The 70969-nt window shown below is 41.3% G+C and overlaps 6 protein-coding genes and 3 non-coding genes across 11 annotated transcripts in view; 4 read left to right on the top strand and 5 right to left on the bottom strand.

The window, feature by feature from the left end:
* LOC102797425 (rap1 GTPase-activating protein 2-like) overlaps positions 1-3936 on the bottom strand; it is a 33443-nt gene extending 29507 nt beyond the window's left edge. For all 3 annotated transcript variants that reach the window (XM_006808262.2, XM_087847584.1, XM_087847585.1), the window contains exon 1: positions 3699-3936. In XM_006808262.2, the coding sequence (XP_006808325.1) occupies positions 3699-3742 (44 nt within the window). In that variant the 5' untranslated portion in view covers positions 3743-3936. The remainder of the gene's footprint in view (positions 1-3698) is intronic.
* A 2447-nt stretch (positions 3937-6383) lies between these two features.
* Positions 6384-7089, top strand: LOC148101036 (uncharacterized). The gene has a single exon (XM_087847642.1). It carries the CDS (start codon positions 6394-6396, stop codon positions 7087-7089), a length of 696 nt encoding a protein of 231 aa, XP_087703768.1. The 5' UTR covers positions 6384-6393.
* Positions 7090-21247: 14158 nt separating this feature from the next.
* On the bottom strand, positions 21248-21329 carry trnas-uga (transfer RNA serine (anticodon UGA)). The gene has a single exon. It is a non-coding gene; the product is annotated as a tRNA-Ser (tRNA).
* Positions 21330-21721: 392 nt separating this feature from the next.
* Positions 21722-21793, top strand: trnaa-cgc (transfer RNA alanine (anticodon CGC)). The gene has a single exon. It is a non-coding gene; the product is annotated as a tRNA-Ala (tRNA).
* A 442-nt stretch (positions 21794-22235) lies between these two features.
* On the bottom strand, positions 22236-22308 carry trnav-uac (transfer RNA valine (anticodon UAC)). The gene has a single exon. It is a non-coding gene; the product is annotated as a tRNA-Val (tRNA).
* A 666-nt stretch (positions 22309-22974) lies between these two features.
* Positions 22975-32924, top strand: zgc:152891 (hydroperoxide isomerase ALOXE3). The gene is made up of 15 exons (XM_006808260.3): positions 22975-23021; positions 24424-24618; positions 24731-24956; positions 25109-25190; positions 28778-28867; positions 28953-29068; positions 29978-30150; positions 30225-30368; positions 30461-30664; positions 30792-30878; positions 30967-31136; positions 31228-31337; positions 32004-32104; positions 32203-32373; positions 32700-32924. Exons 2-15 carry the CDS (start codon positions 24460-24462, stop codon positions 32877-32879), a joined length of 2013 nt encoding a protein of 670 aa, XP_006808323.2. The 5' UTR covers positions 22975-23021; positions 24424-24459; the 3' UTR covers positions 32880-32924.
* A 4433-nt stretch (positions 32925-37357) lies between these two features.
* On the bottom strand, positions 37358-44031 carry LOC102796844 (trafficking protein particle complex subunit 14-like). Its single transcript, XM_006808259.3, has 13 exons — positions 43780-44031; positions 42366-42706; positions 42146-42241; positions 41923-42052; positions 41219-41305; positions 40668-40788; positions 39620-39767; positions 39310-39392; positions 39014-39165; positions 38591-38727; positions 38435-38513; positions 38239-38353; positions 37358-38171 (listed from the first exon to the last, which is right to left on the bottom strand). Exons 1-13 carry the CDS (start codon positions 43970-43972, stop codon positions 38015-38017), a joined length of 1839 nt encoding a protein of 612 aa, XP_006808322.1. The 5' UTR covers positions 43973-44031; the 3' UTR covers positions 37358-38014.
* A 7111-nt stretch (positions 44032-51142) lies between these two features.
* Positions 51143-52114, bottom strand: LOC148101035 (odorant receptor 131-2-like). The gene has a single exon (XM_087847617.1). It carries the CDS (start codon positions 52112-52114, stop codon positions 51143-51145), a length of 972 nt encoding a protein of 323 aa, XP_087703743.1.
* Positions 52115-68729: 16615 nt separating this feature from the next.
* Positions 68730-69695, top strand: LOC148101034 (odorant receptor 131-2-like). The gene has a single exon (XM_087847618.1). The coding sequence runs from the start codon at positions 68730-68732 to the stop codon at positions 69693-69695; it is 966 nt and encodes a 321-aa protein (XP_087703744.1).
* The last annotated feature ends 1274 nt before the right edge of the window (positions 69696-70969 follow it).

The raw sequence follows: 70969 nt of genomic DNA, 5'->3' as shown, positions 1-70969 counted from the left end.
GGAGCTTCTCTTTTTATGTAAGGAAATCACGAGCTATACAAGGATGAAGAAACAGAGATGGAGGAATCAAGAGTGCATGGAAGGAAACCACAAGGACAGATGGAAAGGAGGAGGTAAACAAAGAAGTAAACGAGGAAAGAAGGAAGCAAAAAGGATGCATGAATGAAAGGAATGTGACATACATGAAGGAGGGATAGAAGGACACTGCAAGGAAAAGAAGGTTTGGAAGGATATAAGGACAAACGCAAGGAAAGGACAAAGGGAAGGAGGTATAGAACAAAATGAGGAGAAAGTGTTGAAGGAATTCAACTATTAAAAAAACTAGGAAACGAGGAAGCAATGAAAGAAGGTGGAAAAGAAGGGGGAAAAGGACACATGTCTGAAAGGACCCAAGGGAGCATAGGAGGAAATAACAACAGAATCAGGAAAGTGTGCAAGGGAAGGGAATATGGAAGCAATATGAAGGAAATGAGTACACAGGAATGTATTTAAGGGCATAAGGGAGTATGAAAGGAAATAAAAATAATCCCAAAAAGATATTTAATGAAGTAAAGAAAACATATAGGGAAGGAAAGAAGGACACATGAATGAAACTAGAACAAGGTCTAAAGAAAACAAGGACAAACACAAGGAAAGGACAGGAAGGAAACATAGAAGGAAGCAACTAATTTGAGCTGGAAGGAAGGGATAGAAGGACACAAGGCAATGAAGCAAGAAGACTCCAGGGAAGGAAGGAAGAAGGAAAGGAAACACAGAAGTGGACAAGGAAGTATGAAAAGGAAGAAGTATGCAGGGAGTGAAAGAAGGAAACATAAAAGGAAATAAGGACAAAAAGTATTTAAGGACAGAAGGAGGTGTGAAAGGAAATAAAGGCACATGAATGAAAACAGAATCAGAGCAAGGAAACAAGGAAACAAGGACGAAGAGAAGGAAAGTAGAAAAACAAAACAAGGATGTATAAAAGTAAAGAAGGGAATGTGGAAGGAAACAAGGAGACACAAAAGGAAACAGCAACAGAAAAGAAGGAGGCGAGAGATCGAGGTCTGAGGAGAAGGAAGGATGAAACACAGAGGGGTAAAATTAGAGGAGGTCTGAAGAGGAGGTCTGAGGTGGGGAGGTCGGAGACGAGAGGAGGTGTGAGGGGAGGAGGTGTGGGGGGAGGAGGTGTGAGGGGAGGAGGCGTGGGGGAGGAGGTGAATGATTGAAGAGCTTGTGTCAGAGTTTCCACTCGCTGTGGTCACAGACTCAGGCTGAGGCTCATTGAGGCGAGGACGAGAGGACGCAGAGCTGCTGCTGGTTTCCCCTCTGACCTTCACTCCTCCTCCTCCTCTGACCTGCAGCGTTCATTAACCCCACAGACACAAATGATTCTCTCCTGTAAATATTTCACATTTTAGTGTCAAACACAGGCAGCTGTATGGAGGACCAACAGTGACCAATGAAACATGAGTTCTTATGTGAATGTTAATTAATGTTTAAGGAGCTTGCAAAGAAAAGCGTCTGGACTTCTTTAAGTTGCTTGAAGACGTTTCACCTTCATCCGAGAAGCTTCTTCAGTTCTAAGGTCAAATGGTGGAGAGTCCCAGATATAAACCTAGTGGGAGTTTCCCCCCACAGAGGGACAAAAGGACCCCCTGATGATCCTCTAATCGCCTGAGCCAAGGTGTGAAACTGGGTGTGGGTCCCAATCAGCCAGAGTTTCGGGTGAGCTCATTGTGAAACCTGGCCCCACCTTATCATGCGATTTCCTGAGGTCAGATGGCCCAGGATGTGAGTGGGCGTTAAGGCGTCTGGGAAGGGAACTCAAAACTGGATTATAGATGGCAGAGAGTTGGTGTCGTAAACCACCGCCTCTGTTACGACACCAACTGGGGACCCACACCCAGTTCCACACCTTGGCTCAGGCGATTAGAGGATCATCAGGAGGTCCTTTTGTCCCTCTGTGGGGGGAAACTCCCACTGGGTTTAAATCTGGGACTCCCCACCATTTGACCTTAGAACTGAAGAAGCTTCTCGGATGAAGGTGAAACGTCTTCAAGCAACTTAAAGAAGTCCAGACGCTTTTCTTTCCAAGCTCCTTTGACTACGATGACCTGGATGACCGAGAACCTTCACAGACTTAATTAATGTTTGTTACTAAATGTTTCCATAATTCCATGATGTATTTAATAATAACAATAAACCAATAAAAATAATAATAATATAACATTTTACATTTTGGATTTTTTTTTATTTAAACGGATATTCAAGAACTTCTGAATTTATCAATTAATAATTTTTTTAATACATCATTATTTTAATAATACCGATTAATAGTTGAAGTTTTTATATTATTATGGTCTAATAATTTAAAAAAAATGCCTTTGCCAAAATTTATGACTTTTTCAGGCATTTATTACATACATTTAAATGTTTTATTTATTTATACATTACATATAAATAAATAAAACATTTCTTAAATAATTAATTTATAAAGTATATTACACAAATAATTTGAGTAAATAATAAACGTTTTACTTACATACATAATAAACTTTCTAACTCATTATTAATATTTAAACATTTCGTACATATTTTGTAGTTTTGTATGTAATTAATAATATATAAATATTATTTCACTGTGTTTTGGGTCACATTTGTCGTAACCAAGGTTACGCTCTTCTCTGGTCCCAGCATGTGATTTAAGGTCTGTTCAGGATCCAGATCTGTGTCGTTAGCTTTAATGCTTCGTGTGACACTTTTACATTTCCAGTGACTGTTTCTTTAAATCTAAAATAAGTAACGAGGTGTTGTGAATATATTTGTGTATAAACTGTGAAATAGAAAATAAATTAGCAGCTTTTAAAAGATTTTACTGTTATTTTTGGACTCTGGCAGACGAGCTTTGAATGTTGTCGCCCATCAGTTTAGCCGCTCTGAAACAAGCTGCTCTGATTGGCCGATTCCAGGAAGCCTGCAGAGGGGCAGGACGAGGCATGCATGCAGGACCTCCGATGATGACGTGAATATCTGGGGCTCAGTGAAAGAAATAGATCAACCTGATTCCTTCAGAGTGACCACTTTTTGTTTCAGGCGATGATCGTGGAACGCGTCAGCTGAGAGTTTAACTACAAAACCACCACCAAGAAGAAGAAGAAGAAAGAAGCAGCTGGGACATCGAATATCAGATTTTCTCATTAAAGAAGGAGAATGTTGCATCTTCATGCACTGTGTGGACTTTCTGCAGACATGTATTATGTGTTTGCTGTGCTGGGTGTGAGCTCGCTGTCCTCTTTGGTGCCACACAACAAATGAAGCTGACGAGAAGACAGAAAACGCCTGCAGAGCTAAACTTCCTTTGGATTCGTCCGAACGCAGAAAGTTGCTGATTAACTCGCCGTCGGTCGACTGGAAACACAGACGACACAGAAACGCGTCTCACGCTCACAAAGAACGAACTCGCAGAGCCCGACAACTTTCCCACCAAAGTCCATTCAAAAAACGTCCCATTTTAACTTTGTTAGCGTTCAGTTTCCCTCACCTGATCTAAACAACATTCACAATCCTCCACATGAACGTAACAATTTGACTTGAGAGCTGATGATGTCACCGTGATGTCATTCCTTGCAGCTTGAGCTGAACTCAAAAACCCAGAGAAAGTGTGCCGGACAGAGCTGCTGAGATTATTCAGCCATTCATCAAAGGGCGAGCGCTCTTACCATCCGAAGCCTCCGAACGACACGCTCCTCTTCCTCCTCAGCATGGTGCCTCGCTCGCCCTCCTCCTCTTTGTCTCTCTTTTCTTCTTATTGTGTCTGGGTTTTCCTCCCTCTCTCTCCCTCTTTGTACCTCTGCCTCCCTCTCCCTCCGCTGTCGCTCTAACTCCTCATCTCTCCTCCTATAAATACTCTCCTCTCTGTCAGACACTCCCGCCGCCTCCCTCTCCTTTTTCCTCCTCCTGTCGGTAACGCTGCTCTCTCGTCTTCCTCTCCCACTTCACTTCACAGCACAGAGCCAGCAGAGAGAGAGAGCGGGTAGAGAGACATAGAGGGATAGCAGGCGGAGGTTTACAGGGAGTACCCGCTCTCTGCCAGCCTGATGGAGAGGAGCTGAAAACTTATCATCCATAATAAATGGACATAAATGGATGGAAGCACGTGTCGGTTTACGGGACCTGCTGTTATGCAACACGGCTGCAGCTGACGGCAGTTTTTACTCTTATCTGTGAATCCATCAGTTTTAGGCAAACATCACAAAGGAAAAGGAACGAGGAAGGATTTTTATTCAGGAGGCTTCAGGCGTACCAACATTAACAAACACACACAGCAGCGCGGAAACCTCGCACACTTTCCTAAATGACCACCTTTGAAACTTTCACTTCCCATTGTTGATTCACTCAGTGTGCACTCACTGTCTACTGCACACAGATCCACACCTTCACGTCAGTCTGAAGGCGTAACACTTATGTCTTATTGGAGGTTACGAGCCTCCCACTAAAGAAAGCCACGCCCCGCTGTTATTGATTGGCTGGCATGAGAGGATCATCAGCTGTGCCGTCCACTCGACCTGATGTCACTGTGATGTTTGTGTACTGCTCAGGTCAAACCTGAAGGTGCTCACATAGAAAGGAGCCGGTTGGGGTGTTCTGGGCGTGTCCGCCTGGGACGAGGCCTTGGGGCAGTTCCTGTCAGTACCACATGTTTGTCTCAGAGGTTCAGCCACACAGGTCCACGCGCACGCAGTGAAACGGACACTGGCTCATTAACGCTGCGGTTCCTCTGATGGCCCATCCTACACTGTGGCAGTTCTAGAGCTTATACGTGCAAATGAGCACTGACCCTCCAGGAGTGTGAGCGTTTATCACATCCAACGCCCTTCAGGGGCCCCGGCCGCTTTGAGGACTCTCGATAACCTCGACCTGAATGTCTGGCCTGTCAGCTTTCAGTGGGACATGCCTGCCGTGGTGACCAGGCTAACGGGGAAACAAGGTTCGATTCTTTGGGTCTGTAGGTCAGGAGGCAGAGCAGCTCATCTAATAACTGGAAGGTTTGATCCCTGAACGCCCAACGCTGAACCCCAGTTTGCTCTCCGACGCAGCCATCAGAGTGTCTGTTGTACAAAGGGAATCACGTACCGATGTTCATGTGAACAGTTGGCTGAGTTTGGACTCCGCCGCCGCGGACAGCCAAGTTAAAAATCGGTGAACCTTTAACTGCTCCGATCATCGCGCTGGTCTAAGATGAAGGATTAAGCTTCGTGTATCTTCCTGCTCGTTTGGCCGGATTCTCCATTAACAGCTTTACTTTGTCCTCTGAGTTCGTCTGTCCAGCCAAGCCTGTCTGTTTAAGATGTCTTACTTCATTAGGGTTTTTAAAAAAAAAAATAAGAATCTGTTATTTATTTATTCTCACAGTGAATGACTTCTTGTTCCCCCATGATTCTCCCACAGCTCTCACTGGACCAGGAAACCAGTCCCCAGGAGTGTCTTATACTCGTTTCATTACTAAAAACTCTGAACTGAACTCTTCTCAGAGTGTGTCCTGATTTAAAGCAGACTTTGACTCATCACTGAAAGGACAGACCGGTTTTAACCCTTTAAAGCCGGTCAGTGCGGCACGCTCTGTTTTGCGTAACTATTTTTAAATCCCTGTAGCTCTGCAACCACGTGAGCTAGCGCAATAAATGTTTTTGCATATGAAACCGGAGGAGTTGTACTTACATCTTATGCCATCAGCTTGTCCTCGGTCACGGTTTCCTTCCACATATAGTTTTGCAAAAATTGCATAAAAAGCACTTGCAGCAGCACAAACATAATATTCCAGAAACACCCTTTGTCAATCCGATCAGCTGTTCGTAACACTTCCTACGTTGGAATGGACGTCAGCACGAACTATCGCATGAAGTGACGTCATTTTTGCGGAAAATGTAGTTTTTTACCTTCAAGGCCCTTATAAGCCTTTACTGGTGTCCTTAAAAGTCATGTTTGACTTTATGACTTTCTGAATAGTTTCTGGGATGCTTAGAACTCAAATCACACTGTTGGAAATAGTTTATTTTGATGCACATGCTGTTTTTTGTTTGGTTTTTTTGCAAATTTGCATTATAATACTTATTTTAGTTTTTCCTGCAGTTTATAATTGCAGAAAACGATGATAACCGGAAGTGACACACCGAGCTGTCAGCAACAGGTTCTCTGAGCAGAAACGTTGACAAACTTAACATATCTCCTGAAAACGGCAGCTCTCCGCGGATACTAAACTTTGAGAGCGTGTGTGGGAAACCGTCCAGAAGTGGTGGCTCGTCATTTGCGACCTCTCGAAAACTCACAAGTTGACGTTTTTGAACCGTAGCGGTGAGAGAGAGGAAGGCCGCTAGCATCAACTAGCTAGCCGGTCGTCACGGCAACGCTACAAGCATGGGCCCGAAAAAAGTTCTGTCAGCCGAGGAAGGTGACGATATTAAGAAGTCGCTGGAGTTTATGACAGAGGAGATTTCTACTGTCAAACTGCAGCAGAAAGCCATCCTGGACCTGGTCGAGGAAGTTAAGGCTCTCCGCATCCAGAACGCCGAGAAGGATCGGCGGCTGGCGTACCTGGAGAACAGAGTGGCGGATTTGGAGCAGTACACCCGGATGAACGATGTCATCATCACGGGGCTTCGCATCAAACCCCGGTCATACGCCCGGGCGGTCGCCGCCGACAATGTAGGAGGGCCAGGAGAGGAAGATGTTAACTCCACGGAGCATCAAGTGGCTACCTTTCTACAGTCCAAAGGTGTGGAAGTGGATTATAACAACATTGAGGCTTGCCACCCTCTACCCCGAAAAAATGATGGTGACAAACCAGCCATCATTGTGAGATTTGCAAACAGAAAACACAAAACAGCACTGTTAAAACAAGAAAAGAAACTGAAAGGATCCGATGTCTTCATGAATGAACATCTGATAAAAAGAAATGCGGACATTGCCAGGAAGGCACGTTACTTGAAGAAACAGGGAAAAATTCAAAATACATGGACCACCAACTGCAAAGTATTCATTAAACTCAATGGAACACCGGAACAAGCCAAAGTGTTGGTCATCAGAAATATGGAGGAGCTGGACAAATACTGAGGTTCAAATTACTCTGGAGGTATGAATACACATGTGACGTGACACACAACACAACACATGGCACAGTCCAAAAGAACTTCATCTGCATCCGACAACAATATCAATATAACTCATTGGAATTCTCTTTATGATAATCTTGAACTGAAAACATTTCGATACACAGACCATAATGTTCTAGACTTAGAAAAGGATATAGACCCGGAAAATAACTTCTTCTACAACATCAGCAGTAACTGCTGCTACTTCACTGATGAACAGTTTAAGCACACCATCAACACGGAAAATAAATTATCAATAATCCATTTTAATAGCAGAAGTCTGTATGCCAACTTCAACAATATAAAGGAATATCTAAATGAGTTGTCAAATCCATTTGGAATTATTGCCATTTCTGAAACATGGATCAATGCGGAGAAAGGACTGGACTTTGGACTGGAGGGATATGAAGTGAATTTTGTAAATAGAAGGAACAAGAGTGGAGGGGGAGTAGCTGTGTATGTGGATAAAAACCTAAATTACAAGGTGGTAGAAAGCATGACAACTGTAATTGATAATTTATTAGAATGTATAACAATTGAAATTTTTAAGGAAAAAGAGAAAAATGTAATAATTAGCTGTATATATAGAACACCTGGCTCTAGTATTCAAGTATTTAATGACTTCATAGAGGAAATGTTCTCTAAAACAAATCAAAAAGTTATGTTTATCTGTGGTGATTTTAATATTGACCTGTTGAATCCGAAAAAGCATAAAATGACCGACGAATTCCTAAATACTATGTACAGTTTGAGTTTACATCCTAAAATAACCAGGCCTAGTAGAATTACACCACATTGTGCCACCTTACTTGACAATATTTTCACTAACAATATGGAAAACAACATTATGAGCGGAATATTAATTAATGACATCAGTGATCACCTACCAGTTTTTGCAGTTTATGACACTAATTATAAGAAAAATCAGCATGAAGAACAACTGAGATACAGACGTGTAAGGACAGAAGAAACTATGAATGCACTTAAGAATGATCTATTAAATCAGGACTGGGACAATGTGTACAAAGAAACTGATATTGATATTGCATATGGCATATTTTTAAGAATATTCATGGAATTGTACGATAAAAACTGTCCAACAATAAAATACAACAGAAAGCACAAATATTCAGATAGACCATGGATTACTAAGGGTTTACAAAATGCATGTAAAAAGAAAAATACACTCTATAGGGAATTCCTAAAACAACGAACAAAAGATGCTGAAAATAAATATAAAAAATACAAAAATAAGTTGACCAATATTATACGTGTATGTAGAAAGGAGTATTATAGTAAAATATTGAACAACAATAAACATAATATGAAGGGAATATGGGATGTTTTAAATGGTATCATTAAAAATAATTCTGGACAGCAAAGCTATCCTCAATACTTTATCGACAATGGCAATATTATGGAAAACACTGCTGATAAGGTCAACAGCTTTAATCATTATTTTGTAAATATTGGACCAAAACTGGCAGAACAAATTCCTGAGTCACTGCCATCAGTAGACTGTAGTGAAAACCTGATTGATAGAAATCCTAACTCAATGTTCCTCACATCAGTGGAGGAAAAAGAAATAATTGACATTGTACACAGGTGTAAATATAAAACATCAACTGATTGTAATGATATTGACATGAAAATTGTCAAGAAGGTCATTGAAGGAATTGTAGGACCTCTAACATATATTTGCAACTTATCATTTTAGACGGGAAAAGTGCCAAACAAAATGAAAATAGCTAAAGTTGTGCCGCTGTATAAAACTGGGGATAGACGCCACTTCACAAACTACAGGCCTGTTTCTTTACTACCACAATTCTCCAAAATCCTAGAAAACCTGTTTAATAAACGATTAGACAAATTCTTAGATAAATATAAATTACTCTCTGACAGTCAATATGGATTCAGATCAAAAAGATCAACATCTCTGGCATTAATCGAATCAATTGAGGAGATTACGAATGCTATAGATCAGAAACAGTATGCAGCTGGAGTATTTCTGGATCTCAAGAAAGCATTCGACACAATCAATCATGACATATTAATTAATAAACTGGAACGGTACGGGATCAGGGGGGTTGTACTGCACTGGGTGAAAAATTATTTAAGTGACAGGAAACAATTTGTGAAGCTGGGTGTCCATTCCTCATCATGCTTGGACATTGCTTGTGGTGTTCCACAAGGCTCTGTACTGGGTCCAAAATTATTTATTATTTATATAAATGATATTTGTAAGGCATCTGATATATTAAAATTAGTATTATTTGCAGATGACACAAATATTTTTTGTTCTGGGGGGAATCTAAAGGAGCTGCTGGATACAATTACTTCAGAAATGTGCAAAATTAAAAAATGGTTTAACAGGAACAAACTATCGCTAAATCTAAGTAAAACTAAAATAATCTTATTTGGGAATTCCCTTAGAAATGCACACGTGCAGATTCATATAGATGGTGTGGAAATTGAAAGAGTACTTGAACATAAGTTTCTTGGTGTGATTATAGATGATAAATTAAACTGGAAGTCTCATATAAATCATATACATAACAAAATTTCAAGAAGTGTCTCAATCTTGAGTAAAGTAAAACACATTCTGGACCACAAATCACTCCACATTCTCTATTGTTCCCTGATTGCACCGTATTTGAATTACTGTGCAGAGGTGTGGGGCAATACTTACAAATGTTCGCTATCATCAATCTTTATATTACAAAAAAGGGCCATAAGGATAATCCATAAAACTGGTTACAGAGATCATACAAATCCACTATTCTTAAAATCAAAAATTCTCAAATTCACAGATCTGGTTCATTTTCTCACTGCACAAATTATATATAAAGCAATAAATAACCTGCTTCCTGACAATATTCTAAAAATGTTTTCTGAAAGGGAACGGGGACACAATTTGAGGGGGGAATTAAATTTAAAACATCCTCGTATCCGTACAACATTAAAAAGTTTTTGCATCTCTGTGTGTGGAGTGAAACTGTGGAACAGACTAAGTAAAGATATAAAGCAAAGTCCGAGCATGGCGCAGTTTAAAAAGCGGTTTAAGGAGATGGTTTTTACAGGGTACAGGGAGGAGGTAGATTTGATAGGGTGTTCTTGTCTAATATTTTCATGTGTGTGCGGGTGCACGGGTATGTTGGTATGGGTATATATATATTTGTAGGTTGTGTATCCTTTGAGGTGTTAATGGGGTTATTGAAAATGTGTATATGTGCGTATGTGTAAATACGTATGTATGGATAGATAGAAACATATATGTATATATATTAAAAATAAAAAATAAAATAAAATAAAATAAAATAAATAAATAATAATAATAATAAAAAAAAAAAATACACATGACATATAATGTGATTGCAAAGAGGTATTTCGGTAGTCTATAAATTACTAGATAGTGGAAAAGGGGTGGGATTAAATAAGCTCATGCTTCTTCCTGCTCCTTTTTGAACATAAAAGATATTTGTAGTTGTGGTTGCTCGTTTTCTTTTTGTTTTGCTTTGTTTATTTGTCTCTTTTAATTCTATGTTGTTGTACTTTTTTAACATGTTCAAAATAAAGATTCAATCAATCAAATAATTGGTGTATCTCAACAACAAAACTATGAAGACACTCAAAATAAATTTCTCGTGGTGGGAAACTATTTTGTGCAACTTTTTTGTATTTACAGTTTTGAGGGATAAACCTCTGAAAAATCTCTAACTAGCAATATATGGAAAAACAAAACAAAAACAATTTTCAATTTTTTTGTAGTTTATTGCACTTTTTTTGCAATTTATGTAGTTACTATGGACTTAATGCAGACATATTATTATAATTTGGGCTATAACAGTTATATTGATGTATAGCAACTTGAAATGCTCCCACAAATGACACTACAGCATGTAAAAATATAAAGATAAGCTCTAGCGGACTTGGTTCTACGGTAGGTGTTACAGGGTTAAACTGCACTTTCTGCAAACGTTACCAGCTGAGCTGCTGAAAATGTTCCAGCAGTGATGCAAAGGCACATTTTACACATTTAACTGTTTCTTTAGCTCATAACCAGCTGAGAGTATGTCAGGCTGACATCTTTGTCAATCTTCTCCTGATTCACCTATGGTGTCTCATCTGAACATGCTTTGACGTCAGACTCTGGCCGTCTGACATCGGTGATCCTGATGCATGCGTGCAGCCCGGCTAAACTGCATGTAAACACACGCAGAGGCTGCGAGTGTAAAGGCGGTTAATGTGTTACCGTGCTGACAGCAGAGCGAACGTTTGTGTGGCAACAAGAGAAAAAGCTCAGTCACTGCTACGATGATTCAGAGGTCGCAGATCGTAATGTAAATGAAGACGCAGCGTTCAGAGGGGTTCCTCTAATTTTGGAGTCCTCAGGTTTAATTCTCCATGAAAACCCTCCAGCAGCTGAATACATTTACATCACATTACCACCAATGAAAAGCACCGTTTACACTGCAGAGCTGGAACCAGTTTGTGCACACAAAGCTATTTATAAAACCATATTTTTCATTTTGCACGATGACGGAGGAATATGATGGAGTCATGCATGTAGCTTACGTAATTCAATTCATTTCATGTATCTACCCAGTATAATATGACCCTTGAGAGACACAAGCGCACACACAGCACAACAAATGCATTAAGAAGAAAAATATAAGTACAACCAACATTTATGAGCTGCAAACGTTCGTGTAAGTCATCGTGGAAGAGCCGTGCCGGTAACACGCCGAGCGTTTGGAGCCTGCAGGACATTTAACATCAGTCAGTCGCCACGCTGAGGGAACTCAGCACTCAAGCCTCAACTTACAAGTACGAATTTTGACCCAATTTTTCTTCCTTTCAGCTGATTGGTCAATGTCATGTCAATCACAAATTTAAATATCCAATCAGAGAACAGATGGGTTTGGCTTTCGAAGGGACGCTCTTTTGAGCTGAAGGTCATGGAAGAATAAATGCCCTTTCACCTCTCTTATCGCTTAACCGTGAGAGGAGATAAAGTCAGAGAGATACATGTTTTGAAACGACAAGGATCAGGTGGATCTAGAACACGTAGAGCGGCCGCTACTAAACGATATACAACAGAGCTCAGCAGCCAGCGCAACAAATTCTGGATCCTTTGCTCTTAGTTAGCGGCGAGCACAGCGCATGCGTCCGATGTGAAACGGCCTGCATAGTGTGACTCAAACAGTTGTCCCGGGTCAACCCTGATTTTGTGTTAAAGTAATACTAAAGTAATAATGGTGTTTCTGAACACTGGTATACCACAACTGTATCCTTTCAACGGCTACCAAAAGTTAAAGGACCTAGCTTGTATGAGCCTTATGGGATATTTACCTAAAGATCCTCCAGCTTCAAACTCTATTATCCTTCCATGACCTGCAGCTCAGTAAAGCATCCCTCTGGCAGCCAAACCCATCTGTTCTCTGATTGTAAACCTCAAAGCACAGGCCAAGGGGGAGGTGTGGCAGCAATTTTTCACACCAGCCTATTAATCAACCAAAGACCAAGACAGACTTTTAATTCATTTGAAAGTCTGATGCTTAGCCTTGCCCACCCCAGCTGTGAAACTCAGAAACCAGTCTTACTTGTTATCATCTATCGTCCACCTGGGCCTTACACAGAGTTTCTGTCTGATTTCTCAGACTTTTTATCTGATTTAGTTCTGAGCTCAGATAAAATAATTATTGTGGGTGATTTTAACATCCATGTAGATGCTAAAAATGACAGCCTCAACATGGCATTTAATCTGTTGTTAGACTCAATTGGTTTCTCTCAAAAGGTAAAAGAACCCACCCACCACTTTAATCATACTCTAGATCTTGTTTTAACATATGGCATAGAAACTGAACATTTAACAGTGTTTCCTGAAAACCCTCTCCTGTCTGATCATTTCTTGATAACATTTACATTTACAATAATTGATTACACAGCAGTGGAGAGTGGACTTTATCAAAGTAGATGTCTTTCTGAAAGCGCTGTAACTAAGTTTAAGAATATAATCCAGCCACTGTTATCATCATCAATGCCCTGTACCGACACAGAGCAGAGCAGCTATCTGAACGCTACTCCAACAGAGGTCGATTATCTTGTTAATAATTTCACCTCCTCACTACGTACGACTCTGGATACTGTAGCTCCAGTGAAAACTAAGGTCTCTAATCAGAAGTACCTGACCCCGTGGTATAATTCTCAAACACGTAGCCTAAAGCAGATGACTCGTAATCTGGAGAGGAAATGGCGTGTCACAAATTTAGAGGATCATCGTTTAGCCTGGAGAAATAGTTTGTTGCTTTATAAGAAAGCCCTCCGCAAAGCCAGAACAGCTTACTACTCATCACTGATTGAAGAAAATAAGAACAACCCCAGGTTTCTCTTCAGCACTGTAGCCAGGCTGACAAACAGTCAGAGCTCTTTTGAGCCAACCATCCCTTTAACGTTAACTAGTAATGACTTCATGAACTTCTTCACAAATAAAATTCTTATCATTAGAGAAAAAATTACCAATAATCATCCCACAGATGTAATATTATCTACAGCTACTCTTAGTACCATTGATGTTAAGTTAGACTCTTTTTCTCCAATCGATCTTTCTGAGTTAACTTCAATAATTACTTCCTCCAAACCATCAACGTGTCTTTTAGACCCCATTCCTACAAAACTGCTCAAAGAAGTCCTGCCATTAATTAATTCTTCGATCTTAAATATGATCAACTATCTCTAATAATCAGCTATGTACCACAGGCCTTCAAGGTGGCTGCAGTTAAACCTTTACTCAAAAAGCCATCTCTAGACCCAGCAGTCTTAGCTAATTATAGGCCAATCTCCAACCTTCCTTTCATATCAAAAATCCTTGAAAGAGTAGTTGTCAAACAGCTAACAGATCATCTGCAGAGGAATGGTTTATTTGAAGAGTTTCAGTCAGGTTTCAGAGTTCATCACAGCACAGAAACAGCTTTAGTGAAGGTTACAAATGATCTTCTTATGGCCTCTGACAGTGGACTCATCTCTGTGCTTGTCCTTCTTGACCTTAGCGCAGCGTTCGATACTGTTGACCATAATATCCTATTAGAGCGATTAGAACATGCTGTAGGTATTACAGGTACTGTGCTGCAGTGGTTTGTATCATATCTATCTAATAGACTCCAATTTGTGCATGTAAATGGAGAGTCCTCTTCACACACTGAGGTTAATTATGGAGTTCCACAGGGTTCAGTGCTAGGACCAATTCTGTTTACATTATACATGCTTCCCTTAGGCAGCATCATTAGAAGACATAGCATACATTTACACTGCTATGCAGATGACACCCAGCTCTATCTGTCCATGAAGCCAGATAACACACACCAATTAGTTAAACTGCAGGAATGTCTTAAAGACATAAAGACCTGGATGGCCGCTAACTTTCTGCTTCTTAATTCAGATAAAACTGAGGTCATTGTACTCGGCCCTGAAAAGCTTAGAAATATAGTATCTAACCAGATTCTTCCTCTGGATGGCATTACCTTGGCCTCCAGTAACACTGTGAGGAACCTTGGAGTCATGTTTGACCAGGACATGTCCTTCAACGCACATATTAAACAATGCTGGGCATCCTCTGCACACGGTCGTAAACAATCAGAGAAGCCTATTCAGCGACAGGTTGCTTCTCCCAAAGGCAGAAACCAACAGACTTAAAAACTCCTTTGTCCCACACACCATCAGACTGTTTAACTCCTCACTGGAGGGGAGACAGGGGAACAAAGGAGGGCGGGAACAACTGAGCTGTAGTGCTTTTTCTACAGTGTGCAATAAACACTGTGCAATATACTCAAGTGTGCAATCATATTTATTCATATTTTACATTCTTTATTTATATATGTGCATATATGGTGTATTTATGCTTATATCCTTACTCTCATTCCCCTTATTGTATCTGTAACATGCAACTTCTGTCGGTGCTGTGCTACTGGACACTGAATTTCCCGGAGGAACCCACCCAAGGGATTAATAAAGTTTCATCTAATCTAAATCTAATCTAATATTAAACAAATATGTAGGACTGCTTTTGTTGCACACTTGGATTAAAAGGAATTTAATCCTGTATAGCTTTGTGACTTTGCCTTTACTGTATCTTCTGCAAATATACAGACATACACATCTTTACACGTTTGTACACAGTCTCACAGCTCGTTAGGCAGTGAGTGACAGGCTTGTTTCTAAACTTAAAACACTAATACTACTCCTTACAGTAACATAAATGTAACTGAGGACAAGGGATGAGTAAACGGGGCAAAGAAATAAATTGATCATTTATTTATTACATGAGTTAGACATACAAATTCCCAGTCATTTCCAGACAGGACTTACAACACATTCTGCTGATATCCCAGCTGCACATGAGACTTACCACACAAACTGTGAGAAAATAACAACACTGCAACCCGTCACACCCCGCTTAGCGACACTGCAATCGTGGCACACACTGCAAACAATTCGGGTCTCAGCGCAGCTGGGAATCAGCGCTATGCATGGCCTGCAATCTGGGAGATAAAGGGAAGTGGCACAAACAATTAAACAAAAAACAAAAAGGGAGGTTAGTCCGCCCTAACACAACTTACTCTCAATCAATAACCGCCTTTACGGCTGGACGGACTAACCAAAACAAAATTACAAATCAATCAAAAGAACAAAAAAAGGACAGCAGAGACAGCACAGAATATTGATCAGTTTCCCTGCGCGCAGTCGATCTAGATGAGGGGTCGGCAACCTGCGGCTCTTTAGTCCTTATACTGCGGCTCCGCGTGGTTTGGGAAAATAAATTAGTATTTAGCTGAAGTGTATTTTATTTGTGTTTAGTTCTTTTTTTAACTTGTAGTTCTAAATTGGAAGATTATTGTGATTTTGAAATATAAAAATAAAATTATATTCTATTATTTTTTCATTGCTCAAAATAAGAGTCACACTCGCGGAAGCCGGTGTACCCGCCGAAACGCCGTGCATTTATCGAGACTTTCAACCCAGGTAGGCCAATTATGGATCTTCGGATCCACATTATGTCAGCAGCTCCACCATGAACTATGTTAAAGACAAACACGCTCACGCCTGACAGATGACAGCTTACAGTCCTGCGTAAACTGACTTCGTACAGCCCCAATTAGCAGACGCTGTGCGCAGAGGTTCGGGACCATAAGTCTTATTGTAAAGATATCACGGCAGACCGACGAAGTTTGCATGAACACGCTTTTCAGCATCTCTTTATTGACCACTTTTCACACACGGTTGCTGTACGCACACAGCCGGCTGTAGCTTTTCACCTCACAGCCCGACATACACCACCAACAACACAACAGCACAGATAGCGCAGACGTAAAGGCAGCGAGGCGTGATTGCGGGTGTGGCTCAGGTGCGTCCGCCTCCCCTGCAGCGGCGCTGCAGACCACGCCCCGCCGCACGCATTAACCTGGTAAAATACATATTTAGGCAGAATTTTGCAAATATCTATTTTTAATTTTTCAGCAGTTTGTGCTTTTTTACCAATTATTTTTTAAAAGTCAGGTCAAGGCTCCAACAGCCCAAAGGGTGGTGGCTGACAACAGTTTTTTTTTGCTACATGGATCATTTTAGTTCAGGTTGGTGTTTTTCCTTTTGTTATATTTCTTTAAGAGTTCAAAATGTGTTGATTACATAAATAAAATGTAATTTTCTCTGTACCACTTCATGGATTTCATAAGCAACACACCTTAGTTGTTCACACAAAGCATAAAGGTAAAAAACAATATATACAGTGTTATCTTCATTTTAGATGTCAAAAAGTATTTGCGGCTCCCAGTGTTTTCTTTTGTGTGGAAACCGAGTCCAAATGGCTCTTTGGGTGTAAAATGTTGCAGACCCCTGATCTAGGGCTTGATCAATTCTTCTATTAAAATTCGTGGTCACACGACAGTATACCCACTCGCACCCGAGTGAATTAATTGCCTCTGGTTTTTCCACAGAAGAGCGCTGACTTCACCCCACACACCGCTACCTTTTCACAGCTCTTCAGCCAATCACCTGGCAGAGAGCAACAAACTGCCAGGTGACACTTGTTACATAAAGGAAAAAAACAGAAACAAAAGATCGTGTGATTCACCAGCTTTCATCCACTGTGATTACAGCCCGATACAGGCATAGATGCACCTACAATGCCACGAGGTTTCAACGCGAACTTGCGAATTAGCTGTAGCTGCTTTTTGTTAGCTTCACGGCTAATCTACATATCTACTAATAGCTATACACTAACCACACATAATGGGGATTAACGGCCAACTTTCCCACATTCTCTGCAGGTCTGTGGACCTATCCTTAGACACAGCTCAAGTTATTTACTATATTGTATCTGCTTACCTGCAAATATACAGACATAGTACATTGTTACACATTTGTACAGTCTCACACAGCTGTTGTTAGGCGCACTGCGTGGCCGGGCTTCTTCACTTCCGCTAAAGCTGTTCATTTCAGGAGAAACTCCCTCTTTTGGTGTAACGGAGGAATAACTACCCTTCCAGGCCTGTCTTATCAGAGACTGGAGCACACATTATTTTACAACAATCAAAGAAAATAACATATTTGAACAATCAGAACATTTTAAACAAATATATTATAGTAAATAAAAGATTATGGGGGTGTCTTGTTTTTGTCAATAATGCCTTTCTTGTCCTTACACTTTCTTCCATTTGTGCAACATCTCTAAAGTTAGAAATATCCTGTCTCAGAGTGACGCTGGAAAACTAGTTCATGCATTTATTACTTCCAGGCTGGACGACTGTAATTCATTATTATCAGGAAGTCCTAAAAACTCCCTGAAAAGCCTTCAGCTAATCCAAAATGCTGCAACAAGAGTCCTGACAGGGACTAGAAAGAGAGAGCAGATTTCTCCTGTTTTGGCTTCCTGTTAAATCCAGAATTCAAAATCCTGCTCCTCACATACAAGGTCTTAAATAATCAGGCCCCATCTTATCTTAATGACCTTGTAGTACCATATCACCCTATTAGAGCACTTCGCTCTCGCTCTGCAGGCCTACTTGTTGTTCCTAGAGTATTTAAAAGTAGAATGGGAGGCAGAGCCTTCAGTTTTCAGGCCCCTCTTCTGTGGAACCAGCTTCCAGTTTGGATTCGGGAGACAGACACTATCTCTACTTTTAAGATTAGGCTTCAAACTTTCCTTTTTGCTAAAGCATATAGTTAGGGCTGGACCAGGTGACCCTGAATCCTCCCTTAGTTATGCTGCAATAGACGTAGGCTGCCGGGGATTCCCATGATGCATTGAGTTTTTCCTTTCCAGTCACCTTTCTCACTCACTATGTGTTAACAGACCTCTCTGCACTGAATCATATCTGTTATTAATCTCTGTCTCTCTTCCACAGCATGTCTTTATCCTGTCTTCCTTCTCTCACCCCAACCAATCACAGCAGATGGCCCCGCCCCTCCCTGAGCCTGGTTCTGCTGGAGGTTTCTTCCTGTTAAAAGGGAGTTTTTCCTTCCCACTGTCGCCAAAGTGCTGCTCATAGGGGGTCATATGATTGTTGGGTTTTTCTCTGTATGTATTATTGTAGGGTCGACCTTACAATATAAAGCGCCTTGAGGAGACTGTTGTTATGATTCGCTGCTGTATAAATAAAATTGATTTTATGCAGTGAAAGTCAGTTTCAGATGATTCCAGGAGGATGGAGCTGCTACCGTGAGCTCCGTTTCTAAATGTAGTGCAAACTTCCAGGACAGGCAGAACAAAGACCGTAACTTCCCAGGAAAGCAAGAGCAGACAAGCACACAGCTGAAAATGGTTTGTCATAAATATCAATCAAAGGGCTCTGAGAACAAGTCCGTAAAAATCTGGAGCCCTACCTGAGACACCAGAGAGTCTGTTAGTCACGTCCAGCATAAAGACAAAGGTCAGAGCAGTCCGAGAGTCACAGCCCTCACGTACAGAGATGGATGGATTTGATAGACACGAGCTCAGAGAAGGAAAACAGGTTTAAGTAAAAACAACTTCCTTTGCTTATTAAAAGCTGTTAGTGTCTAATTAAGTGTGACAGGGCTCATGTGAGCCAACAGCAGCCTCAGGTTTGCAAACACTGTGTGAGGTCACAGGACTGGAGTGTTTATCAGCTCAGACACACCAGCCACTATCACAGACACACATTCAGCCAGTTTAGGAGCAGTAATTAATCAGCTCACAGAAAGGCTCAGCTGAGCCAGAGGTGTAACTCACATCCTGTTTCCTGTTTGGTGACGTCACTGACCGCTGCCCCGACCTCGCCTCGGCCCTCGTCTGCATTTTCTCCTCACTGAGGAAGCAGCCACACTGACGCTTTTTAGGAAACCCTGCCCCCTGGTGGTGAAAGCGTTTGTTACAGTTACACCTGTCCGTTACTTTCAGTTTAAAATAAAGGATTTTACAGAAAAGCTGCTAATAAACATATAAAAAATACGTCACATCCTAACAACAATGCTTATGTCTTCATGTTGCTGCAGGGCTGGATGTATTCTCATATTTAGACTCCAGTCTAAGAGTTCAAACCCCGAAGATCCAGCCCGGCGTCTTTCATTAGAGCCTCTGCCTCCAGTCTGTGACACAGGCTGCATGAAGGTTAACGCTGGAGGCGTGGACAAATCACGTGATCGGGATGCAGCAGCTTCCTGGCAGGGTCGAACTCTGAGCATACGTGTGGAGCTGTGAGATACCTGACCTCTGCCAGCAGAGCCAGGCCTCGTGATGCTGAGAGCAGGCTGAACATTATCTCCCAAACCTGACCTCACCTGAACCGAGGCTTCACCTTACAATTTGATGAATTTCATCACAGCTGCCTGCCAAAAGGGAGGAGTTCTGTCCCTACAGCAGGAGTAGACAACATGTTCACAACATCATGAAGGCTCCTTATCCCAGAGGAAACACAGCTTCACCTCGGTTTGGTGGTATTAGGTGAAAATCATCCCGTCTGTGGTCGTCACACTTACATAAATGCACACTCAGCTTCTCTGTTGCTGTCTGGACCTCAGTTACACATTCATGTTGTTCTTCTCCATCAGACAAGCAGCAGGAAACACAAAGAAGATCAGACTGAAGGAAAGTGACATCTGACCCATACCCAAAGGTCAAAGCTGTGAGCTGTGATGCTCGTCATCTAAAAGTCCCTGTGGAGGTTTAGGTCCTGCTTACAAGAAGTTCTTCTGTTCAATAAGTCACTTTCCTGGCAAACCATTCACCAGAACACTCAAAGACTCAACAGCTTAATATTAATCAAACTGAGGAACGTAGCAGATGAGAGGAGACAGGGTTGGGTTATTGCTCCACCTGGCCAAGGCTGCATCCATCCAAATAACTCAAAGAGAGAAATACCCTGTTCTAGTCACAGAGATCTGGTGTCTGAGTGGTGCAGCAGAAGTGTGCCTCTCCCAAAATCTAACAGTTGGTAGATTGAAACCATCCTGTGGTTATAGTTCCAGTACAGAGAGATGGAAAAATACAAGGACGATGGAAGACCTGCCCCAACTGCTCTGACTGCTGGGAGAAGAAAATAAAGAAGAAAAGGTCCTTCAAAGAAAAGCTGTTGGTGTAACAGGTGTGAAATAACTCCAAACTGATGAGCCTTTGCTCTTTGCTGCTTCTGTGCTACACTAGCTCTCTTGCTAGCATGTGCTCTCTGTGGAACGTGTTGTTACTGTAGCAGCCGCCTTCAGCTGAAGAATAAGTGGCCCTCATGTGTGGCTACAGCAAATAAAGAGTTTAAAGAAGAAGCATCATCATCACACAGATGAGTCTGGTGTACTTTGAAATGACTTTGATGACTTTGAAACATTTAATTAATTATTAAATGGTGTATGTAATTAATTCGTTTTGTCACTCCTGGCCCTCCATATACACATAGGTATTTATATATAAAGCACTTATGTAGCCGGTTTTGTATAGATGCTCTTCCAGTGACTGACCAAACAGGTTCACAGGTATGTATGTACGAAAACTAGTCAGTTCTGGCTAGAACTTCACTGGAGAAATAATGAGTTAACCTTAACGTAACTGTTAGAGTTAACTTTAACGCGTGAGGTGAAGTTAACAATATGTATCTTAAGGAAAAAAGAATGAATGTCGCTGCGAGCAGGGTTCGAACCTGCGCGGGGAGACCCCATTGGATTTCAAGTCCAACGCCTTAACCACTCGGCCATCGCAGCTCACGTCACCTATGTCCTTCCCAATCATACTTATCCGGTATCAGCGAAAACATCATGTGAACTGCTTGATACTGCTGGAGAATGGGTCTTCTTAATATCAGCCAGGTGACATGAACCTTTCACGCGCCTTACCGAGGATATCAGGAGGGTTTAAAGTGAATTATTAGGCCTGTTTTTCGTCATCATCTTATCAGGTTTTCCGCAACGTTTCATATTTCGCTGTCGTCACATGCGTGTATTTAGAGCTCTTTGAGTGTGTTTTCACCGTTTAAACATTTAGAATAGTTATTGAAAGGAAAGCTTCAGATGTTTAACATAGCTGAGGAAAATTTGAGTACACCGACCTCCGATACCAGTAAATACTCCTGTCTGTCCTACGTGAATACACGTGTGGGGATGTAGCTCAGTGGTAGAGCGCATGCTTCGCATGTATGAGGTCCCGGGTTCAATCCCCGGCATCTCCATGTTTGTTTTAGGTTTTAATCGTTTGTTTCTCGTCTCACTGTTGTAATACTTGCCACAGCGTGCGACAGATTACAGGTGAACGGACTCTTCTGGTTTTCATGTCTTTATTCATGTCAACCTTATATTTGTTTTACGAATATTAAACAATAAATAAACAAACTATAAACAATAAAAAACATTGGCTTAGATTTTTACAAATCTGAATAATTTCCTTTGTCCTACGTTAGAAAAATACGATTGATAGTCTTCGCTTTTATTTTGAAGGTTATCTGTCCAAACCGGATGTTATGCTTCATATCCTTTCGTTTTGTGTGATGACGTTAACCGTCATGTAGTCCGGCAGGTATTAGAATATGTAGCATTTAATCTTCTTGTCGTACAGTTGTTTTGATCAACAGTCGCATTGATAACCTAAAAGCAAAAACAATGATGAAAAGTGAGTGGTTCCACTGGGGCTCGAACCCAGGACCTTCTGCGTGTAAAGCAGACGTGATAACCGCTACACTATAGAACCCCATATGCAGCCGTTGTTCATATTTATGTTAATATTTGATACTTGAACAAACGATAGCAAGACATATATTTACACACTTCATTTAAACTTTAGTATATAATGTTATTTACACGTTTATGTAAATCTTGTTTATTTAAATGCGTCACTTAATTTAGGGTATTTGTTTCTTTTGTAAAGTATCAATTTTAGAAGAAATGAATGCAATCGTAAAAAATGTTGTAATTATTGTTGTTAATATGTGGTAACATTTTTGTTTTTCTCAGTATTCATCCATAAGTTGATATGTTATATGCTTGTTAAAATGTTTAAATTAATCAGTTTACAAAGGAAACAACGCGGGAAAGCAGTACCTGTTATTCAGGTGTTGTTTTAACCCAATAGGATGTGCCGTTGACTTGATGGGCGGAGCACTAAACAGAGAGCTCGGGTGAGAGAGAGACCCTGGGAGAGAAGCAACTCCTGGGCAGCCCAGCTGGAGCAGAGGAGGCTCACTCTGCAGGTATGTTTACCTGTGTGTTTCTCTCAGCCAGTCAGCTTTTTATTCACATACTTTCGTTTTTCTTAACACACCTGCCTCCCGTGTTTGTCTCCATCCCTTTAACGGCCTTCAGGTGTATACTCTGTTTTGCTTGTTCCCTAATAGTTTCTGTGTGTTCCTGTTTTTCGTGCAGAAATCTTCCAGAACATTACCAGAAACCAGAATCTTCTGACAGGTAAACAAACACTTTTGTTTTGTTCATTTTGAGGGAGCAAAATTCCCACTGCAGCAGAGACCCCGCCCCAAACCACCACCACCACCTCTGGGGTCAAGAGGGCAAATTTTTCCTTTAATCTGGCCCACCAGTTGAAGCTGACCTGACCGTCTTTCTGTACCAAAATCTGATTCATTTGCTTCACTCATTCATACAAATCTGACATTAAAAAACAGTCTAAATCTGATATTTTATAAGTTTTATTTTCATTTATTTTATTTAAAAATATACATTTTATTTTATTTTGTCTAATTGTTTTACTCAATTTCAGTTGAGTTTTTGTTATTTATAATCCAGAACAGTAATATATATTTCTTCCTCTCATGTAGCAGTTAAATAGCATTCAATATAATATGATCACATTTCCTTTTTAATTAAATTTGTCATTTCACATTTTTATTTTTTGTTTTTTGTTCAATTAAAATCAAAAGTCAACGAATACGAGGATTGAGTGAAGACTAAAGTGCAGAGTTTATATCGAGTGGATTTTTGCGCTGACTTCTTCATTACGGATCATTTCTAGGAAACGAGGCCTGCTACCCAATAAACAAATGATTTGGTTTTTTAAACGTACCCTCGGGTCAGAGCCGCTGTAGATAACGTAACTCGTAGGTTCATCTCTAACATGATAAAATAGGAGGAAACAGGAAAATCAGCAGCCGGTGTTTTTATGGCTGATTTCTGTGCCGATTGTAACCACGGAGCAGGAAGCTTCCTCGTCAGGCTGACGACGTGACCTTTAACAAGAAAGAGAGCAGTGTTTACTGCTCGTGGATCTGTCAGGAGAAGCCAGTGTGTTAGCTGGAAGCCCACGCTAACTGCCCTTCATTTCCAAGGCAAATGTGAGCAAGGTAAACAAATAAGCTGATGTCAGCATCAGCGGGAGTCCTGCACAGCACAAAGACAGAAATGTGTTTGTAAGAGTCGCTTTTGTTTCTAAGATAAATGAAAGCTGAAAGCAACGTAGTTTCATTGTGAGTTTCACAGAGATGTGATGGTGCAAAACAAAGACAGCAAACATGGAGAGAAAATAAGAAACTTTCCAACAAAATAATCAAAGTGTAACGTCTTTAAGGGCCTCGCTGTAGCCTTTCTCGACCTCAATGCAGCTCTGATGGTCCTGAGATGATAGTGACACTGACAGTTATGGTGGCGATTCTCATCTTCACAAGTAAAACAGGAAGTGTGAGCTTCAGGTGAAACCATGTTTCACCACGTGAGGCTCTGATCATCCCTGCAGCCAGAAGTGTCTTTGTGTCTGTCAGCTTAACCTCCTCCATCAGTTTCTCCTGAAACAGCTCACAACATGTCTTAATATTAATTTGTGGGTGAAAGGCTCACGAACCTGCACTCTGGCCACCAGGTGGCGCCGTCCAACTTTGTGCCCATCGTGCCCAACATGATGGCTTCCTGTCAGGAGTTTGAAGTGACCGTTCACACCTCACCTGGCCCCACCTGTGGAACCTTTAGCCACCTGTGGCTTAGCCTGATTGGCTCTGAGGGCGAGACTCCGCCCATCCATGTGACCGACGGCAACAGTCATCTCCTGCCAGGATTGGTGAGTTTTGAGATTCATTCATTTGTAGCGTTCGCTGGGAGTACTGAAGGGCATGTTTTATGGTCAGTACTTGGAGTTTTATTTTGACGGTGTCTTCCTGTCATGCTCACAGGTGTGTCCAGTCCGGGTTCAGGCCAGCAGTCCTCTGGGTCGCCTGATTCTGGTTCGGCTCCGGCTCGAGGTTCAGACCAGATTTCCAAACCTGGACTGGCACTGCAGCAGAGTGGAGGTCTGCAGGCTGACTAAAGGTCAGGGGTCAGACTCAGAAACACAGGTGTTCCTGTGCGACAGATGGCTGCGGCCAGCAGATGGCGACGTGGAGCTCCGGAGTGGAAAGTGTGAGTGACGTTTAATGACCGTTAGGAGGAAACAGAGACACGTGGACCCAAGCACAAAAACCTCTTTATGTCCTCACATCACCCTGCAGGTGTGCCCATGCAAATCATTTCCTTTGAATCTAAAAGCAGTTCTTCCTGTTGTTGGTCCACAGTGTGTTTGCTGGAGGAGGAGACAGAAGAGAAGCTGAAGCAGCAGAGGCTCAGACAGCTGCAACGTCAGCAGCAGCTCATCAGGTACCTGATGTCACAGTGTTAGCATGCTGGTTTACCTCTTACAGCGCTCTGATTGGCCACATCCTGGAGTCCTGCAGAGGGGCGCAGTGTTTGAGCTGTACTCTGTGGGCAGCCGGTGTCATCCAAACATGATAACATGTTTACAGCACACTGATATCTGACCTTTGATCTATGACCTTGAATGCTAAAATGGGGTATTATATTATCTTTACCCATATGACTGGAGCAGAACTGGATGAAATATCTAGAAGATCCTGCCGTTAATTAATGCTTCAATCTTAAATATGATCAACTATCTCTAATAATCAGCTATGTACCACAGGCCTTCAAGGTGGCTGCAGTTAAACCTTTACTCAAAAAGCATCTCTAGACCCAGCAGTCTTAGCTAATTATAGGCCAATCTCCAACCTTCCTTTCATATCAAACATCCTTGAAAGAGTAGTTGTCAAACAGCTAACAGATCATCTGCAGAGGAATGGTTTATTTGAAGAGTTTCAGTCAGGTTTCAGAGTTCATCACAGCACAGAAACAGCTTTAGTGAAGGTTACAAATGATCTTCTTATGGCCTCTGACAGTGGACTCAGATGGCCCCGCCCCCCCCTGAGCCTGGTTCTGCCGGAGGTTTCTTCCTGTTAAAAGGAGGTTTTTCCTTCCCCCTGTCACCAAAGTGCTTGCTCACAGGGTCATATGATTGTCAGGGCCTTCTCTTACAGTATAAAGCACTTTGAGGTGACTGTTGTTGTGATTTGCTGCTGTACAATTAAAACTAAATTGAATATGCTATTTCTGACATCATAGAGTATCATACTGAAAAAAAGAATGTTGCGCAGCGTCTCCATGCCTGTTCGTGTGATATATATATTAGAGATGGACCGATCCGATATTACATATCGGTATCGGTCCGATACTGACCTAAATTACTGGATCGGATATCGGAGAGAAATAAAAAATGTAATCCGATCCATTAAATATCAAAAAAAGCACCTCACAAAACTTGCTACACGGTGTAACTCGGCTCATAACCGTAGCACGTCGGAGCAGTGTGGTCACGTGATAGAGCTGCTGCGTGTATTTGTAGCCTGCTAGCAAACATTTCATCTCCGAGGAAGTTATCTCAGGGAGAAGTAAAGCAAGTGTGTAAGTTCATCTCTGAATGTTTGTAAAGCATTCCCGCGTTAAGCTTAACAACCGATATATAGAGCAACTGCCTCTCTCTCTCTCTCTCTCTCTCTCTCTCTCTCTCTCTCTCTCCTGCTGCTACTTCAATCGTGAAACTGCTTAATGATCAGCTGATCGGCTTTTCTGTCGCGAGTCCGTCTCTCTTCTTTGTTTTTGACCCACTTTGCACCAGAAAGAGGAAACCAGCGGCTGAACAACAGCAGCACTATTAAGCTTGATAAGCTGTTGTTAGAATTTATTTAATATTATTTCTACACCAGGATCTTTTTCTACACAGCTGACGTAACTGTGCAGGGGCGGATCTAGCAAAGTGTAGCCAGGGGGGCCGATAGGGCATTAACAGGGAAAAGGGGGCACAAAGACATACTTTTCTTTCTTATTCTCATTTAAAATGTCTAGCCTTTAATTATTTAATAATTATCTGAATCTTACACCCAAAGTTTTAATCTGATGTAAAATGTATAGAAGTCCATTACTGTATATAGTAACTGTTAAGTCTAATATACAGTAAGCTGTAGTACTTTTTCCTTTGGGAAAGTACCATCTGTGAATTCTGCAATTCTGTTGAAGAAAGATGTTGAATCTATTTAATTATTCTTGAAAAATAATTTATTTCTGTGATTTTTTTTTTACCCTGCATCAAATTAAAGTTGATTACATTGATTAAGCATCATGAGGTGGAGGGTGGTTCCCCATTTTCTTTTGCTGGGAGTTTGCAACCCTATTAGTTAGGTTGCTTAATATTTCTGCTAAGTACTCTTTAAAATACCAGAATAGGGAGGATGGAGCAGGTTTAAGTTTATTAGATTGATCAGTGTTGCTGATCTATGAAATATTTTGGGTGCAGTGTGTTTTTTTGTTTTTTTTTACATACAGGTATAACAGAATAGCTTTAGTGTTGTTGTTGTTTTTTAACTTGAGTATGAATTTATACAAAAAGCAGCAAGATATTAAAAAAAAACAGTTTTATTGATTAAAAAACACACTATATCGGATTCATATCGGTATCGGCAGATATCCAAATTTATGATATCGGTATCGGTATCGGACATAAAAAAGTGGTATTGTGCCATCTCTAATATATATACATATATACAAGAGGCTAAGCATATGTATATATTAGGGGTGCAACAATACTCGATATTGAACCGTTCGATACAGTGCTTTCGGTTCGGTACGCATATGTATTGAACAATACAACATTTTTAATTTATTTTATCAACTTTTCTTCTGACGATGCTGTCTGTGTTGAGCGCTCAGTGGATCTGCGTTCGACTACTCCGCCTGGGCTGCACTGTCCAGTGCAGATTCACTGAGCGCAGGGCAAGCTAGCAGACAGAAGCTAAGCTCGTTGCAACACGGCAAATTGAACCTCCCCCACCCTCATTCAGATCTCGCCTTTGGAACTATTTTGGTTTTCATGTGACGTATGACCCTGAAGGTAAGCGCTTCATGGACTAAAGTAAAACAGTATGTTGGATGTGCCACGCAATGCTCAATTACATTGGTGGGAACTAGTGTGTTAGCGCAGTTAGCTTGTTAACGTGCCGTCCAGCCCCACGCACGGGGCGATCCGCGGTAGCTCGTTAACGGAGATTTGCCGTGTTGTGGCGTTAACGTCATTTCAGATTAACGCTGACAGCACTAGTGGGAACAAAATGAATATGACTGCACATTTACTCCGACATCATCCTCGTGCAAAGACAAGTGGAAGCAGACAAAAACAACAAGCACGCATGCTACAAACTTTACCCGAGTCATTTAGACAGCCGTTAGCACATGATTCTCCTTATGGGGACCTGATATGTTTAATATGCTGCTGAGAATATAGCCCAGAAGAAGCGTATAGTATAGCTTTTTTAAGGCCCCTCTGGCGCGATACGGCAGCCTCGCTTCTGTCAGTCTGCCTAAGGGCAGCTGTGGCTACAACTGTAGCTGCCTCCACCAGTGTGTGAATGTGAGAGTGAATGAATAGTGGCATTGTAAAGCGCTATATAAATCCAATCCATTATTATTATTTCTCTGTAATAAACTCTCTTTACCAAAGATGAGTGATTTCTCCATCAGATTTATTTTTTATTACTTTGTTGTTTCAGCAACATTACATTTAAAAACTGTACTTTTGAGTTAAAATATATATTTATACTTTTAATAAATGACAAATTAAAAAAGCACGAACATTTTTTTGTATCGAAAAAATATCGAACCGAACCGTGATTTTTGTGTATTGTTGCACCCCTAATATATATATATATATATATATATATATATATGTGTGTGTGTGTGTGTGTGTGTGTTTTCTAGAATGATTCAAAAACACAGGGATGAGTGAGATGTACTGTTTTTGGTGTCTACCATCCTACAAAATTTGAAACTGACAGCTTGAAAACTGGTTGTCTCTCGTTCAGGTGGCGAATCTTCGTTGATGGCGCTCCGCAGTGCGTTGACGTGAACAGTCTGTCTGAACTCGGGCCAAACCTTCTTTACACGCAGAAGAGGTGAATGCTAACAGTTGGTGCACATCGTGAATGAAATGTGGTCTGAACCAGCTGGCTTGAGCTGTGTTTGTCCCTCTGTCCTCAGTCCGGCTACTAACCTGTACTATCTGAACGGCTTCACCACCCGAGTCGAGTCCTGGAAGAGCTTTTCAGAGCTGGAGATGATTTTCACCTACAGCGCACAACAGAATGGCATCGCCAGTAAGAACCAACGCAGCACATCTCATTCATCTTTGTGTTTTTGAACCTTTCTAGCTACAGGACATCTCTGCAAAGTTTATATTTCCCCTTGTGGTTATTCTGGGTCTTTATTCTTGTATTTACTGTATCGTTCTTTCATTATTTGTATTTGTGTTTTAGTAGTTTTGTGTCTTTTTTATTATTTTGTGCTTTGTTGTAGGTTTCGGTGTTTTGTGAGCAGCGTTGTGTCTCTTGTAGTGTGTTTGTGGGTAGTTCTTCGAGCCTGATCGCCTCTTTGGCTCTTGGCGAAGGCGGTCGCACTTTCCTCCTCTCCCTTATCTTCCCTGCTTAGCCTCTTGTGTCCTTGTCTTGTCTCATGTGTTTTGTGTTACTTTCCCTGGAACACTCTCTCACAGTCTGTCTCTAAAACCTAAAGAGAATTATGGATTTGATCAACTGGTCTCTGAATGCAATTGACCCCCTTTTCTCAACGAGAAGTCCTCACCTTAAAGGCCGGTCCGTGACAATATTGTCAGGCATAAACCGGTCCGTGGTGGAAAAAAGGTTGGAGACCGCTGCCCTACCCGACCCTGTGGCTGGTCACGTGCTCTATAATGTTGTGCTGTGGACATTTCTGTGCAGAGGAGTCTTTTTGTTTCCTCATGCTGTCCTCCCAGGAGCCCAGCATGAGTAGAGGTCTCTTTTTCCCCTCCTGGACTTTCCCATTGGAGTCTATATTTCAGTGGTTTTCCGTAATACTACCAGTCTCCGACCTGTCTCCCCATGTGATGTCTGTGTTGTGTATATAATGTCGGGGGGGCATTTCACTGCAGGACAACTTGCATGTGACAAATAAAGGCTTCTTGATTCCTGACTCGGCGATCGGGCTCCGTGACACAGACTAACGAGACGGTTGATTCTGTCTCTCAGGGTTCGTTAGGGCTCATTGGATGGAGGATTGGTATTTTGGCTACCAGTGTCTGAACGGCAGCAACCCTCTCATGCTGCGTCAGACCCGCCACCTCCCTCCAAACCTGTCTGTCACCTCTGACATGCTCCGCCCCTTCCTGCCTGAAGGCTCCTCCCTCGAAAAAGAGCTACAGGTGTGTGCTGTTGTGACTTTCGGCTGTGCGTTATTTGCAGCTGCCCTTTTTAATCAGTGTGTTCGCTGTGACAGAAAGGCAACATTTACCTGTTGGACTACGAGGTTCTAGACGGTCTTCCAGCCAATGTGATCAATGAAAAGCAGACGTACCTGTCCGCCCCGCTGTGCCTTCTCCACCTGAACCAGCAGGGGCAGCTGCTCCCCATCGCCATCCAGGTTTGCTTCTTATGTAGAAACCTGACTGTGACGACTGTCTTCAGTTGGGATCCTGTTGTCATTCACCCTGGGAATGTGGTCCCGTCCTTCAGCTGCAGCAGAAACCTGGCCCTCATAACCCGGTCTTCCTGCCCTCTGACTCTGGCTACGATTGGCTGTTGGCTAAGATGTGGGTTCACAGCGCAGACTTCCAGTGCCACCAGCTGATCTCACATTACCTGCGGACTCACATGATGGCAGAGCTGTGCTGTGTGGCCACGCTGCGGCAGCTCCCAGATGCACACCCGCTGCACCAGGTAAACCCCGCTCAGCTGCAGCTCGCTCGACTTCCCCCACAGGAGACCAGAGAACAGAATCGTTGTATCCAATCATTTCTCCTTTTAAAGCTTGAGCTGTCTTTTCTCTCATTTCTTTTATGGACAGCTGCTACTGCCGCACGTCAAGACATCTTTAAAGATAAACTTCGGGGCCAGAGCGTCGCTGCTGGCCTCCAAAGGACTGTTTGATCAGGTAAAATGCAGGAAGTAACAGGAACCACACTGAGGAGAACAAACAAGCAGAGTAAGATCTGTTGTGTTCCCTGGTCTCGTCCTTCCAGGCTGTCGGTTCTGGTCTGGAGACATTACCCCTTCTCCTCTGCAGGGGATCGGCCAGGATTTCCTACCGAACCCTGTGCGTCCCCGAAGACTTGAGCGACCGCGGTGTGGACAAACTGCCGCAGAGCTTCTACGCCCAGGACGCTCTGAGGATCTGGGACACGGTGCACAGGTAAACGAGCACACCTGAGAAACACGAACACTCGTGCAAATGTTTTATCGGATGGCAACAGGAGATCCTCTGTGATCTGTGTGTGTTGCAGGTTTGTAACCGGCTGGGTGGATCTGTATTACCATGGAGACGACGCGGTGCAGCGTGACCCTGAGCTCCATGGTTGGCTCACAGACATCAACACTCACGGCTTCAGTAACGGTGCGTTTTATGACGCTAAAACGTGGCACGCGAGCTAAACGTACAGCAGTTTCTCCAAATCACCGTTTCAAACGACTCTGTCAGCAAACTGTGTTTACACGTTAAGTTACAATAATATAATAATGATAACGACTGCTAGTTGTTATCAGAGAGAGCTGTGTCTCCTTTCATGCTGCAGTGGAACTTTTAAAAGCAAGCGTAAAGTGGAGATGGCTGTAGGTATAGAGGTGTAGGTGGGGGTGGAGCTCCTGATGAGAGCTGGACGCACTGGCAGAGCTTCAGTCGGTGGATGTAACAGTAACAGGTCAGCTCACAGCATCACGGGCTCTGCAGAGACGAGCAGAGTGACCCGACATCAAACTATGTCGACCTTTGGATCTAAAATTATATTGAGCAGATGTCTGTTTGACACTGTGTGGTATTAAATATTGATAGTTTGATGTAACGATATAATATTAAAAGCAAAACGTTTGGATTTTAGTGGTTAAATAATTAGAGATAAATATGTATATGTTATTATATAAAGATGACCACAAGATTATGTTCATTAACATTTGTTATTTGTGAGCTTGGAACACTGAGCGGCTCTTTTTGACCCCGCCCACAGCACGCACATGTGCACGCATGCATTCACCTGAACACTGTGACTATGATGCCTCTGCGCAGGTTTCCCTCAGCGCTTTCACACCAGAGCAGAAGTGGCCACGTTTGTCACCGCGCTCATCTACTCCTGCTCTGCTCTGCACGCCGCCGTCAACTTCTCCCAGGTGAGTCGGCCACTGTGAGAGACAGGAAAAGCTCGCAGCTTCCTGCTGAGGATGTCCCGCCGCCTCACGTTTGTCTCCTCTCTCTCGCTGTCCTCCAGCTGGACTTTGCCTTCTGGGTGCCAAACTGTCCGGTCGCCATGTTGCGCCCTCCTCCGCAGGTCAAAGGCGCTGTCACAGAAGATGACATCATGTCCTTCCTGCCAGATGTGAACACGACGTGCCGCGTCCTGATGGCGCTGAATGGGCTGTCGCAGCCGGCCATCGACTTTGTGAGGCTCCGCCCACTCATAAAACTTTTACACTCACTTCTTCCTCAACTCCTCCTCTTCAAAATCTTTGTCATCTTCTTCTTTTTCATCATTTACATTTTTTCTTCTTCATAAGCTTTTTCTTTTGTCTTCCTCCTCCTCTTCGGACACCACAGCCAATCACTGCCTCCATCTCCTCCTGTCACTCCGACCCTCTGCACCTCCTCTGAGTCTTCCTCTTTCCCTCCTGGCGTTCTTTTTCTGATCATTTTCATTTCAAATCATTGTAATGCGTCTCGTTATTTGTCACGTTTCTGAAGATTAAATCTGTGTGTCTCCCCCTGCAGGTTCCTCTCTGTCACTACAAGGAGGCTATCTTCAGGGACGGCACTCACCGCAGGCTGTTGGAGGAGGTGCAGGCACAGCTCCGGGACATCTCTGACGCCATCGCAGAGCGTAACAGCCAGCTGGAGCTGCCGTATCCGTACCTGAGCCCCGAGCGCATCGAGAACAGCGTGGCCATTTAGTAACTGTCATCGTCCTCACCTGCGATCAGGAAAAAACCCTCTCCATGCACCTAATTATCACAATCGTTCCTGTTTTTTTAAATCTGATCATGTGATGGACTAATCGTTTCTGCTGGGATACTTTTTCTCGTATTAACTTTTTTTTTTTCCGAGGTGACTGTAATGCGCCTTAAACTCAGATGTTCTCCGACTCACGAAGGACTCACGATGAAATTAATGTCTTGCTTTGTGAGCTCACCAAATTACTTTGTTTGGCGTCAGTGAAGTGACTTGGTGTGAGCTCACACTGTGTTACATGAGTACATGAGTTTAAATATTAAAGTCTCTATTCTAATGTCTAAGGAGCTTGAAAGAAATCATCTTGACCTTAAGAAGACGTTTCACCTTCATCCGAGAAGCTTCTTCAGTTCTAAGGTCAAATGGTGGAGAGTCCCAGATTTAAACCCAGTGTGAGTTTCCCCCCACTGAAGGACAAAGGACCCCCTGATGATCCTCTAATCACATGAGCCAAGGTGTGAAACTGGGTGTGGGTCCCAATCAGCCAGAGTTTCAGGTGAGCTCATTGTGAAACCTGGCCCCACCTTATCATGTGATTTCCTGAGGTCAGATGGCCCAGGATGTGAGTGGGCGTTAAGGCGTCTGGGGAGGATCTCAAAATTGGGTTATAGATGGCAGACAGTTGGTTTCATAAGCCCCGCCTCTGTTCAAAGATGGTCGCTCACAGTGGACATAGATGCTTCTTTCACTCCTCTTTCAAACCATCTGTCCTCTCTGTCCAAAATGTGAACATTGGTGTCCTCAAAGAGTGACCTTTGACCTTTAGATGCAGATGGACAACCAATCACAGCAGATGGCCCCGCCCCTCCCTGAGCCTGGTTTTGCCGGAGGTTTCTTCCTGTTAAAAGGGAGTTTTTCCTTCCCACTGTCGCCAAAGTGCTTGTTTACAGAGGGTCATATGATTGTTGGGTTTTTATCTCTATGTATTATTGTACGATCTACTGTACAAGATAAAGCTCCTTGAGGCGACTGTTGTTGTGATTTGGCGCTGTGTAAATAAAGTTGAATTGAATGGGCCCCTGAGTCTTGTGGCTCTTCCATGTTGTGCCATTTGTTTCTGAAGTCTCTCCAATGTGAAGGTCGGAGCATTCCTTGGTGCTCTCTGCTGCATACACTACGTTGTTAAGTTTGTGTTTAGGACAATCTTGTCGGAGGAAACATCTTCAAGGAAACTTAAAGAAGTCCAGACGCTTTTCTTTCCAAGCTCCTGAGACTACGATGACCTTCACAGGCATCTTTGTCAGCTGGAAATGAAGCTAGTCAGAAACAGAGAAGGCGCTGTCAGCTGTTCTCCTACGCGTGGCTGAATATTCGACCAATAACGTCAGGCTTTGTGCATTGAGTGGCTCGGTGCCTGTTTTTGTCACAGTTAGATTTGTGGATACTCTGAGTTTATTTCTCCTTCAAGTACCAACAGAAACTCAAAGAAAGATTTGAGTAAAAGTCCAGAACTACGAGCACAAGAAAGAACTGAAGGTAACAATCTTCATGTAAAATCAGCCCTTTCAGGATTTTACATGCAGCCTGTTTTATTCTCAGGGGTTATATGATAAAAGCCAATCACACATCATATACATGCTGTTACAGGTCAGGATGTCACATGACGTCGGGCTTCACGCTGCTCTAAAAGTCAGGTTTCACTTTTTTTTTTACTGTCAGCTCTGTATGATGTCACAAAGAGCGGCGCTCCACTGAGGCTCAGTATAAATAAAGATTACTTTGAACTGTGAGTCATGAAACTCTGCTCTCGTCCAATCAGAGAATAAAGGCGTGGACTTTAAGGATCCACGTCCTGTTTTTGTAGTCGATCTTCTGAAAACCAAATCCATCCACAGACCTGATGTTTCACTCATGTATTAAACACACTGTTCAAACTTTGCTGATGCTTTTCCACTTTTGTCTATCTTTACCCCGTGTATCTGTGTGTGTGTGGTGGCGGTCAGTACTGAGTGTCCCTGCAGGACGTCCACTGGTCTAAAGTCTTACTGCACGTAAGGGGAAGGCTTTTGTTTTAGTTAGTCTGTCGTCCATCACTGGAAGTCACAGCTTTGCAGATTCTGGTGAATTTGATGGAAACTATCACACAGAACATGAAGCAGCAACAAGTACTAAGAAACAGCTTTTATCTCTTTTTGTTTGCATTATTTTCCTGTTTCAAACAGGCAAACGTGTGGTGTGAAGTGACAGTAGTGTAAGAGCCAATCATCACAATCATGTCCTAACTGAATACAAATAGATAAAGTTGTCAAACAGAAGGAACACGTGTAAAGAAACATGTGGTTATCCCAACGGGGCTTTCATCAAATCATCAAAGACGCACAGAAAACAAGATCAAACACCAACGAAGGAGGATCAGAAACAAACTGAACAATATTGTCAACCCCTAACCCATCTGCATCTAAAGGTCAAAGGCCACTCTTTGAGGATGCCAATGTCCACATGTTGGACAGAGAAGACAGAGGAGTGAAAGAAGCATCAAGGGCCGTGTACTCAAAGACCGCTAAGGCCGGAAGTGCGAGGCTTGTGAAATGGGACGGTCTAGCCTCCGTCGCGCTGCCCAGGTTGCCTAGCAACCATGATACTAACAGCTGGAAACGTTTCATACAGCTTTGTTTGACAGAAATGAAGGAGAAAATCTTTTGTTTGTTTCTACATGAGCTTTGATCATTCTCTGATTAAGCTCAGCTATTGAACGGCGTATATTTTAAAGTAAAGGCTTTAAAACCAAGTTAGTACAAACGTCACTAATGTCACATGACTTTGCCGACATGTGGCCAACAGGAATGTTTTAATGTTCTTCGTTATTAAACATTTGCACATAAATAAGTGACATCATATTCAGTACTTACTTAAAGTTTACTCTTAGGGCGCCCCTCATCTGCCGTTTTTTTTCGGCAAAATTATCCACACCCACCGCCGCGCTATGCATTCTGGGATATGTTGGGCCACGAAGTCTACACCGCCACGTCCTTAAAATTCAGGGAAATGAAGGACGCATTTGAGGGCCGCATTTCGAGCAGCCTTCGAATTGGGACAGCCTTCGTCACGTCGGCCTTAAAATGCGGCCCTTAAGGCTGCAGACCCTGAATTGGGATACAGCCGAAGTCCACTGTGAACGGCCATCTTTGAACGGAGGCGGGGCTAGTGACGCCAACTGTCTGCAGTCCAGTTTTGAGATCCTTCCTGATCTGCAAAAGCTTTTTGGATGAAATGTCTTCAAGAACGTAGAAGCACACAGAGAACAGAGCAGAGCCAATCAAATGCCTGGGTGCATCATGTGACCTCGGACGTTAGAGAAACGCTCATTTCTTCTCATGTGTTGATTTTTAGCAGCGAGACAGCAGATGCACTCTGACTACATCTGTGTCTTCGCTGGTAGCTTATTGTTTCACTAATGATAAACCAAGAACTGTGATAAATTAACGCAATGATGGTCCCTGTTATTACCTGGAGTGGGAGGAGCTACTACTGACACTGAGGCCCCAGTAGCCCCTCCCTTAAAAACATCAAGTATAGCCAGAGACAGAAATACTCAGTTTTCCCAGGTTGAGTGCTGGAGATTCGTGCCTGCATCCCAGCTGAATTCCTGAGTTTTCATGAGTTTGTCTTGCTAATGTGCGCCAGTTATAGTGATGTGAGAATCATGAACGAATCGTTCAATACTAGAGAATCACTTTACTGACTCATGAATCATGATTCACAAGCCCAACTGACTCACTGACTCATCCCTGTTGCTGTTAGCAGCAATGTATCTGCTTATAATTAAAATTGTGGAGAAAAACACAACAGCCAGTATTGTAACAAAAACGTTTCTGCTCTGAACTAGAAGAAAAAACCCTGAGTAGAAGCTCACATCCAGACAATAGCTCCTCGGTTCACAGTAGCATCGCTCTGCTAACATGCTAACAGCACATCTGACTCACTCACCCCCTCCCTCCTGGTTCACAGCTTCTTCTTCTTCTTGGTTGGCAACCAATGTTAAGGCGCATTACCGCCCCCTGGCTCACAGCTCAGTGGACATTTAGATGAGAAAATATATATTTAACACATTTAAGGAAAATACTAATAAAATAAAAATAATAAAATAAAAATAAATAAATGTTTATTGAGCAATTTTGATAGGAAATTGCTTAATTTTAGAAATGTTTTTGCTCTTTTTTGCTCTATAAATAGTTGTTTTTTTAGAATCACTCATCTTAGCAGTGGGATTTACATGAAAAGAGAAACAAATTAAGTTTGAGTGAAAATGTACATTTTTTGCACTCTCTGGTCAATTGACTCAGTGAATCAAATGACTCAAAAAACCCGATTCACTTTGGTGAGTGACTCATTAAAACTCGATTCAGTAAAAAGAATCAAATTTACCATCACCAGCAGTTAATAACCAGGATGAACCAGAACACCGTGAGCAAGGACTCGTGCTGCTCTTTAATAAAAGGCTGAGTGTCCTCAGAGAGACGCTGTGAGGGAGCGCCGGGTGTCTGCAGACTCACAACAACAGCCTGGACCATTACATTCATTTTATTATCAACATTCTGCTGCAGTTACCGTTTGTGACGCGATGGAGGAAATAACACTGAAAGGAAACGTTAACTGTCCTCAGGTTCATACGTTTTTAACCTGTAATGTCTTTTACTCTGAAAATAACACAGAAGTAAAAAGCTAACACTTTATTTTGCAGGTTTGGCTCTTTCCAGCTCATTTCCTGGAAACTTTACTAAACAATGTAAAATAAATTCTCAGTTCTTCTTTGTGGAGCTGAGCTGCGTTTGCAGTTTTCATCCTGTAAAACACACCTGGAGCTTAAAACGATTCAGTGGCATCTGGACGATGCTTTAAAGATAAATATAAGATAAAATTTTAAAGAACGCTTCCAGGAAACGAGCTGGAAAACCCAACGTGACTTTAAATACAATAAAACATGAATTTCAGCTGAAGGATGAACTCCTTCCTCGTTGTTCTGATTGGTCAGCTGATTAAACACAGGAGCGTTTCCTGCAGTAACATGGAGTTGGGTTCTTTGTCATCTCTTCCCGTGAGCGTTTCTCTATCAAAATAAAAGCCTCTCCTCTCGCTGCCTAGCTGACAGGATCCACCACCAGGACTTTGCACTCCCTCTTGGCGATCTTGTCCAGCGACAGCAGCGACTTGTCCTGCGGCGGCAGGTAGAGCGGCCGACCGACCGGAGAGCCAACGGGAGGCGTGATGGCCCGTCGCTCCATGGCGCTGCCCGTCCTGTCGCACACAGAGAAGATTAAACGACATACTGGATGTGATATGAAGCTGAAGTTACTAAAGTTACCTCATGATGTGGGACCGAGACGGCTGCTGGTGGGAGAACGACTGCGAGCGCCCCAGACTGGCCTGGTGTCTGTCCAGGAGGTCTCGAACCGCCGGGCTGGACGGGCTGTTTTTACCTGGATGGTTTTGACACGACACAGAAATCAGAGCAGACGCAGGTCAAAGCCTTTTGTGTTTGTTTCCTGCTCAGAGCTTACGTGACAGGGGCCGAGCGTCGGGTGGAGGGTTGGACACCGACGCTGTGAACTGGAGCTTTAGCTTCATGTGCTGACTCAGCTGCAGAGAGAGGAGAAAACATGATGACGCGTGTGAGCGGGCGAGATAAGGAAGCAGGCGCTCAAAGCTCGGCGTACCTCGTAGAGTCCTGGTTTGAGGATCTGGAAGGCCACGCTGAACGACAGAGTGCTTCCTTTGCGGCAGTGACCCAGGTTACTGAGAGGGGTGTGACAGACCACGGCAGACAGCGCTGCGTCCTCCCCCTGACCTCGACCTGAGCGAGCGAGCAAACAACACATTACTCTGAAGCACGACTGACAGAGAGCGGCGCGATTCTCCTGAAACTGGTCCAGAGAACCGTCTCCATCCACGGGAAGAACACAACCAGGACCAGCTGGACAAAGCACCACAAACCTGCACTCCCCCTAACGTCCACTAGGGGCTCAGCCCCCACAGACTGCCCTGCGTCCCAGAAACAAACCCGCTCACAGGTTTCCTTTCAAACAGCTGCAGGGTGGATTTTTTCAAAACATCAAACATGAATCAAAATACTCGCTGACCCTCTGGAGTCCAGACGAGCCGCACAGCCAGGAAGTCCTGCAGGTTGTTGAGAAGAACGTATTTGACCTTGAAGTGCTCCTTCACCCTGACGGTGCTCGGACAGCTGGCCGTCATGACGAAGCGCGGCCGGTCCAGACGGATACTGGGCAACCTGAGTGGAGGGAGGACGGCGGGTCATTCAGAGAAGCAGCGGGAAAACGAAACGCTGTGTCGTCCTGCTGCAGAGGTCTGCACCCCCGAGCCTGGATATCTCATACCAAGACTAACACAGCACGTGTGTTTCATCCAGCCGTACCTGTAGTGGGTGTAGATGCAGTTGGTGAAAGGCATCTTGGACGTTGACCACTGCAGCACAGCGACCAGAGGAACCTCCAGCCCCTGAACACAAGCACACACATGCTGACAGCAGCGAAATAAGAAAAGGACGCATTAATGCAGGAACAGCTGCTCTAAAGCATGTCCGCCCTCAGAGTCGTAATAAAATCCTGCGCTGACACAGCTGTTCACAGAAACACGTCGTTTACTTTTCCTTCTTCAGGAAATCGTGAGGAGAACACAAACTGTGTGCACCAAACTATAAAACACACAACGCAACACAAACGCACCTCACTGGAGTCGTCCTGCGGCATGTCGTTGAGGTGCAGCTGGAACAGGAAGTCGTGCTCCTCCAAAGCGCTGAGCATGCTGGGAAGACGGCAGGCCAGGCTGTCCACCCGGCAGAAGGACGCCATGCCGACCTCACCGGACTGATGGCTGCAGAGCGAAGAACAACAAATACAGACATTCATCGCACAAACACACAATCTGACTGCACAACAACTCGTCCCAGAAACTCAAAGTAATCGAGTATAACACAAAGTAGCATCATTACTAAAAACGATCTGCAATGATACAAATGATAAAAATCCAACACAGTGTAACAAGGTATACACAACACACTAGGGATGCACCGATAGGGGGGCCGATACTGTAAAATGTGTGTGTACTCATACTCGTAAAAGTTAACCGATACCAACTTATTTCATTAATCAGAGGGTGGCTTGTCATTTCTGTTGTAGTTTTTTAGATTGGCCACTAGGGGGCCAATTATTATTTTATTTATTATTTATTTTATAATTTTTTATATTTTATTATTTATTTAATAATAATTATTTTGTTTGTTTACAATATGGACACTCTGCAATAATTTAAAAGTTTATTTTATTCCAAACAGAAGTGTTTATTTATTATTCTGAAAGCTCGAGACAGTGCCAATAGTTCAGTGATATTTTGTTAAATTACAATGTGGAGACTCTGCAATAATTTAACAGAAGTGGTTATTTTTCACTTGAAATTTTTTTGTGGTCATTTTTATTAAGATTTTATTTTTTATCAGCAGAAAATAAAATAAAACCTGTCTTCCAATTCATTGCATTTGTGTGTGTGTGTGTGTGTGTGTGTGGTAGAAGTATCGGTTTTTGTACTCTGTATCGGCAAGTACTCAGATCCAAGTATCGGTATCGTATCGGTTTGAAAAAATTGGTATCGTTGCATCCCTACAACACACTGTCATTAAATACAATGTAACAAACACAATAACTAACAGGAGACAGGAGCCGCCACGGCAGCGCCGTCTGAACTCGCCATGTGAACGGGTCTCACTCATATACGTACCACACGTTGTCCACCAGCAGCACGGAGCCGTCGGGCATCACGGGAAGGTAGGAGGCGTTGAGGTTCGGTAAAATCCGAACATCCCGAATACTCACCTCCTCCTGAGAAGACTCGTTCAGCACTGACAGGAAACAGGAAACAGAATCACAGTTGACCACTGCAACCAAGCAACGGAATCTATTTTATTTTATTTACGGATTCGTTTCGGCCTTTAACGATGATTTAAAAAAACAGCGCCCTCTGCTGGTGCTTTTAGATTAAATACCAAAATATTCCTACATCGTCCTGCTGATCAGAGTCACAACCACGGAGCAGAGACTCGACAGTTTCGACCTACACGGGGCTCAGCGACGCCTCGGCGTGCCGGCAGTGCGCTGGCACGCTGGACGTCAGGTTAAAGGAGGCGATGCATCTACTGCTGATCGCCGCCCTGTTCAGCTTCATGTCACAGCACACAGCTGGGTTTATGTCGCTTAGCTTGGAGTCTTCCCTGACATGCAAACATCTGTCACCACAGTGACATCACAGTGATGATGAAGAGCGTTCTGTACCTTTTAAGACAGCGAGGTGTTTTCCAGAAACAGTCATCTGCTTGCAGCGGACGGTTGGAGGCGGCAGGACGGTCAGGGTGGTGCTCACTGTGGACCAGAAGCTGTGTTAAACCTCCCAGAGAACAACGTGACATCTTATACAATCATTCAAATTCTGTTTATCAGGATAAAACAGTCCCGCCCTCAGTGTGAGAACCTCAGCGAGGCTCTCAGAGGCGAGGACGGGGGGAGCAGGAAATGGGTCCCACCCCAGCTCAGGCGACTCAGGAACTGAACGAGCTGATTTAACTCCTGACTGATCAATGAAACTGATCACATGTCCATAACTGACCTCTGTCATGGTTGGATTTATTGTTTTTTACAGCATTTATCTTGATTTAATGAAATCTAGACGGATGCTAACGACTCTGCGTTCAGGTTATGTCACCTCGAGGAGCAGAGCCTACAATAACACGCCACACCCATGTGACCCCCTGCTGTGGAAGAGAGATTAAATGTCTCGTCATTCCGTTACTTTGATTCATAATTGTTCTGTACTTCCTGTTTTATTTTGAAGGTTACTTTCCTGTTGCATCTTGTTTGTTCTGCTTCCTGAGTGTCAAACCTGTTCTCATGGTCACCTGTGTGAGTCACTGTCAGGTGCGCGCTGTTCCCACCTGTTTCCTGTCTACCCACGGCGTTCCCATGAAGCAGTCAGTGCCTACCCTGAGCCTTGAAGGTGTTCAGGTCGTGTCTGAAGGTGTGCGTCGGCTCTCTCTGCTGCAGCACGCTCAGGTAGCCGAGTTCCTGCACCTCCACTTTCTCCGCCTCCTTCTTCCACACCGTGACCATCACCTGAACGCACATGGAGCAAAATTACTGAGCAAAGCAGCTACGACTCCAAGTCTTCACACAACGCCAGATATCTGCATCCAGAACAAGGCGGACCTTGACTTTCAGGGTGCTGACGGGCAGTTTGTCCAGAGAGACGGTGAGCGGGAAGATGACCTCATCCGTCAGGACCACCGGCTCATCTAGAGGAGACTGACAGGGAGGAGCAAACACATCATCGCGCCTGAGAGGAAAGCATCGCCTCTGAGGACTGATCTTAATCTAACAGCTGGAGGGAGGAGCGCCGTATCAAAGACAGGTAAAGGTGCGCATCTACCTGGACGGGCGCCCTGCGGAACTCCCTCGACGCCGTCCCAGAGGAGTTGTGGATGAGCAGAGGTTTGCAGTCCCTGAAGCTCCGGCACCGGGAGTCCACCCTGCTGCCGAGCGCAGCGATGGCGGCCTCGGCCGCGGCGATGTAGTCCTCTTCGCCATCCTCGTTGGCCTCGTCCCCGCTGCTCTGGTAGTCGTGGTGATGCTGATGGTGGTTGCCCCGGTGACGACTGCTCTCACCCGGACTCACGCTCGCCACGGCGCACAGAGATCCGGCCAGCTCCCTCCACGCCCGGCCGCTGACCGATTCCGTCCCAAAACCTGCCGCGGTGCCATCAGCGCCCCCTGCTGGGAAACAGACAGCTCTGCTCCAGGAAGCTTTTTTACACCCAAAGAAACATTTTAAGTACAAAAGTCTGAAGAGTTTGACTCTGTAACTCAGACTTCTGAGAAAATGACTAACAAAGCAAAGCGAAAACAAATTCCCCAAACGGTTCTTTGTTTCAGTGGCAGCGCTCACTCTTTGAACCTTCACATAATTTCCTGTTTCAGTGCTTCAGCCTGTTAGAGCTGTGGTCCTACAGTAGCTCATGTTTGTGGCCCCATCTGTGCAGGTGTTTAAGGCAGGTATGGTCCTGTTTTATACAATATTTTATTCTATTTAAATGTGTTTTACTGCATCTTTTTGCTCCTTCGTTTCCCAGTGACTGAACTCAGCCCTGCGTTGATCCCCCATCATGGCTGCTGGGGCTTTACCCTGTCTCAGGTCCTGTCTCAGGTCCTGTCTCAGGTCCTGTCTCAGGTCCTGTATCAGGACGTGTCCCCCGGCCGGATCATCTCAGGAGTTTAACTCTGGTTCATTGATTGTGACGCTGAGTCCCGCTCTGCACCTACATGCTTTCATTTGAAGCTCGTATCTACTGTTGGCCAAGCGCAGGTTTAATTAATGCATTTGTCTGGATGTGTTAGTCTCTCGTGACGTTTAGCCTGCTTTGACCTAAACTGCGCGGCCATAACAGTCAGGTGGAGGTTTCTGGGTGGTGCAGGTATGACCTCCATAAATGCAGATATTCAGAGGGCGTGTCTGTGGGTCAACAAAGGGTTAACCGTGAGTGTGCGGCCTCCTTTGTGTGCAGCCGTTACTGCTGAGGCTTTGTTGTTTGTTCCTGCTTTAAATATTTACACATCCTGACTGACGTGACTCGTGCATATAAATACATGTGACGTATGTAAGACGGCATAACGAGGATATCCTGTGCACACCTGCGGGACACGTCACGAAACATCCTAACGTTACAGGAGGAGCCTCGGCAGGTTTCTGCTGCGCTCTGTCTCCGTGTTTTCATGGTTTCGTGTTCACGTCTGTATGACTATCACAGGCTCGTACACTCCTCTCTCCTCGGCCCTCCCTCACGTACCCGGGCCGTGCTCGGTCGGCGTCGCTCCGGCTTCCCTGCAGCGCAGCACCAGCAGGAAGCGGACGGTCTCGCCCAGGTACAGGTGGCTCCTGCGGGGCAGCGTGCGGTACCGGGCCGGGTCGGACAGGTCCGTGATCGGCACCGCCGGGAAATACATGAAATACTCGCACTGCGACTCCATCATCTGCACCATGGCGACGACGGGAGGAGGCTGAGCGGCCGCAGGACCACAGTCAACGCGCTCTAACAATGAAACGCGCACTTCCTGTAGCTACTTTCAAAGTAAAAGCATGGACACCTGCCGATTGGGGGAAAAGGAGACCGTTAGCGCCCCACAGTGGACGTCCAGGGTACTACGACACCAAGTTTCTCGCCGTTGCCAAACTCACATGAAATTTAAAATAATAAGCACCGAGAGGAGCGTCTGGGTTTTATTTAGCTGTTATTTAAGTGCAGCTATTTGGACCTTTTACATGATTTATTGCACTTAATGTGGCTCTGATTAGAAACGAGATGAATTCACATCCATGTACCGATGCAGACATGTTTGCTTTGCTTTTTGACGTTTTGAGTTCACACACACGTGTTTACTTATGTGTGTGCATGTGTGATGGTGTGTGTGTGTGTGTGTGTGTGTGCATGTGTGATGGTGTGTGTGTGTGTGTGTGTGTGCATGTGTGATGGTGTGTGTGTGTGATGGTGTGTGTGTGTGTGTGTGAGGGTGTGTGAAGGTGTGTGTGTGTGAGGGTGTGTGAAGGTGAGTTTGCTTGTGTCAAAATTGGGGACTTCTATCAGCTCACACACCAGTCAATTGGGGACACCTCTCCCTTTGGGAACCAAAACCACCGTCCCCAATTAGATTTACCTCTAACAACGTTCAGCATGCTCTAAAACATAATTTAATCCCAAAATCTCACCTGTCCCCAAAAGTGACATTTTTTAGATTTTTTGTTTATGTGTATGACATTGCCCCCAAAATTTCTCGCAATCTGTGTATAACTCTATGTTGCCCCTAGTGGAAGTGTGTGAAATTGCAAAAATTTCCACTGTCCCCAAAAGTGACATTTCTTGGATTTTTTTGTGTGTGTATTAACTCTCCCTAACCCTTATATTATTATAGTGTAAGATTTCTTTTAATATACTGATCTTTGTTGAAAATCTTATTTAACATTCTTTTGTATGAATGGTTTTATATAAACAAACATTTGTTCTCTTGACTAAATAATAGAAATCAGTAGACTATTTGTTAGAAAGTAGATTATATTTTCAAAGTGTAAAGAAGACACTAGAAAATACAAAAGAGTCATATTTCACGTAATTATGATATAAATAGTTTTAATATTTTTTAAAGAATTATTTGGCATGATGTGAAGCAGATGCATGAAATAATGGAGCACTTTAGGTTCATATTTGCTTTCTGAACTGCAGCTTGACATAAATTACTCTAAATTCTTGATACTTGTATTGCAACATCTTTAAGATGTTTCTTGAATTTCTGTTGAATGGTGCAGGGATCCAAAATTTGGTGAAACAGCTGAGCTAAATTTAAATTTAAATGTTAATACCTTTTAGGCAGTATGTAAAATACTGCCTAAAAAGCATAAAAAGTCACAAGCATATGGCATAAAAGTTAATTCTCACCAAAGTCTCTTTAAGAGCTGATCAAAAACTGTGTAAGACTATGGTCATTGAATATGGATCATGACAGAAAAAGCCATGGAGGTTTGTGCAAGCAGCACCATGTAGAGCAGCTTTAAAGGTATGAAAAGTGATTAAAACTTTTTTAGTTTCTTATACCTATATCTTAAGGTTTCTGCTGAAAAGTTTCAGCATTTTCTGTTTGAATGTAAGAAAGTTATTTAGTAATAAATGGTAATACTGGTTTGCTTGATGTGCCCTTGATAATTTGGAAAAAAAAAGACTTGAGCTAATTAGCCCGAAAAAGCTAGCCACGTATAAATTACACATTCAGAGATGTCTTGGATTAAAAATCAAGGCATGTTTAAATGAACCAAACTTTCAATATTTTAGGGGATTTGATTTTTTTTATGCCTTTATGATTCTAAAATAAAAAAGGATGTTTATTAGCATCCTTAAGTTTTTCATGTGCAAGCTAACAATGAGGATTATCTTCTTAATTAAGAGAGGCTAATGAAACGGAAAAAATAAATAAGCTTCACAAAAAGGAATATTATGTTATTTGTTTAATTAATTAATTAATTATTCTGAAACAAAGAAACATAAATAAGCTGCAGGATTTTGAATGTCCCCATTTAGGTTAAAGTGGAGTGTATTTGTGTTAGAAACGTCCCCAAAAGTCATAAGAATATGGCATACTAGTGACTATAGTTGGATATGTTTTGGGATTTTTTTAAAAGATGTTATCATGTCCCTTTTTCAGTATAAATCTATCCATGGAGTCTGTAAACAATTTATCAATGATCCCCACACTCAAGTAAGAGTTATGTTGTAAAACCCTTCATTATGTCTAAGATTTAAAAATACGGAACAAATACCAGTCAGAGTGAGGGCTAAGATAAAGCAATCCATTCCCCAAATCATTACACATACTTTAACAAATGCAAATATTTAATAATCAGAGTTCATTGTATTTACCAGTTCCCTAAGGGAAGTTTCCCATTGAATGTCCCCATTTAGGTTAAAGTGGAGTGTATTTGTTTTAAAAACGTCCCCAAAAGTCATAAGCATATGGCATACTAATGACTATAGTTGGATATGCTTTGGGATTTAAAAAAAAAATAGTATCATGTCTCTTTTTCTGTATAAATTTATACATGAAGTCGGAGAACAATTTATCAATGATCACCACACTCAAGTAAGAGTTATGTTGTAAAACCCTTCATTATGTCTAAGATTTGAAAATATGAAACAAATACCAATCAGAATGAGGTCTAAGATAAAGCAATCCATCCCCTAAATCATTACACATACCTCAACATATGCATATGTTTAATAATCAGAGTTCATTGTATTTACCAGTTCCCTAAGGAAAGTTTCCCATTGAATGTCCCCATTTAGGTTAAAGCGGAGTGTATTTGTGTTAAAAACGTCCCCAAAAGTCATAAGTATATGGCATACTAATGACTATAGTTGGATATGTTTTGGGATTATTTTTCTAAATGTAGTGAAGTAGATTCTGGGGTAGGATTGTACATGATGTCCATGAATGCACCACTAACATCCACACCTTCCCAGTTGACAATTAGCAGACTTATAAGAAACAGCTGCGCTTCACTACCAGAAGGAGGCATTTGGCAGTCTTATCCATCCAAGGTGGCTGAGAGCATTAGGCAGGCTAAGCACTTCAGATCTCTCCAGGAAAGCTACTCAGTTTATTATTGCCCTTTAGAGAGTGGTAAGTGGGACTCTTACGTTCATCATAACTTGGCATAGTAGGGTGGACTTGACGACTGTTTCCTAGTGATGGTGAGATGAAGCCTCATGATGAACTGAAGCTTTCCACCCAATTGGTCGACTCATGATTCGAAGCATTGTGATGATTCATTTGCTTTACTGCGCCATCAAGTGGACAATTCAAGTGAAGCGGGCTCTGTGATTATAATGATGTGTAAACCTCTAAACTGAATAAGTAAATTGTTTTCTTGGTTATTTATCCCGAATATTGTCTCAGTATGTGTGATACAAAAGCGAAAGTGGAAACTATCAGGACAGAGTTTTACTCTTTTAGTTGTACTCGTAACATCAGTGAAAACTAAACTTAAGATATCCATTCTAAAATCGTACAGCTTGTCTTATCACTCACAGATCTTTAATACTGTACTTATTGGTGCCCTGAGGTAAAGGATAATTTGATTGGTTCTAATGTAGGTTAAAGCAGTGTTTATTAATAATTAAATTAAATCTTTTATGATAGGTTTGCTTCAAAGTTTGGATAGTTTCTGCAAATCAAATGAACCCTTAGTAATTGTGTACAAATTATCTGTGTTAACAATTCATAGTTGAAATTAGAAATTTCTTTTTTTAGTTTAAATAGAATATAAAAACTAGGTTAACTGTCTAATGTTTGCCTATTTAACTTATGTTTATCTACTCAAGACTAACCAAGCTGAAGCAGCATCATGAGAAATGCCTGAAACGTAAAAAAAAAAATTGATCTGCAAAATCTGGATTCCTCAAGCAATGAGATTGAGTCTCTTCTTTCAGGTATGGAGGCAACAAAAACACAATAGAATAAGAAAACAGATCAAGATGAAGACCGGGGACCAGGGACTTCTTCCCAGTGAACATATTTGGAAGCAAAGTTCTTGCCTTACAATTTGCTGGTAACAAACACTCAATAGTATAGATGATTTTTTTTTTTTTTTTTTTTTTTTAATTTTTATCCAAGTTTCTCTGCATTAATGATGTGCATATAAACTCCCAAAACAACACAGTAGTAATAAATGCAGTCAAAAATTTAAATTGTTCTGTGGCCGAGACGTTGGACATAGTTTTGATTTCTTCAAGATAAATGGAGACCTTAATTATTGGTTAGATTGGGTAGTTAACCTTACATTGTACTTTGAAGGAATTGCCTTTAAGGGAAGTATGGTCCCCAAAACTGACATAAAATAACTTGTGTATGTGTGTGTTGCTGAAGACCCCAAATGGAAGTAAGGTCCCCAAAAGTGGCATGAAATAGTTTATCTGTGTATCGCTGAAGACTCTACTAATTAAACATTCCCAGTCCCCAATGGGAAGGTAAAAAATACTGTCTGAACAAATGTTGCTTAAAATGAAAATCTGAAGTGATTTTTTTTTTTTTTTTTTTTTTTTTAAATTTCTGTGGTCTTGGAGGAGTAAAACTGAGTTGCCAGCTTGCTTCTAAACCATACAGAAAGTGGTGTCCCCAAAGGGTGGGAGTTGGGATATGCGACCCCAATTGGGACTTAAGCGTGTGTGTGCGTGCGTGCGTGCGTGTGTGTGTGTGCGTGCATTGAATAGTCCATTTTCTCGGTCGTCCATGTGAGTGAAGTTGCACCTTCCTTAATTGATAAATCAATCATCCATCCCTAGTCTCCACCACACCACTGTTTGTTTGTCAAACTTAGATTCAGGAGGAACAATGCGGTTTTTGTCTTGGGTCTAGATGCTGAGACCAGAGAGTTTCTCTCTGAGCCTTTTAGATTCAGAGAATGCATTTTCTGCATCCCTCAGGGGATCCTTTGGTGTGTCTTTTAGAAATATTGGGTGTTAAAGCTGTTTTAGGTTATTAGCTCCCTAGAGAACCACAATGAAACCTTAGTTTGCATTGCTGGCAATAAGTCAGATTTATTCCTGGTGGGTATCTGCCAGTGCTGTCCCGTTGTGATTGTCATTCTGTTAATTATTTCCTTGTCTAGAATCCGGCCCAGGCGTAAATGGTGTTTAGCTTTGCGACCTCAGGATTTTGTCTCTGCTTTTTGCAGGGGTTGTTGACTTTCTTAATAATGACCTCCAGTTTTATCTAGGGCAATTTTAAGCCAATGTAAAGCAGCTGGAACAGGAATTGGGACCTGTGGGTCTGAGGCCATGGTCCTCATTTGAAAAAGAGTAGAGTGTGTATTTTGTGATGGGAATGAGTTTCTATAGGACAGGGTCGTCCAATCCCAGTCCTCAAGAGCTGCCTTCCTGCAGCTTTTAGATGTATCCTTGTTCCGACTCACCTGAATCAAATGAATGGCTTGTTATCAGGCCTTTGCCAAACTTGATGGCATGCTGAAGAGATAATTTGATTCAGCTGTGTTGGAGTAGGGATGCATCTTAAAGCTGCAGAATTGTAGATCTCGAGGACTGGGATAGGACACCCCCACTCAGTTTTATTTAGGCGGTACCAAATGACAACAACAGTTGGCTCAAGGCAATTCAAATTGTAAGGTAAAGGCCTGACAATGATACAGTGAAAACATAAAAAGACCAACAGCTGTATGACCCCCTTTGAGCAAGTTCTTTGGTAACAGGGAGAACCTAAAAAGAAATAAGAATGACAAATGATTGATTTAAAACTCATGTAATGAGTTTATAATTTCTATTTTCTGTCCTATTCATCACATATTTCACAATATAAGCTTATATAAACAGAGAGAAGATATGGAAACTGTGGAAAACTTTAGAAAAGGACTGTGCTGTAACTCAGATGGTGGATACATTATTGAAATCTAATAGGTAACATTATTGTAATGTTGTAAATGTAATTAAGTTTTTTTTTTTTTTATATAGCACCAAACCACAGCAACAGTCATCTCATGCACTGACAAATCATCATTATTTAATGTGAACATATGTTAAGCCCTGCAAAGTTAGCACATTATAACTTAATTTTCCACCTCATCCAATGGCAGCAACCTTTCTCTCGTTGTTTGTTTTTGTTTTGTTTTTCAATTTTGAATCCACAGTTTTCAGTCACATGACTGACTCACACATGAGCTGTCCAGTAGAATAAAAATCTCACCTGTCCCGAATCAAGACCACTCAGATCATCTGTTCATGGAAAAAAGCTACGATATAAGGAGAAACTACACATTTCGGGGACTCGTGATCCATATTCTCCCCCAGCCCCTGTTTGGTGACATCTACATGTATCTTGCAGAGAATCCTTCACCTCACACTGCTGCCTGAATAAAAGCTTTCAACTGCAGACCTGTAAGGCTGGGTTATTTAAGGTATGCTCACATGTTGCCGGTATGCCATTTTGGCAGCTGTAAAAAAGCAAAGTGCAGAGACGTAGATGGATAGAGATAAAAATAATCAATCACAAAGTCACCTCAAGGTGATTTATGTAATGGGGTGAACACCATACAATATACAAAAAGTCTTTGATCAAACTATTTAAGACTTTTTGTTGATTGAAAATTCACCAAATTATTCAAGACTGACAGCAGAGAACAACTTTCCCAACACAAAAGCACCTTTAGTTTTCCCAAGTGCTGAATTTATTTTCACAACTTGGAACGCAAAGAAAACCCTCTAGGACACCTACAGTAATTCCAAGGCTAAACTGCAGGTTTAGAAGTAGCACAAATGTAGGCAAATTACATCTAATTAAAAATTGCTGCACTTTCTTTGCCTGAGCAGTGCTTGAGATAGAGTGGCTGTACACAGATTACGGGGTTAAACAAATGTGACGCTCTTTCCTATTTTACCAAAGCATGTAATAATTTGAGAGAACTATAAAGAATTATGTTTTGTTTTGTTTTTTAGTAAACAGCAGCAAATAATTCCTCACTTGTGTCATTTGACAACTGTATGGTTTTCAATAAAAATTCAAAAGTCAAGTCAGTAACAGAAGGAGTTATCCAGAATTGCAGTACGGTACTTTGAGGTTTGTATGCTTGTAAGTGTGGTGTGTACTCTGACTAACTCTCTATTTCACAGCCTTCGGTCTCGGCTGCATGACTGAGTATTTCAGTCGACAGCAAAGATAATATATGAGCACAGTTCTGATGCTTTGATCTCTGATACCATAAATCAGTGAACTCAGACATTTGGGGAAAATGAAAATACAAACATAAAAAACAACCTGGATGCGCACAAACACTATCCTTGTTAAAACTCTTGCAAGTGCTGTGAGTAGTGGGTTATAAATGGTTGAAGAAAGACTGAGACCCAGCTGCACCAGATGTAGCAGCAGTGTGTTACAAGCCTTACGAGCTGAAGCTTTATCTGTGGAGGCCGACCTGGCTGCTACTATAACACCAATATAAGAGCTTGTGATTGCCACACTTGCTGAAATAAACAGAACACATGTGAAGACTTTGTCGTAATCATCAGACATAGACCCACCAGGCATTGCTAATTTAGAGCAAAAGTCGTTCATCTGCAGACTATCAAGGGCTTCAAAAGGAAACTCTAACAGCAGAAGAACTCGAGTCAATATATTTAGTGAACCGATGGCCCAAATCACAATGATGGCCACACCTGTGTTGGTGATAGTGATGATGCTAGCATGCCTCAGTGAGTAGCACACAGCGACATATCTCTCCAGAGACATCACCACCAGCGTGACAGGAGAGACCACAGTTGTAAGATTGGCAAGCATAGTGAGCAAACCACATACAGGATATGTTAGTGTTATCCTACAAGCAGCAATAATATACAATAACTGACTCAGTGCCATCTGTACTGTGTCTGCAAACAGAAGGTTATACAGGAGAATGTATCGCGACGTCTCACAGAACAAAGCTTTACTCCTTAAAGTAAAAAGCATGATTCCATTAATGAAGAGAAATAAACAACATGGCAGTGTAGTCAGAGTGGAAAATAAAACTCTTTCCAAAACCCCTCGATACTGCTGGTTAGCAGCAACATTGGTCAGAGACAGATTTGCAAGTAACATTTCAATAAAGAAATTCAGTTTTTAACATCTTCAGTGGAAATAAAACACAAAAAAGTATTCCAACATTTAAAACAGAAAGACTCACAAAGCTCTTTTCAGCTCATCCTCCTCCTGCAGGAAATTAATAGGTTAGAGGGCTGTGGTTGCTTTCAGCCAAACGGCACTGGACGGCAAGATTTTCTTACCCACACATTGTGTATATACGCTCTGTAGTCACACCTTTTCATGTGACTATCACATGTCTGCATTATTTTTTTCCAGTTTACTTACAACTCCCCTCCTCGCCCCAGGGACATGATAACTTGAACATTATAGTATAGGAGTAATACATTAATAGCCTATAGTTGATTCCATATTGTTTAAAGCATTTTTTCTGACATTGCCATGAACATCATTATTACAATAACTAACATTTACTGTATGAAATGATATGCAACAAATAAGAATATAGTTCATAATTAAGAGTAGGAGTTAAGAGTAGGAATGCAGATGCTGGTTGCAGCTTTCCTACCGGCATCTTTCCACCTACCTCTTCGTGTTCCTATGGACATGAACATGATATTAAGGCACTTTTTATTGTAAGGTAAAGACCCTACATTAATACAAGCTGAGCTTGCCAGTTCCATCCAGAAAGGAACTGGCAGAAACATTATGGGAGCAAAACCCCTGATACTGGTAATCAGAGCAGTCACTTGAGACTGTAAGACCAGACTGACCAACCTGTGCACTGCCTGGATTAACTAAAATAAAGCCTCTGACTCAGTGTCCACACGTGTCACCAGGACCCTAAGTGCTTTCATCGAGAATTTTATGAAGACGTAGCAAACAACACTACAGGCTAACTTTAAAACAATTGCACTGGTGCCAGAATTACCTTCTGTCCCCACTGCTTATCTGCACAGGCCTGAACATCCCCAGTGAGATTATTAACAAGATGGCTACGTATACCAACTGCAGAATGGAGCAATCATTAGCCACCTCTTCTATTGGATGACATCAAGCTGTATGCCAGGAGATAATAGCACATTGATTCACTGATGCACAAAACTAGGATCTACAACATCGACATCAGAATGTCATTTGTACTGGAGAAGTGTAAAGAGATGGTAACAAAGAGAGCAAAGGTAGTAAGAACTGAGGGGATCGCACTACCAGAAAGCAACATTGCAGACATTGAGGACATCTACAAGTATCTGCAACCCTTAGGCAAATGGGAACCATGAAAACACTGATAGAAAAACTGCAATAACTGAATAATTGCAGATAGTAAGTCCTGAGGAGTCAACTGAATGGAAAGAATAAGATCTGGGCAATCAGGACCTATGCCCTGCCAGTTGTCAGATGCCAGAAGCCATGTTTGTTGTCGACCACATTTGTTGTCAGTGCATCAACATTCAACATCTTGAGCATCAACATGTGTTATCATAGATAGAGCTGGGTGTCATCTGCATAGCAGTGTAAATGTATGCTATGTCTTCTAATGATGCTGCCTAAGGGAAGCATGTATAATGTAAACAGAATTGGTCCTAGCACTGAACCCTGTGGAACTCCATAATTAACCTCAGTGTGTGAAGAGGACTCTCCATTTCCATGTACAAACTGGAGCCTATTAGATAGATATGATACAAACCACTGCAGCACAGTACCTGTAATACCTACAGCATGTTCTAAATTTTTTCTCCAGGCTAAATGATGATCCTCTAAATTTGTGACACGCCATTTCCTCTCCAGCTTACGAGTCATATGCTTTAGGCTACGTGTTTGAGAATTATACCACGGAGTCAGGTACTTCTGATTAGAGACCTTAGTTTTCACTGGAGCTACAGTATCCAGAGTCGTACGTAGTGAGGAGGTGAAATTATTAACAAGATGATCGACCTCTGTTGGGGTAGCGTTCAGATAGCTGCTCTGCTCTGTGTTGGTACAGGGCATTGAAGATGATAACAGTGGGTGGATTATATTCTTAAACTTAGTTACAGCGCTTTCAGAAAGACATCTACTTTGATAAAGTCTACTCTCCACTGCTGTGTAATCAATTATTGTAAATGTAAATGTTATCAGGAAATGATCAGACAGGAGAGGATTTTCAGGAAACACTGTTAAATGTTCAGTTTCTATGCCATATGTTAAAACAAGATCTAGAGTGTGATTAAAGTGGTGGGTGGGTTCTTTTACATTTTGAGAGAAGCCAATTGAGTCTAATAACAGATTAAACGCCATGTTGAGGCTGTCATTTTTAGCATCTACATGGATGTGGAGATCACTGATATGTGCAGCAAAAAATCAGCTTCCTTTGAATCGTGATTGGCTTCTCCCCAAGGATTAAGAGGAAGGGCTCAGAGTAGAGGCACTTCTTCTCCACATTGATAGGACCCAGCTGAGGTGCTTTCAGATATCTGACAAGCATGCCTCTTGGGCACCACCTAAGTGAGGGGTTTCAGGGCAGATCCAGGACACACTGGAAAGATTGTAACTCTTGGTTGGCTTAGGAACATCTCAGTGTTCTACTAGATGAGTTGGAGTAGGAAGTAAAGCATAGAAAGATATGGGCACCTCTACTTAGACTTCTGCCACTCCGATACAGAGAAGTGGCAGGAAATTGAATGGAATGGGTAAAGCATGTGCACATATGACTATCTAAGTCAACAGTGTTTTTATTTTGTTTTGGTTTTTTTTACATTAGCAGCTACAAAGTCTGCACTTCTCAAAAAAGGCCAAACAAGTCTAAAGAGTAGCAGGATACAATGTTAACTCAGGATAAATTGTTGTTTCTAATATTACTTCTGGTATCTAAGTTACTCAGTCTTGTAATGTAAATGGAATTGAAAGCTTTGTTTATAGCAAAATCTACAATTTTTGTGTTGCTGTAGGAGATGAATTGAATACAATTCACAAAAAATATATCTTTGTTTTTATTTTCATTTTTTTCAGTTTCTAAAACATTTCATTTTGTACGTTTTGTATTTGGGTTTATCTTACAAAGACAGAAATTAAAAAAATTGTGTGCTGATTGTACTACATAACTTGCTAAAACAGGACCATGCATAATTAGCTTTTACTTCACTACACTCTAAAAACTATTGTTTAAGCTCAACAAAAAAAATTAACGCAAAGAGTTTACTCTTTTTGAGTTACGATAACTTATGTTGAAATTAGATTGAACCAACAAACTATATTGAGTTAGGGGAATTAACTTTTCCTCCATAATCAAAGGTAATTTTAATTACCACTTACGTAATAATTGGTAGCTTAAAAACATATTTTTAAGTTGTTTACTCATAAAACTTATGTTCCTCCAATTACCTTTTTCACATTATTTAAAATTATTATAATTAATAACAGCAATTACAAAAACATTTTTTAAAGTTCATTATTTAAAATATTAAGTTGCTGATTTTCCTCATTATTATCAGCATTTTAGCTTTCTCTTATTTCTCTTTTTTCTTTTTTATTGTAATAGCTTTTAAGAAAGGAATTCACTCAAATAACTCTTTTATCTTTTAACTGCAGGCATTTCAACACTTTGTATTTAAAAAGTGAAATAAACCAGAAATTTAGATTTATGCCATCACAGCCAAGTTATACAATATGCCTTTATGTATTTAACACCACAGAAACAAATGTGTTCAATTGGCAAAAAATCTACATTTTGTTTGCAGTAATACTTCCGTGCAAGTGTTCAGTAAATGTTAACTTTCAATGCCTACCAAACTTTACAAGATCTTGCATCTTTCTTTTACACAATGCAGCAAACACCTTTAAGATCAATGTTACACATACAGGATTCAAAACAGTTAACAATGTTTGAAACAGAGTCAGCATCATTAACATAATGATGGTTACATCAAGGTCAAGGAACAGCTTCTGAACAACTTCAAAAGTATATTTCAGATCCTTGCATTAGCTCAGACTGACAGCATATATTATGCCCATGAGTAACACACAGCACCTTGGGATTTTTGTTCCCTCCACCACAATGGTTGCAGTCTTATGGTCAGATCCAGGGGTGTACCGGTCACCGATGATGGCACTTTTCATCACCTGCCTCTCAAGGTTGGCCTTAAATTCTTTGGTGTCCTTGTAAAGCAAATTTTAAAAATAAGTTAGTGAATTATAGGTTAGATTTTTATACTTACTGAATCTTAATGAATTCAGATGATCAATGGAACACACATACACACAATGCTGGATTACTTACACCAAACTCCATGAAAAGGATTCACATAGCCTATGCCAGAATGATGCTACTGGAATGACATTAACAATATTTTACACAACCTGATTTTGTTTTTTTTTTTAAAAAAGAAACAAAGATAGCTACAGCTCTTAAGATCAAGAACAATACTTATTTAAGCTGTATCACAATAGTAACCAAAATAATTTACAATGTAATATTACATATAGGTCATGCAAATTTTATAAAGACATAAAATAGGTGAGCCAGGGGGGAAAAAGAAGCCTCTAGGTCATCCTCTGACAAAACTATTCACAGCTTAAAGGCATCTAATTTTGGTAAAAAGAAAAACAAAATTAGCCTATGATCAAAATTAGATTGCATTGTGTAGCAAAACTTTAACCACGCTTTTCTTAGCCACAGTTGCACTCTTTAGCTGAAGACTTTTGTCAAATGAAACTTTATAAGTCTTATCCTTTCCTGTGCTAAAGTTTAGAATGGCTAGCATTAGCTACATGTGGTAGTGCAAAATATTTCCTTAACTGAATGAGCATCACATCATCCAGTACAAGTGACTAGCACAATTGCTTTGCTTTGTTAGAACTGTTATTGTAAATGAAATGTTATTTACCTCGAAATGTCTTTTACAAAACCTTGCAAGTCCACCATGCAACGCACCATATGTGAATTTGCCCGGGCTAGTTAAGTGGGCAGGGGAGGGAACTTGAAATCAGAAGTTACAGTGGAAATAAAATAAGTTATCTATTCAATTTTTTTAAGTAATTACAACTTGAGTTTTATTTTGAGCCCACTAACATTGGGATTAAATTTGAAATTACATATAAAATGAATTTAATGTAATTACCAACATTATTAATTCAAAACAACCCCAAAAAAGAAAGCTTGCAACTTAGAAGGTCTATCTTAATCAATAAATTAGAATTTTTATGTTGCAGCCATGGATTTAATCAAGTGGAGGCAAAAGGCCTGGTGAATTACTTTTTAGAGTGTATTGAAGCATTTTTGGTTGGCACTGTTCAACAAATAATCAACACATATGCACCAAATTTCTCAGATGTTAGCTGTTGCATGTTAATATACTTCAGCATGGAGATATTTTTACATATCTAATATGAGATATAAGTAGTTGTGCAATTTACCTGTCAAATAAATCTGAGAATAAGGGTTTTCCTCTTGTTTTTATATGGTTTTAAATTTCAATGTAACTGTTTATGAGTTTTTTCTATTGAGCATACTTAAAAGGCCCAGTAGTAGTCAACTAGTTGGGTCACTCAGATTTGACGCACTAGTAAATCAACGCCCATGGGATCCATTAAGGACATTGAAGTGAACTTTTCTCGATTTGCCTTTGACTTCTTGTTAACTTTCCCATAATTTGTCTCTGCTGGGATGCACATCATCTGCTCCCCACGAAGACTGCTAATCAATATCCATGGGATTCATTAATCATGTCAATATTTACTAAAAGCATTAATTAGTTAGGATCTGAATATTTAATGTAATTAAACGAGTTATCAGGAGACTTTGTTAGATGGGAGCTTTCTCTCTGCGGTACCTCTGAGTGGTTTCAGCCACTGAAAAACAACAATGCCACAACAACAACATTTAGACTTAGCACATTAGGACAATGGCAGTGGTTAATTAAGAAAACAGGAGCAAAGACACAGTAAAAAATAAAAAAAACTGCTGATGTTGATGATGAAATCCAAGAGAGGAAAAAATAGTGGATAGAAACAAAAACTGATTTATATTTTTTCTTCTAATATATTTTCTACAGTTAAAAAAAATGTAAAGGTACAACCAACTCTTGCTTCTTTGCCATTGTCTATTTATCATTAATACCAAAAAAAGTAAAGCCAACCACAGCCAAAAAAGACTAAAAACACAACACTGTCAAGCACTGTGACACACATTGTAACATATGACGTGCAGTTTTCGGTTTGGATCCATGCACATATTAAAACTTAAACTTTCCTTTTCGTCACTTTTGTTTTGAATTTTTTCAGGCGACAGGATCATCTGTGGACATGATGATTGGGAGACTTCTGCGTTTTTGGTGGGGGGTGAGGGTGTCTTTGTGTTGTAAGTTAACTCAAGGGCACTATGATTAATTAACAACTTCATTCACACACTTGAGCTGATATGCAACCAGATATCATGACAAAGGATGTAATTGACACGCCTGTCCACCATGTCCATTTCATGCTTTACCTCTCCAAAACATGAAAAGTAAACACATGTGGAACAGCTACAGTAAGCTGCAATACCAACAGAGGGAGATACTAATTTTCAAGCCAACATGGAAATAATCACAGGAAAGTGTTTAAACAGACATTATTAACACACACACACACACACACATATCTATATCTATATCTATATATATATATATATATATATATATATATATATATATCTATATCTATATATATATATATATATATATATAAATTCCCCGCTCGCCCCTGCGGGCGGTCAATCCTTCAAGCTCGGGTCCTCTACCAGAGGCCTGGGAGCTTGTAGGTCCTTAGCAGTATCTTAGCTGTTCCCAGGACAGCGCTCTTCTGGACAGAGATCTCTGATGTTGTTCCCGGGATCTGCTGGAGCCACTCGCCTAGTTTGGGAGTCACCGCACCTAGTGCTCCGATTACCACGGGGACCACCGTCACCTTCACCCTCCACATCTACTCGAGCTCTTCTTGAGCTTCTCGCGTTCCTTCTTCCTGATATTGCTATCATTCGGAACCGCTACATCGATCACTATAGCCGTCTTCTTCTGTTTGTCTACCACCACTATGTCCGGTTGGTTAGCCACCACCATTTTGTCCGTCTGTATCCGGAAGTCCCACAGGATCTTAGCTCGGTCATTCTCCACCACCCTTGGGGGCGTCTCCCATTTTGACCTTGGGACTTCCAGGTTATACTCGGCACAGATATTCCTGTACTCTATGCCGGCCACTTGGTTATGGCGTTCCATGTATGCCTTGCCTGCTAGCATCTTGCACCCTGCTGTTATGTGCTGGATTGTCTCTGGGGCATCTTTACACAGCCTGCACCTGGGGTCTTGCCTGGTGTGATAGACCCCAGCCTCTATGGATCTTGTACTCAGAGCTTGTTCTTGTGCTGCCATGATTAGTGCCTCTGTGCTGTCTTTCAGTCCAGCTTTGTCCAGCCACTGGTAGGATTTCTGGATATCAGCCACCTCCTCTATCTGCCGGTGGTACATACCGTGCAGGGGCCTGTCCTTCCATGATGGTTCCTCGTCTCCCTCCTCTTTCTTGGGTTTCTGCTGCCTGAGGTATTCACTGAGCACGCTGTCAGTTGGGGCCATCTTCGTGATGTATTCTTGGATGTTCGTTGTCTCATCCTGGACTGTGGTGCTGACACTCACCAGTCCCCGGCCCCCTTCCTTCCGCTTAGCGTAGAGCCTCAGGGTGCTGGACTTGGGGTGAAACCCTCCATGCATGGTAAGGAGCTTTCTTGTCTTTATGTCAGTGGCTTCTATCTCCTCCTTTGGCCAGCCTATTACCCCAGCAGGGTACCTGATCACAGGCAGGGCGTAGGTGTTGATGGCCCGGATCTTGTTCTTACCGTTCAGCTGACTCCTCAGGACTTGCCTGAACCTCTGCAGGTACTTGGTGGTTGCAGCTTTCCTAGCGGCCTCTTCATGGTTCCCATTCGCCTGCGGGATCCCCAGGTACTTGTAACTGTCCTCTATGTCTGCAATGTTGCCTTCTGGTAGTTCAATCCCCTCAGTTCTTACTACCTTCCCTCTCTTTGTTATCATCCGACTACACTTCTCCAGTCCGAACGACATTCCAATGTCATTGCTGTATATCCTGGTGGTGTGGATCAGTGAATCGATGTCTCGTTCACTCTTGGCATACAGCTTGATGTCATCCATGTACAGGAGGTGGCTGACAACTGCTCTGTTCTGTAGTCGGTATCCGTAGCCAGTCTTGTTAATGATCTCACTGAGGGGATTCAGGCCTATGCAGAACAGCAGTGGGGACAGAGCATCTCCTTGGTAGATCCAACACTTGATGGTGACTTGTGCTATGGGCTTGGAGTTGGCCTCTAGTGTTGTACGCCACATCCCCATTGAGTTCCTGATGAAGGCTCTCAGGGTTCCGTTGATCTTGTACAATTCCAGGCATTCCAGTATCCAGCTGTGGGGCATTGAGTCATAGACCTTCTTGTAATCAATCCAGGCAGTGCACAGGTTGGTCAGTCTGGTCCTGCAGTCTCGGCTGACCGCTTGGTATGCCAGTAGCTGGTGTTTTGCGCCTCTGGTATTCCTGCCCATCCCTTTCTGTGTGCCGCTCATGTATTGACCCATGTGCCTGTTCATCTTAGCTGCTATGATGCCTGACAGGAGCTTCCATGTGGTGCTGAGACAGGTCATTGGTCGGTAGTTGGAGCTTCTACCCACAGGTTGTCAAACATGCCCCACCTTCACTCTGATTGTTAACTGTGCTGTTAACATTCATGGACACTTGCACTGTACTTATTTATAAACATTTTTTATTACACTATCTATCTGTCTATCTATCTATCTATCTATCTATCTGTCTGTCCGTCTGTCTGTCTGTCACTCGCTCGCTCGCTCGCCCCATTCATGGAGCTCAGTGACCAGTGCTTAATGGACAATGGAGCAAGGGTATTTAATGCTTCATTATAAGCCAGATTAGTCTTTAATAGGACTTTAAAATCAACATGAAATTGAAGAGGCAAACACTGTAGTACTGAAGTATTATGTTCATTTTTCTTGATGTCCCTTAAAATCAGGTAATTCAATTCAATTTTATTTATATAGCGCCAAATCACAACAAATGTCGCCTCAAGGCGCTTCATAGATACAGAGAAAAGCCCAACAATCATATGACCCCCTATGAGCAAGCACTTTGGCGACAGTGGGAAGGAAAAACTCCCTTTTAACAGGAAGAAACCTCCGGCAGAACCAGGCTCAGGGAGGGGCGGCCATCTGCTGCGACCGGTTGGGGTGAGAGAAGGAAGACAGGATAAAAGACATGCTGTGGAAGAGAGACAGAGATTAATAACAGATATGATTCAATACAGAGAGGTCTATTAACACATAGTGAGTGAGAAAGGTGACTGGAAAGGAAAAACTCAATGCATCATGGGAATCCCCCGGCAGCCTACATCTATTGCAGCATAACTAAGGGAGGATTCAGGGTCACCTGGTCCAGCCCTAACTATATGCTTTAGCAAAAAGGAAAGTTTTAAGCCTAATCTTAAAAGTAGAGATAGTGTCTGTCTCCCGAATCCAAACTGGAAGCTGGTTCCACAGAAGAGGGGCCTGAAAACTGAAGGCTCTCCCTCCCATTCTACTTTTAAATACTCTAGGAACAACAAGTAGGCCTGCAGAGCGAGAGCGAAGTGCTCTACTAGGGTAATATGGTACTACAAGGTCATTAAGATAAGATGGGGCCTGATTATTTAAGACCTTGTATGTGAGGAGCAGGATTTTGAATTCAATTCTGGATTTAACAGGAAGCCAATGAAGGGAAGCCAAAACAGGAGAAATCTGCTCTCTCTTTCTAGTCCCTGTCAGTACTCTTGCTGCAGCATTTTGGATTAACTGAAGGCTTTTCAGTGAGTTTTTTGGACATCCTGATAATAATGAATTGCAGTAGTCCAGCCTGGAAGTAATAAATGCATGAACTAGTTTTTCAGCGTCACTCTGAGACAGGATATTTCTAATTTTAGAGATGTTGCGCAAATGGAAGAACGCAGTCTTACATATTTGTTTAATATGTGCGTTGAAGGACATATCCTGGTCAAAAATGACTCCAAGGTTCCTCACAGTGTTACTGGAGGCCAAGGTAATGCCATCCAGAGTAAGAATCTGGTTAGATACCATATTTCTAAGCTTTTCAGCGCCGAGTACAATGACCTCAGTTTTATCTGAGTTAAGAAGCAGAAAGTTAGTGGCCATCCAAGTCTTTATGTCTTTAAGACATTCCTGCAGTTTAACTAATTGGTGTGTGTTATCTGGCTTCATGGACAGATAGAGCTGGGTGTCATCTGCATAGCAGTTAAAATGTATGCTATGTCTTCTAATGATGCTGCCTAGGGGAAGCATGTATAATGTAAACAGAATTGGTCCTAGCACTGAGCCCTGTGGAACTCCATAATTAACCTCAGTGTGTGAAGAGGACTCTCCATTTACATACACAAATTGGAGTCTATTAGATAGATATGATACAAACCACTGCAGTGCAATACCTGTAATACCTACAACATGTTCTAATCGCTCTAATAGGATATTATGGTCAACAGTATCGAATGCTGCACTAAGGTCAAGAAGGACAAGCACAGAGATGAGTCCACTGTCAGAGGCCATAAGAAGATCATTTGTAACCTTCACTGAAGCTGTTTCTGTGCTGTGATGAGCTCTGAAACCTGACTGAAACTCTTCAAATAAACCATTCCTCTGCAGATGATCTGTTAGCTGTTTGACAACTACTCTTTCAAGGATTTTTGATATGAAAGGAAGGTTGGAGATTGGCCTATAATTAGCTAAGACTGCTGGGTCTAGAGATGGCTTTTTGAGTAAAGGTTTAACTGCAGCCACCTTGAAGGCCTATGGTACATAGCCGATTATTAGAGATAGGTTGATCATATATAAGATCGAAGAATTAATCAATGGCAGGACTTCTTTGAGCAGTTTTGTAGGAATGGGGTCTAAAAGACACGTTGATGGTTTGGAGGAAGTAATTATTGAAGTTAACTCAGAAAGATCGATTGGAGAAAAAGAGTCTAACTTAACATCAATGGTACTAAGAGTAGCTGTAGATAATATTACATCTGTGGGATGATTATTGGTAATTTTTTCTCTAATGATAAAACTTTTATTTGTGAAGAAGTTCATGAAGTCATCACTAGTTAACGTTAAAGGGATGGTTGGCTCAAAAGAGCTCTGACTTTTTGTCAGCCTGGCTACAGTGCTGAAGAGAAACCTGGGGTTGTTCTTATTTTCTTCAATCAGTGATGAGTAGTAAGCTGTTCTGGCTTTGCGGAGGGCTTTCTTATAAAGCAACAAACTATTTCTCCAGGCTAAATGATGATCCTCTAAATTTGTGACACGCCATTTCCTCTCCAGATTACGAGTCATCTGCTTTAGGCTACGTGTTTGAGAATTATACCACGGGGTCAGGTACTTCTGATTAGAGACCTTAGTTTTCACTGGAGCTACAGTATCCAGAGTCGTACGTAGTGAGGAGGTGAAATTATTAACAAGATAATCGACCTCTGTTGGGGTAGCGTTCAGATAGCTGCTCTGCTCTGTGTTGGTACAGGGCATTGACGATGATAACAGTGGCTGGATTATATTCTTAAACTTAGTTACAGCTCTTTCAGAAAGACATCTACTTTGATAAAGTCCACTCTCCACTGCTGCATAATCAATTATTGTAAATGTAAATGTTATCAAGAAATGATCAGACAGGAGAGGGTTTTCAGGAAACACTGTTAAATGTTCAGTTTCTATGCCATATGTTAAAACAAGATCTAGAGTGTGATTAAAGTGGTGGGTGGGTTCTTTTACATTTTGAGAGAAACCAATTGAGTCTAACAACAGATTAAATGCCATGTTGAGGCTGTCATTTTTAGCATCAACATGGATGTTAAAATCACCCACAATAATTATTTTATCTGAGCTCAGAACTAAATCAGATATAAAGTCTGAGAAATCAGACAGAAACTCTGTGTAAGGCCCAGGTGGACGATAGATGATAACAAGTAAGACTGGTTTCTGAGTTTCACAGCTGGGGTGGACAATGTTAAGCATCAGGCTTTCAAATGAATTAAAAGTCTGTCTTGGTCTTTCATTAATTAATAGACTGGTGTGAAAAATTGCTGCCACACCGCCCCCTTGACCTGTGCTTCGAGATTTCTGGTAGTTAGAATGACTCGGGGGTGTTGATTCATTTAAACTAACATAATCATCCTGCTGCAACCAGGTTTCTGTAAGGCAGAGTAAATCAATTTGTTGATCAATTATTAAGTCATGTACTAACAGAGACTTGGAGGAGAGAGACCTAATATTTAATAATCCACATTTCACTGTTTTACTCTTTGGTTCAGATGTGGATACTGTATTGTTCTTTCTTTGTAAATGTTTAAGTTGTTTGTTGCTGGTTTTTAGTTTGTTTTTTGTCTTTTTGGAAGCAGACACAGTCTCTATGGAGATGGGTTTTTGGGGGGGTAGCAGGAGGAGAGAAGCTGCAGAGAGGCGTGTAAGACTGCAACTCTGCTTCCTGGTCCCAACTCTGGATAGTCATATTTTGAGTAAGGACATTCTTAATCATCAGAAGCCTTTTAAGAGCGCTCTGAACAAAGACCATGGCAAGGCAGGCAAAAATAATATGATGTATGACTTTCTGTAAATTCTGTAGCAGACAAGAATGATTACGTGAGCATCACTGCCGACAGTCACTACATGGTTACTGTCATACTGCTTAGTTTTTTGGCTCAATGATGGTGCCACCACAGCCACATTGCACTGAAGGAGGATTTCTCTAACCCAGATCTTAAACTATTGAGGTGGATGCACTTTAGAAAACAATTACTTTGGCTAGAGTGTCACATATGAGTCTTATGGTATCATAGTCATAATGTGCATTCATATTAATTTTAGGCACTTTAACTGCTGTGTCGCTTGAACTTGTGCAGTATTTAACTTTAAGGGGTTTTATAGAAAACTACACTATACATTACTTAATAATAAAATATACTGTAAGTATCCAAGCTTTTCATTTTCTGGCAAACTGTATTATAAATTAAGATCTTTAACATTTATTTATTTACTTCAAATTATTTATTATTGTTAACAAGTTCAGATCTTTAAGATGTAGGCAAAGTCTTCAGGAAAAGCAGTGAAGACTAAAGTTTTCTCCATTCATACTTGTTTGTGCTTGTTAAACTTACACTTGGTCCCTACAGGGATACACACAACACTCACTTCATTAAGCTTAATGATGCCAACAGGAGGCGTTATTACACCATTATTTACTGCCAACCTTAAAAAAGCAATTAAATAATTAATGTGCTTAAATGACTAATCAGGGGACTTTTATACCTCTGAGTATTTCATCAAGCTCAAAACAAAGTTTACAGAAGGAAAAAAACAACATAATTATTTGGAAAGTTTAGTAGGAATCAAAGTTTTACTCACAACTCTTACTCTCCATACTTGTTCCTTTCTTTTCTTAATATTGGTGTTTATAACCCTTTAAAACCTGAACCAGTAACCTAACAAACAACACAACAACACTGCATAAAATATCCTGATCCATGCTCAATCGTCCATGTAAGCAAGTCCGAAAAGGTGGATTCCATTGATGTTGACGTAAACGCTACATTCAGATCAACAGAATCCACCTTTTGGGACTGCATAAAACAGATTTTGGAACATGTGGCATCCAGAGTTTAAAACTTATTAACTTACTTTACTTACTCCTTTACATTTTTAACTTGCTTTATTCTTGAAAGGTTTATATTTTGGACTAAAGTAAGGAATTATAAATTGGTCAATTCAAACTGTCTCAGGTGTAACACTGTCTGTGAAGCTTTTGACACAATTAACCATGAAATATTACTTGATAAACCGGAGTACTATGGTATTAGAGGAGTGGTGCTAGAGTGGGTCAGAAGTTATTTGAGAGACAGGCAACAATTTGTGAAGATTGGTGAATATCAATCAGAGTGCCTGGACATTGTTTGCGGAGTTCCACAGGGGTCAGTATTGGGACCAAAGCTGTTTATCCTCTATATCAATGATATATGTAAAACATCTGATATATTGCAGTTTATTTTATTTGCAGATGATACAAATATTTTTTGTGCTGGAGAGAATTCACAGCAGCTTTTGGAAATTGTCACACAAGAAATGATTAAACTAAAAACATGGTTTGACAGAAACAAGTTATCACTAAATTTGAAAAAAACTACATTTATGTTATTTGGAAATTGTAAAAAAGATGCCGGAGCAAAATTGTTAATAAACAATGTTGAAGTAGAGCAAGTTTCTGAAACAAAATTTCTGGGTGTGATAATAGATAACAAAATCTGCTGGAAACCTGACATAAAGCATATTCAAGCTAAACTGTCAAGAAGAATCTCTGTACTGAGTAAAGTTAAACATTTTTTGCCTTCCAAATCACTCCGGGTACTTTACTGTTCACTTATATTGCCATATTTAGAATACTGTGTGGAAATCTGGGGAAATACATACAAAACTTCACTTCAACCACTATGTAAAACTCAGAAAAAAGCAATCAGGATTATTACTAAAGCAGGATTTAGAGACCACACTAACATCATGTTCTTGAAATTAAAAATTCTGAAGTTTATGGATCTTATAAAATATAAAACTGCAAAAATTATGTACAAAGCCAGATACAATATGTTACCAGGAAATGTACAGAGGATGTTTTTTGACAGAGAAGGGGACTATGAATTGAGGGGAAAATTAAATCTGAAGACTCTTAAAGCACGGACACAGGTTAAAACCTTTTGTGTTACTATTTATGGGTAAAACTGTGGACCTACAGCAATGTTCAAGCATTAGTCAGTTTATAAAGATGTTTCGAAAACTGATTTTGGAAGAATATGAAACTGATAAAGTTGATCACCCATTGTATATATAACTATGCTAAATTGTATCTAAATTATATCTATCACTGTAGCTATGTTTATACATGTTCTCCTTGTTTATTGTGTGGGGTAAGTGATGATGGGAATTAGGTGAATAGTGGGATTCAATAGAATGTTGAGCATGGGGTAGGGATTAATAAGTATGTTATACTTCTTCCTACTCCATTTCAGACCTAATAATTGTCATTTCATGTAATTTAGACTCTGTTTTATTTTATTTAATTTATTTTATTTATTTTGTTTTATCTGAGCACATACGTGTGTGTATTTACATATATATTCATATTTGTAAATGCAAGTATGTGTACTTGTGTATATATTGGTTTTTTTTCTGTATATGTCTGAAATAAATAAACATACAATACAATACAATACAATTTAAAAGTTTTAGAGCATGTTTAGTGTCACCTTCTGCCAGCACAGAGCATCAGCTAACTAGTGACAGAACCCATACGTCAGGGGAAAATGAGGACACTAAATGTATTATTATTATTATTATTATTATTATTATTAGGAAGTCCTAAAAACTCCCTGAAAAGTCTTCAGGTAATCCAAAATGCTGCCTCAAGAGTCCTGACAGGGACTAGAAAGAGAGAGCAGATTTCTCCTGTTTTGGCTTCCTGTCAAATCCAGAATTCAAAATCCTGCTCCTCACATACAAGGTCTTAAATAATCAGGCCCCATCTTATCTTAATGACCTTGTAGTACCATATCACCCTATTAGAGCACTTCGCTTTCACACTGCAGGCCTACTTGTTGTTCTTAGAGTATTTCAAGGCCCTAAAAATGACCCAAAGCTGATGAACCGTATCCTGTTTAATTGAGAAATAGGTCATTTCAATTTTTTTACTTTGCTTTCATGGGGCATTGTCTATTGAATTTTGAGGTGAAAAAAAAAAGAATTTAATCCTCTTTGGGATAAGGTGGTAACATGATACAATGTGGAACAAGTGAAACACCGTGATTACTGTACTATAACTTCCAGCTGTTGTGCATGAATCTACAAATTCCATAAAATATAACAAAATAGCAATCACACAATAAATAAATAAAACTGCATATGGCATTTATTTTGAATTTAAAGTGAATGTCTACACTTATAAAAGAAAAAAAAACATCTAATAGTAATGTCATGTATACTCACGTTCTTCACAGTTTGCAGTAATGCTAGGAACCCTGGACTCTCAACTATCATTTGAATCACCATCTCAACTCTGTGAAGTATCAGAAACTTATACTGTAAGATCAAGACTGATGAGATTGTGTTTACAGCCAACATTTTATTTATTTTATCGGTTATAGAGAGTAGCTTTTGTAACAGACATTGGTGGTAATTGAGGTTTTTAATGTCATCATATCTACTGAGAAAAGGATAGATCACATTTTTGGAAAAAGGCTTACATTACTCACTGCCGTCTAATTGGCTTACTACACTTACATGTGATGCTGTCATGTGAATGGTGTGCGAGGACTGAGTTCTTTAAATGCATGTGGACATGGGTAAATCCTGCAGAAGACTCCTGAGCAGATGGAACCAAGCACTGCTTGTTACCTGCTAACCACTGACAAAGCAGAACTTTCTCTTTGGAATGTGAACTTAAAACTTATTGTTTCTTTGGGTTATAGCTGCAACAAAAAAACTTTTTTGTGTGTTAACTGACTTTTAGTTGAGAATGACTACATGTCTAGATAAAATCCTTGGTCAGATCTTTAGCACAGTCATGTAAATGTGTGTCTAACATGTCCTACATCTCTCCATCTAAGACTAACTTCACTGTTGGACTGCAGTACCGAGGGATACTGGAAGTCTTGTTATTTTCTGCTCCAATTACAATATCTTGCTGTGTGTTGCTCTTCATCAATGGGACCATGCTACACATCTTGAGGAGTAAAGCAGTGTTTCGTGAGACAGCCTGTTATGTTCTTCTTTATAATTTACTTTTTGCAGACACCATACACATGGTCCTGAGTCAGTTATTGTACTTACTAGCTGCTTTTAGAATCAGACTGACATATCCTGTTTGTGGCTTTCTTGTCATGCTTGCCAATCTCACAACTGGGATCTCTCCTCTCACACTGGTGGTGATGTCTCTGGAGAGATATGTAGCTGTGTGCTACCCTCTAAGGCATGCTAGCATCATCACCATCGGGAACACAGCGCTAGCGATCATCATAGTTTGGGCCGTCAGTTCACTAAATGTTTTTATTCGACTGATTTTGCTGTTAAATTTTCTATTTGAAGACTTAGAGAGTCTCCAAATGAAAGACGTTTGCTCTGACACTCCGTTGTTGCTTGGCCCCATGTCTGATCATTATGACAAAGCTTACACTGGGGTTATTTTTGTATCTGCTGGTGTTGCAGTTACTTGCTCCTATATTGGTGTTATGATAGCAGCCAGGTCGGCCTCCACAGATAAAGCTTCAGCCCGTAAGGTTCGTAGCACACTGCTGCTGCACCTGATACAGTTAGGCCTCAGTCTGTCCTCAACTATTCATAACCCTTTGGTTACAGAGATCTCAAAAGTCCTTGATAGAGTAACAATTTTACGCATCTGGAGTATACTTTATGTGTTTATGATCCTTTCCCCCAGATGTTTGAGCCCACTTATCTATGGCATTAGAGACCAAATGATCAGACGCATCCTCATGTACCATCTGTGCTGTCGAGTAAAACTGCCCAACAGTATAAAATTACTCAAACATTAAATTAATGTAATTTGGAATAATACTGTATATGTTGTTCTAAAGAAAAGGTCTAGGTCATCCTCTGACAAAACTATTCACAGCTTAAAGGCTTCTAATTTTGGTAAAAAGAAAAACAAAATCAGCCTATGATCAAAATTAGATTGCATTGTGCAGCAAAACGTTAACCACGCTTTTCTTAGCCACAGTTGCACTCTTTAGGTGAAGACTTTTGTCAAATGAAACTTTATAAGTCTTATCCTCTCCTGTGCTAACGTTTAGAATGGCTAGCATTAGCTACATGTGATAGTGCAAAGTATTTCCATAAATGTATGAGCATCACATCATCCAGTACAAGTGACTAGCACAAATGCTTTGCTTTGTTAGAACTGTTATTGTAAATGAAATGTTATTTACCTCGAAATGTCTTTTACAAAAGCTTGCAAGTCCACCATGCAACGCACCATATGTGAATTTACCCGGGTTAGTTAAGTGGGTAGGGGAGGGAACTTGAAATCAGAAGTTACAGTGGAAATAAAATAAGTTATCTATTCAATTTCTTTAAGTAATTACAACTTGAGTTTTATTTTGAGCCCACTAACATTGGGATTTAATTTGAAATTACATATAAAATGAATTTAATGTAATTACCAACATTATTAATTCAACACAACCCCAAAAAAGAAAGTTTGCAACTTAGAAGGTCTATCTTAATCAATAAATTAGAATTTTTATGTTGCAGCCATGGATTTAATCAAGTGGAGGTAAAAGGCCTGGTGAATTACTTTTTAGAGTGTATTGAAGCATTTTTGGTTGGCACTGTTCAACAAATAATCAACACATATGCACCAAATTTCTCAGATGTTAGCTGTTGCATGTTAACATACTTCAGCATGGAGCTATTTTTATATATCTAACATGAGATATAAGTAGTTGTGCAATTTACCTGTCAAATAAATCTGAGAATAAGGGTTTTCCTCTTGTTTTTATACGGTTTTAAATTTCTATGTAACTGTTTATGAGTTTTTTCTATTGAGCATACTTAAAAGGCCCAGTAGTAGTCAACTAGTTGGGTCACTCAGATTTGACGCACTAGTAAATCAACGCCCATGGGATCCATTAAGGACACTGAAGTGAACTTTTCTCGATTTGCCTTTGACTTCTTGTTAACTTTCCCATAATTTGTCTCTGCTGGGATGCACATCATCTGCTCCCCATGAAGACTGCTAATCAATATCCATGGGATTCATTAATCATGTCAATATTTGCTAAAAGCATTAATTAGTTAGGATCTGAAT

Source organism: Neolamprologus brichardi, chromosome 10 (assembly GCF_056152115.1).
Source record: "Neolamprologus brichardi isolate AB-2024 chromosome 10, ASM5615211v1, whole genome shotgun sequence".
Taxonomy (NCBI): Eukaryota; Metazoa; Chordata; class Actinopteri; order Cichliformes; family Cichlidae; genus Neolamprologus; species Neolamprologus brichardi.
The sequence above is the reverse complement of the archived record's forward strand: the minus strand, read 5'-3'. Positions and strand labels throughout refer to the sequence as shown.

What these genes read in the sequence shown, in the direction of transcription:
- LOC148101036 (XM_087847642.1), top strand. Translation starts at nt 6,394, where the DNA reads ATGGGCCCGAAAAAAGTTCTGTCAGCCGAGGAAGGTGACGATATTAAG.
- zgc:152891 (XM_006808260.3), top strand. Translation starts at nt 24,460, where the DNA reads ATGATGGCTTCCTGTCAGGAGTTTGAAGTGACCGTTCACACCTCACCT. An exon ending in CGTCAGCAGCAGCTCATCAG is followed by an intron (nt 25,191 to 28,777) that starts GTACCTGATGTC and finishes TCTCTCGTTCAG; the next exon opens with GTGGCGAATCTTCGTTGATG. An exon ending in ACAACAGAATGGCATCGCCA is followed by an intron (nt 29,069 to 29,977) that starts GTAAGAACCAAC and finishes TCTGTCTCTCAG; the next exon opens with GGTTCGTTAGGGCTCATTGG.
- LOC102796844 (XM_006808259.3), bottom strand. Translation starts at nt 43,972, where the DNA reads ATGGTGCAGATGATGGAGTCGCAGTGCGAGTATTTCATGTATTTCCCG. An exon ending in ACACCTCGCTGTCTTAAAAG is followed by an intron (nt 40,789 to 41,218) that starts GTACAGAACGCT and finishes GTTTCCTGTCAG; the next exon opens with TGCTGAACGAGTCTTCTCAG. An exon ending in CTGCTGGTGGACAACGTGTG is followed by an intron (nt 39,768 to 40,667) that starts GTACGTATATGA and finishes TTCGCTCTGCAG; the next exon opens with CCATCAGTCCGGTGAGGTCG.
- LOC148101035 (XM_087847617.1), bottom strand. Translation starts at nt 52,114, where the DNA reads ATGTTACTTGCAAATCTGTCTCTGACCAATGTTGCTGCTAACCAGCAG.
- LOC148101034 (XM_087847618.1), top strand. Translation starts at nt 68,730, where the DNA reads ATGTCCTACATCTCTCCATCTAAGACTAACTTCACTGTTGGACTGCAG.